The sequence below is a fragment of the Triticum dicoccoides genome, chromosome 3A (genome assembly GCF_002162155.2).
Source record: "Triticum dicoccoides isolate Atlit2015 ecotype Zavitan chromosome 3A, WEW_v2.0, whole genome shotgun sequence".
Taxonomy (NCBI): Eukaryota; Viridiplantae; Streptophyta; class Magnoliopsida; order Poales; family Poaceae; genus Triticum; species Triticum dicoccoides.
In genome coordinates, this window is record NC_041384.1 from 91,732,061 (window position 1) to 91,804,149 (window position 72,089).

General features: G+C 44.8%; 2 protein-coding genes across 6 annotated transcripts; both read right to left on the reverse strand.

Moving 5' to 3' along the window:
- Positions 1-22,085: 22,085 nt before the first annotated feature.
- On the reverse strand, positions 22,086-26,094 carry LOC119267320 (E3 ubiquitin-protein ligase At1g12760-like). Of its 3 annotated transcripts, none has more exons than XM_037548685.1 (5): positions 25,961-26,094; positions 23,604-24,395; positions 23,141-23,266; positions 22,779-23,058; positions 22,086-22,657 (listed from the first exon to the last, which is right to left on the reverse strand). In XM_037548685.1, the coding sequence occupies exons 2-5, from the start codon at positions 24,194-24,196 to the stop codon at positions 22,424-22,426; spliced, it is 1,233 nt and encodes a 410-aa protein (XP_037404582.1). In that variant the 5' UTR covers positions 24,197-24,395; positions 25,961-26,094; the 3' UTR covers positions 22,086-22,423. The 3 variants fall into 3 exon arrangements, with proteins under 3 accessions (XP_037404582.1, XP_037404583.1, XP_037404584.1); XM_037548686.1 differs by lacking the exon at positions 25,961-26,094 and adding an exon at positions 25,809-25,917; XM_037548687.1 differs by lacking the exon at positions 25,961-26,094 and adding an exon at positions 25,782-25,826.
- A 645-nt stretch (positions 26,095-26,739) lies between these two features.
- On the reverse strand, positions 26,740-35,687 carry LOC119267321 (valine--tRNA ligase, mitochondrial 1-like). Of its 3 annotated transcripts, none has more exons than XM_037548690.1 (22): positions 35,540-35,687; positions 35,417-35,458; positions 35,253-35,309; positions 34,969-35,028; positions 34,723-34,892; positions 34,558-34,630; positions 34,344-34,409; positions 34,157-34,240; positions 32,724-32,801; positions 32,405-32,488; positions 32,213-32,292; positions 32,037-32,094; positions 31,640-31,942; positions 31,391-31,561; positions 30,461-30,651; positions 29,961-30,363; positions 28,853-29,104; positions 28,268-28,768; positions 28,077-28,174; positions 27,841-27,940; positions 27,230-27,375; positions 26,740-27,110 (listed from the first exon to the last, which is right to left on the reverse strand). In XM_037548690.1, the coding sequence occupies exons 1-22, from the start codon at positions 35,546-35,548 to the stop codon at positions 26,960-26,962; spliced, it is 3,177 nt and encodes a 1,058-aa protein (XP_037404587.1). In that variant the 5' UTR covers positions 35,549-35,687; the 3' UTR covers positions 26,740-26,959. The 3 variants fall into 3 exon arrangements, with proteins under 3 accessions (XP_037404587.1, XP_037404586.1, XP_037404585.1); XM_037548689.1 differs by having other exon boundaries at positions 35,253-35,312; XM_037548688.1 differs by having other exon boundaries at positions 35,253-35,312; positions 35,417-35,668.
- Between the last annotated feature and the right edge of the window lie 36,402 nt (positions 35,688-72,089).

Here is a 72,089-nt window from a genome sequence, read left to right on the forward strand (position 1 = left end):
AGGCCTTTACGGTTCCTCGGTTAACCGTTGGAGTATCAAACGGACTCCAAATGGCACGAAACTTGATAGGCGGTCTACCGGTAGTGAACCAAGGCCGCTTGGCAAGTCTTAGTCCAATCCGAGAACGTTTAAAACCCGCACACGAAAAGAGGCAAAAGGGGACACCGGAGAACGTAGGAGTGCCGGAATGCAAAACGGACAACGGGGAAAATGCTCGGATGCATGAGACGAACACGTATGCAAATGCATGCACATGATGACATGATATGTGATGCATGACATGGACAAAATGCAAAACGAAGACAAAACCCAACCACGAGGGAATATCATAACTTAGTGCCGAAAATGGCAAGAGTTGAAATAAAAATATGGCAAGTTACATACGGGGCGTTACAAGCTACCTGAAGGAGCATGCATGCGAGAGAGATGGGCGTGAAAGGAGTGAACAAAAAAGGGATTTGAATATTTGAATTCGAGATGATGATACATGTAATCCATACTCGAACCAAAATTGATCTATCAAACATGCATACTCATATGAATTCACGCACATCTATGTTATTTAATATGTAGATATTACTGATCCATACATTTTAGTAGAACATAATTTGGTTAAAAAAATTCGAATTCAACCTTAAGATTTCGAGATCGTTGTATTTGTAAATCATATTATACATATAAAGGAGCAGAATTCTTTGTTGTGCTTTTGAAAGTATATATAAAAATGATGTATATAGAATGTAATTCCAATTGAAAATGGATCCCGCCCGAAAAAAATAGAATACAAACGGGGTTCGAATTGAGTTGGCACGGTAAACATGCACTCTGCAAAATTTGAACGAAGCAGGGAAAGTCGCAGTAACCGCCCGAAACCAAAATCTGCGAGATGGAAATCACTACTACCTATCCCTGCCGCGCAAAGCCTATCTGCTGGATTTCTATAGGTTTCGATAGGGGTAGGTTTGTAATTTCACCCAAATGTGACGTAACCGCCTCTCACCCGGATTCATACACGGTGGGCGCCAAAACACAGTGTGTCCTCGGCCGAAATCGACACCCTCCCCGATTCATATTCATACACGGTAGGTGCCAAAAACAAACTCTCGTCGGCAAATATTCGGTGTATGCGAGATTACCGTCCTATCCCCAACCAACTAATGTTGTTGCGATGTAGTAGAAATTTGAAACGGGGGCTAAGTTTGTAAATTTCCTCGCATTTGAGACAAGCGCGCCCTGAATACATGGTTGCCCCCTTCCTCTCTACCTTCCTTTTCCCCATTCGTACTCCGTGGGCGCCAAAACACCCTCTCCACCCCACCCTCCTCCGCCCACCGCCGTCCGCCGCCCCATCCACCATCGTCCTCCTCCACCATGCCGGAGCTGATACCCCGACGTCGTCGTCCATTACAAGAGATCGACCTCTCCCATCCACGGCTTCGGACCGGGATCCTTGCATCCCGTCCTCTCGCTTCATCCCCGCCATCGTCCACCTTATCGGCGCCGCTCCTACGACCGTCTCGTCCACCGCGCCCCGCCGCCACCGTCTACCCTCCTAGATCTGCTTCCACGCCGCCGACAGCCATCGCTACCACAGCACCATCAAATTCTCAGCAGATGCGTACACGGCGCCGCACCGGAGGCGGTACTCTTTTGTATCTGCTCAACTTATTTATCGCAGGAAGAAAATAGATCGTCACTGCTTTACTCTAATTTCTTGTCTTGGTTGCGAAGTTGCCTTTGTCTGGTTTGCACCTTCAGATCCGCCATGGCACGCTCAACACTATACTCCCAATGCTTATGGTTTTCCCCTTTTATATTCCACACTAGTTAAATTACAGTAGACTAAATTTCAAAATCGGGTCAGTCGATTTTTCAGAGCTTGCCGGAGTTCGCCGGTGCAATCGAAGGGGCTCGGGTGGTTGTGGGGCCTCGCCAAACAAAGAAAACTCGACGCGGGTGGGGGTTGGGGTGGGGTGGGGTGGCGGAGGAACACAGGCAGCGGGGGCCAGTGGTCCGGCCGGCGGCCCGTGCGGTGTTCTGTATGGGAAGAATCAGAGACGAGGAAGAAGAAGGGTTAGGAGATGTAGGATCTTCATCCAACCGCCTGAAATGGTCGAGAGACAGCTGGGAGTTGCATTCTTAATGCGCTCTGGTTCATCATGTGTGGGCACTGCGCAACCAACATTTTATTATCCAAAATCTGCTTGCTCTTCTTTACCATGTTCCTCTTCCGTTCTTCTTTAATATGTACTCTCTCCGTTCCTAAATACAAGTATTTGTATAGATTCCACCATGGACTACATATGGAGCAAAATGAGTGAATCTACACTCTAAAATGTATCTGGATACATCTGTATGTGATCCATAGTGGAAATCTCTACCAAGACTTATATTTTGGAACGTAGGGAGTATGATAGTAGCACAGTATGTTCCTTGTACTGAAGATGAGCAGGACATTTGCAGTGTAGAGATCTATACGGTTGGTTGTGATGGACACTTTGAGCCTCTTTGATTCGTAGGATCTTGTAAATATAGGAATAGGATTTGTAGTGGCCTCCCCACTTGAATCCTATAAGAATAGCAAGGAAATGCGGGACGCTGTGTCGCCTTTGAGAGTTACACTGATATTAACAGTACCGCACCTTCACTTGAAGAGAGCTGGTATTTGAAGCCTTTCTAGCCGTACCGGCAATACTAGCAAATATATTCCAGCAAGTTCAACTTTGCTGATTTTACTCTGATGCTTAAGGTTTTCCCGTTATATCTACACTATGATCTGTGTAGCTGCTTTGTGTCGCACTAGCAGCAGTCCACTCTTGAAGCTAAACACTGCAATGACTTACAAAATTGGCACCAAGGCATTGAGTGCCATTCTGGATGCAATGAAACTCATACGCTCCCCACATGTTGATTCTTGTTCAGAATATGATCCTAATGACTATTCTAACCTCGAGGAGTCAAAGGCAGATGGCCTGTCCTATTCACCCATCAAGGTGCATGTTCTAATTTGGCAATGTTTTATTGATTGCGGGTATCTTGCATATGTTGTCTTGCATTTCTTTTACTTTTTTGCACCGCCATCTGCTTAGTTTACTCATCATATATGTCGAGATGCCATTCCCATCCATTATCAATACATATTCCATCTGTCATCATACCATGTTTTTCCACTCAAATGTTGTTCCTGTGCATCAGACATCAAAAAGGAAGAGGGTGATTGCCGAACCTGAAGGAGCACCAGCAAAGTCCTTGAAAAACGTGGTGGTGCCGGAGAAATCAGACAGCACCCCACTTATATTGGATGTACAACCAGTGACACAAAACGTAGGACCGACTCCAGCAGACTGTACCCATACTTCACTGGCCACACCACTAGCCCCACCACACAGGACCTGCACTCCAGCAAAAGGTATACCGATTTCATTTGCCATAGCACCAGCTGTACCACAGAAAAATCCCACTCCAGCAAAAAGTACAACAAGTCCACCGGCCGAAGACCTATCCCAACTTCAAAGATGGCCAATTCCTGCAGATTGGAACCCCATTCCATTTATTCCCAGTTTAAAAGACAATGCTTTCAATGTTGTTAGGGACTACATGCATATATTCCCATCATGGGAAGATTATTGTGAAGACAAACACCATTTTCACATCTTCCTGTCCAACTTACGTGTAAGTGCTATTATTCATGGTTATTATTTTCCTGTTTTCTGTTGATTGAACACATCAATGATTTACATTACATTGTTGTAACTAGGCGAGTGTCAATCTAGATAGTCATAACGAGCAAAGCTTGCTTGTGCTTTTCAAGGAAGCATTGCAGCAGTATCGGTGTTACCTGAGGAAATCACACTTTGATGGCAAGTCTATAAACGAATTTCCGGTTAAGTCTCATGTGCTAAATTTAGAAGACATTGAATGGAAAAACTTTGTTATGCACTGGTCTTGTCCCCAGGATGAGGTACTTTCTATGAAATCACATGACAATTTGAACTTCTACTTTTCCGCATGTGCCTTACGGATCTTTTTGCAGGAAATCTGCTCGAAGAAGAATTCCGGATTGACAAGAACGATAGGATATCACAAATATGTTGCCCGCTGCTTTGCTCTTGTTAGTACCTGTTGTCCTGTATCACTGTATTTGCATACGTACCTGGTTCATTATGTGACAGTAGTATGCATGATAGCTTCCTTATCAATTGTTCGCTCCAAATTACCTGATCTGTATGAATGGTTACATTAGTGTAGAATATATCCAATGCCAATGTTTTTTTAGCTCTGCATTGTTCTTGTAAGTACATGTTGTCCTTTATCAGTGTACTTATAATGACAGGTAGTTGTTCATGTACCATCACTCTGCAGCTTATTTTCCTTTGCCCTCCATTTTCTACACATCAGATCTATATTTACTCTTACCATAAGGTTGGTACTGAAGAAGTTTAGCTGTGCATTGCTCTTGGTTGTACCGTTTGCCTGTATCGCTGCACTTACATTTATAGCTACTTGGTTATGTAGCATCACTCTTCATCTTATCTTAAATATTCTCCATTTTTTCATATATTATCACATCTATATTTACTCTTAACAAAATGTAGAATAAAGGCAATGCTTTTGAAGAAAATTCTGTGGTAAACTTCTTGAATTGCCCCCCCCCCCATCAGCATGGACAAGGCCTTTATAGAGCCTGTCTTCACCAATAATGTAAGTTTGCCCATCTCAAGCCTTCAAACTTTGTTGTATATATTTGGTTAGGCATGACTGCAACAGCTGTTTATTTTTGGTGTTTGCATCAAATTGCTTGTTTAAAGTTTATTATGTAGTTCATAAACAAAATTTTGTCCTTTCCCAATTTAAGTTTTCAGTTGTACAACCAAGTTCCTTCTTCATACCATGTAAATTAAACTATACAGAGCAAGTGATCTTCTTTTGCATTGCATGTATGCTTCTGTTCTTCATCTGTAATCCAGTGGTGTGGTGAACCTACCCACTACAGCACAATGTCATACTCTGCAATGTCTTAACTATGAACAATGTCATATCATTCTACTATTATTTAAACCATCTCTTTATTTGCCAATCTGAAATGGTATAAATTGACAGCACACTAACCATTGATACTTATGAGTTCTTGATCTGTAATCCAGTGGTGTCATGAAGCTGCCAACTCCTTCACGATGTCATTTCCTGCCATGTCTTGACCAGAATAATACCATATTGTGTTAATGCAATTTTAAACTGTGTCACTTTATTCATCAGTACGAAATGTGATGAATTGTCAGCACTGATACTTTTATGTGCAAAACCTGTCATCTGTCTGCTTGTTTATCTTTCAGAGTGAGGAAGATATAAGTGTTGAACAAGCGCAGTCTCATCATCTTGCTCAGCTGCTTGCGCTGCAGCTCCCCAGCAGGGCTAACCTTTCTTGAACTCTATTGAAGTGTTGTCGGTTTTGTATATTATTTTGTCGGCGTGTTTATTTGCACTGGTGGCGATCTTTGATGCGCAGTGTATGTAATATGTTGTCTGCTTGTGCTTTATTATCATAGTGGCGAACTTTGATACCCAGTGGATGTAATATGTCGTAATTTCTTTACTGTATAGTCTAGGTTTTTTCTTATTCACGATGCTGCAGTTATTTTACTGTATATATATCATGTCTTCGCAGTAAACCGGCCAAACCGTAAAATTACGGTACATAATCGGGCCGTCATGCAATCATGATGTAGGTTGGGCCTGAAACGTGCCGAACAGCTCACGGGCCGGCAACAGCCCGAAATGAACCCCGGCCCATGATTGTGCGAATCAAATCACGGGCTTTTAACAGGCCAAAATTGTCTCGGTCCTTGTTTGGCCCAATCAGATATCGGCTGCGAGCAGGCCGGATGCAAACCGGGCCGTAGTTAGGCCCAACTATATGATGGGCTTTTAACAGGCCCAAATTAATATAGGGCTGAAATGTTAAACGGGCCCTTAACAGGCCAAAACTAATATCAGGCCGAATTACTAAGTGGGCCTTTAGCAAGTGGGCCCAAAAGCATAGTGTCCAGTTGACGGGCCGAATCTGATATGGGCCATAATTGAGCCCAAAGCCTCTTAAAGGGCTGGACCTGATCTGGGCCGTAATTTGGCCCAGAACGTGGTAGGCTTTTAACGGGCTGGATCTCATATGGGCCACTATTAGGCCCGGAGCGTGGCAGGCCATTAATGTACCAGATCAAATATGGGCCGGCATTTGGCCCAAAATATGGCAGCTAGTTAATGGGCCGGCCTACTAGGGTCCTCAAAATCTTGTGGGCCTACAGCTAGGCCGGCCCATTAATGTAGGCGAAATCTCGTGGGCCTTTAGCTAGGCCGGCCCATTATGATCCGCAAGAATCTTGTGGGCCTTTACCTGGGCCGGCCCATTATGGCACACAAAAATCTTGTGGGCCTTTACCTGGGCTGACCCATTATGTCCCGCAAAATCTTGTGGGCCTTTAGCTGGGCCAGCCCATTATGGTCCGCAAAATCTCATGGGCCTTTAGCTGGGCTGGTCCATTATGGTCCGCAAAATCTTGTGGGCCTTCAGCTGGGCCGACCCATTTAAACTTGATGGGTCGGTCCACGTGTCAACATATCATAGGCGCGTCTCACCCATTGGATGAGTGACACCTGTGCCAACGCAGACCTGACACGTGTCTCCTCCGGCCAATGATGATTTTAGACATGGAAAATCCCCATTGGTCGGGGCTGTTAACGGGTTATCGGATCCAAAACCTGACCCGATAGCTTAACGGCATTCCGTTACGGTGGATGCCATGTGTCGGTCATCCTTGATGAAAGCACTTCTGTGACGCGCGATTTATCGTCATGGAAGTGGACACTTCCGTGATGATAATTTTGGTAATGTCATGGAACACTTCTACGACAGCACAGGTATGACTATCTTGATTCTGTCATAAAATCATCATGGATGTACATGCATGACAAAAAACGTGACCTACTGTGACAAACACGTATCATCACGGAAGTGTATTTTTTTGTAGTGAAACCTGGCTCTGATACCACTATTGGGGAACGCAGTAATTTCAAAAAAAATCCTACGCACACGCAAGATCATGGTGATGCATAGCAACAAGAGAGGAGAGTATCATCCACGTACCCTCATAGACCGTAAGCGGAAGCGTTATGAGAACGCGGTTGATGTATGAAGGAAATATGCCCTAGAGGCAATAATAAAGTTATTATTTATTTCCTTATAATCATGATAAATGTTTATTATTCATGCTAGAATTGTATTAACCGGAAACATAATACATGTGTGAATACATAGACAAACAAAGTGTCACTAGTATGCCTCTACTTGACTAGCTTGTTAATCAAAGATGGTTATGTTTCCTAACCATGAACAATGAGTTGTTATTTGATTAACGGGATCACATCATTAAGAGAATGATCTGATTGACATGACCCATTCCATTAGCTTAGCACCCGATCATTTAGTATGTTGCTATTGCTTTCTTCATGACTTATACATGTTCCTATAACTATGAGATTATGCAACTCCCGTTTACCGGAGGAACACTTTGCGTACTACCAAACATCACAATGTAACTGGCTGATTATAAAGGAGTACTACAGGTGTCTCCAAAGGTACATGTTGGGTTGGCGTATTTCGAGATTAGGTTTTGTCACTCCGATTATCGGAGAGGTATCTCTGGGCCCTCTCGGTAATGCACATCACTTAAGCCTTGCAAGCATTGCAACTAAATGAGTTAGTTGCGGGATGATGTATTACAAAACGAGTAAAGAGACTTGCCGGCAACGAGATTGAACTAGGTATTGGAATACCGACGATCGAATCTTGGGCAAGTAACATACCGATGACAAAGGGAACGACGTATGTTGTTATGCGGTCTAACCGATAAAGATCTTTGTAGAATATGTAGGAGCCAATATGGGCATCCAGGTCTCGCTATTGGTTATTGACCGGAGACGTATCTCGGTCATGTCTACATTGTTCTCGAACCCGTAGGGTCCGCACGCTTAAGGTTACGATGACAGTTATATTATGAGTTTATGCATTTTGATGTATCGAAGTTTGTTCGGAGTCCCGGATGTGATCACGGACATGACGAGGAGTCTCGAAATGGTCGAGACATAAAGATTGATATATTGGAAGCCTATGTTTGGATATCGGAAGTGTTCCGGGTGAAATCGGGATTTTACCGGAGTACCGGGAGGTTACCGGAACCCCTCTATGGGCCATAATGGGCCTCAGTGGAAAAGAGAAGAGGCAGCCCCTCATGGGCCGCGCGCCCCTCCCCTCCCTTGGTCCGAATAGGACAAGGAGAGGGGGCCGGCCCCTCTCTCTCTTTTCCCCCCTCCGTGAATCCTATTCCAACTAGGATTGGGGGGGGGAATCCTACTCCCAAAGGGAGTAGGACTCTCCTGGCGCGCCCTCCTTGGCCGGCCAGCCTCCCCCCCTTTAGTCCTTTATATACGGAGGCAGGGGCACCCCAGAGACACACAAGTTGATCCACGTGATCTTTTCCTTAGCCGTGTGCGGCGCCCCCAGCCACCATAGTCCTCGATAATATTGTAGCGGAGTTTAGGCAAAGCCCTGCTGCTGTAGTACATCAAGATCGTCACCACGCCGTCGTGCTGACGGAACTCTTCCCCGACACTTTGCTGGATAGGAGTCCGGGGATCGTCATCGAGCTGAACGTGTGCTAGAACTCGGAGGTGCCGTAGTTTCGGTGCTTGATCGGTCGGATTGTGAAGACGTACGACTACATCAACCAAACGCTTCCGTTGTCGATCTACTAGGTATGTAGATCACACTTCCCCCTCTCGTTGCTATGCATCACATGATCTTGCGTGTGCGTAGGAAAATTTTTGAAATTACTACGTTCCCCAACAGTGGCATCCGAGCCTAGGTTTTATATGTTGATGTTATATGCACGAGTAGAACACAAGTGAGTTGTGGGCGATATAAGTCATACTGCTTACCAGCATGTCATACTTTGGTTCGGCGGTATTGTTGGATGAAGCGGCCCAGACCGACATTATGCGTACGCTTACGCGAGACCGGTTCTCCCAACATGCTTTGCACAGAGGTGGCTTGTGGGTGACAGTTTCTCCAACTTTAGTTGAACTGAGTGTGGCTACGCCCGGTCCTTGCGAAGGTTAAAACAGCACCAACTTGACAAACTATCGTTGTGGTTTTGATGCGTAGGTAAGATTGGTTCTTGCTTAAGCCCGTAGCAGCCACGTAAAACTTGCAACAACAAAGTAGAGGACGTCTAACTTGTTTTTGCAGGGCATGTTGTGATATGATATGGTCAAGACATGATGCTGATTTTTATTGTATGAGATGATCATGTTTTGTAACCGAGTTATCGGCAACTGGCAGGAGCCATATAGTTCTCGCTTTATTGTATGCAATGCAATCGCGATGTAATGCTTTACTTTATCACTAAACGGTAGCGATAGTCGTGGAAGCACAAGCTTGGCGAGACGACAACGATGCTACGATGGAGATCAAGGTGTCACGCCGGTGACGATGGTGATCACGATGGTGCTTCGGAGATGGAGATCACAAGCACAAGATGATGATGGCCATATCATATCACTTATATTGATTGCATGTGATGTTTATCTTTTATGCATCTTATCTTGCTTTGATTGACGGTAGCATTATAAGATGATCTCTCACTAATTATCAAGAAGTGTTCTCCCTGAGTATGCACCGTTGCGAAAGTTCTTCGTGCTGAGACACCACGTGATGATCGGGTGTGATAGGTTCTACGTTCAAATACAACGGGTGCAAAACAGCTGCACACGCGGAATATTCAGGTTATACTTGACGAGCCAAGCATATATAGATATGGCCTCGGAACACGGAGACCGAAAGGTCGAGCGTGAATCATATAGTAGATATGATCAACATAATGATGTTCACCAATGAAACTACTCCATCTCACGTGATGATCGGACATGGTTTAGTTGATTTGGATCACGTAATCACTTAGAGGATTAGAGGGATGTCTATCTAAGTGGGAGTTCTTTAAGTAAATTAACTGAACTTAAATTTATCATGAAACTTAGTACCTGATAGTATCTTGCTTGTTTATGTTTGGTTGTAGATAGATGGCCCGTGTTGTTGTTCCGTTGAATTTTAATGCGTTCCTTGAGAAAGCAAAGTTGAAAGATGATGGTAGCAATTACACGGACTGGGTCCGTAACTTGCGGATTATCCTCATTGTTGCACAGAAGAATTACGTCCTGGAAGCACCGCTGGGTGCCAGGACTGCTGCTGGAGCAACACCGGATGTTATGAACGTCTGGCAGAGCAAAGCTGATGACTACTCGATAGTTCACTGTGCCATGCTTTACGGCTTAGAATCGGGGCTTCAACGACATTTTGAACGTCATGGAGCATATGAGATGTTCCAGGAGTTGAAGTTAATATTTCAAGCAAATGCCCGAATTGAGAGATATGAAGTCTCCAATAAGTTCTATAGCTGCAAGATGGAGGAGAACAGTTATGTTAGTGAGCATATACTCAAAATGTCTGGGTATAATAATCACTTGATTCAATTAGGAGTTAATCTTCCAGATGATTGCTTCATTGACAGAATTCTCCAATCACTGCCACCAAGCTACAAGAGCTTCGTGATGAACTATAATATGCAAGGGATGAATAAGACTATTCCCGAGCTCTTCGCGATGCTGAAAGCTGCGGAGGTAGAAATCAAGAAGGAGCATCAAGTGTTGATGGTCAACAAGACCACTAGTTTCAAGAAAAAGGGCAAAGGAAAGAAGAAGGGGAACTTCAAAAAGAACGGCAAGCAAGTTGCTACTCAAGAGAAGAAACCCAAACCTGGACCTAAGCCTGAAACTGAGTGCTTCTATTGCAAGCAGACTGGTCACTGGAAGCCGAACTGCCCCAAGTATTTGGCGGATAAGAAGGATGGCAAGGTGAACAAAGGTATATGTGATATACATGTTATTGATGTGTACCTTACTAATGCTCGCAATAGCACTTGGGTATTTGATACTGGTTCTGTTGCTAATATTTGCAACTCGAAACAGGGACTACGGATCAAGCGAAGATTGGTTAAGGACGAGCTGACGATGCGCGTGGGAAACGGTTCCAAAGTCGATGTGATCGCAGTCGGCACGCTACCTCTACATCTACCTTCGGGATTAATATTAGACCTAAATAATTGTTATTTGGTGCCAGCGTTAAGCATGAACATTATTTCTGGATCTTGTTTGATGCGAGACGGTTATTCATTTAAATCAGAGAATAATGGTTGTTCTATTTATATGAGTAATATCTTTTATGGTCATGCACCCTTGAAGAGTGGTCTATTCTTGTTGAATCTCGATAGTAGTAACACACATATTCATAATGTTGAAGCCAAAAGATACAGAGTTGATAATGATAGTGCAACTTATTTGTGGCACTGCCGTTTAGGTCATATCGGTGTAAAGCGCATGAAGAAACTCCATACTGATGGACTTTTGGAACCACTTGATTATGAATCACTTGGTACTTGCGAACCGTGCCTCATGGGAAAGATGACCAAAACGCCGTTCTCCGGTACTATGGAGAGAGCAACAGATTTGTTGGAAATCATACATACAGATGTATGTGGTCCGATGAATATTGAGGCTCGTGGCGGATATCGTTATTTTCTCACCTTCACAGATGATTTGAGCAGATATGGGTATATCTACTTAATGAAACATAAGTCTGAAACATTTGAAAAGTTCAGAGAATTTCAGAGTGAAGTTGAAAATCATCGTAACAAGAAAATAAAGTTTCTATGATCTGATCGTGGAGGAGAATATTTGAGTTACGAGTTTGGTGTACATTTGAAAAATTGTGGAATAGTTTCGCAACTCACGCCACCCGGAACACCACAGCGTAATGGTGTGTCCGAACGTCGTAATCATACTTTACTAGATATGGTGCGATCTATGATGTCTCTTACTGATTTACCGCTATCGTTTTGGGGGTACACTCTAGAGACGGCCGCATTCACGTTAAATAGGGCACCATCAAAATCCGTTGAGACGACGCCTTATGAACTGTGGTTTGGCAAGAAACCAAAGTTGTCATTTCTAAAAGTTTGGGGCTGCGATGCTTATGTGAAAAAGCTTCAACCTGATAAGCTCGAACCCAATCAGAGAAATGTGTCTTCATAGGATATCCAAAGGAAACTATTGGATACACCTTCTATCACAGATCCGAAGGCAAGACTTTTGTTGCTAAATTCAGAAACTTTCTGGAGAAGGAGTTTCTCTCAAAAGAAGTGAGTGGGAGGAAAGTAGAACTTGACGAGGTAACTGTACCTGCTCCCTTATTGGAAAGTAGTGCATCACAGAAAACTGTTTATGTGACACCTACACCAGTTAGTGAGAAAGCTAATGATAATGATCATGAAACTTTAGAACAAGATACTACTGAACCTCGTAGATCAACCAGAGTAAGATCCACGCCAGAGTGGTACGGTAATCCTGTTCTGGAAGTCATGCTACTAGATCATGATGAACCTACGAACTATGAAGAAGCGATGGTGAGCCCAGATTCCGCAAAGTGGCTTTAAGCCATGAAATCTGAGATGGGATCCATGTATGAGAACAAAGTATGGACTTTGGTTGACTTGCCCGATGATCGGGAAGCAATTGAGAATAAATGAATCTTCAAGAAGAAGACTGACGCTGACGATAATATTACTGTCTACAAAGCTCGACTTGTCGCAAAAGGTTTTCGGCAAGTTCAAGGGATTGACTACGATGAGACCTTCTCACCCGTAGCGATGCTTAAGTCTGTCCGAATCATGTTAGCAATTGCCGCATTTTATGATTATGAAATTTGGCAGATGGATGTCAAAACTGCATTCCTGAATGGATTTCTAGAAGAAGAGTTGTATATGATGCAACCAGAAGGTTTTGTCGATCCAAAGGGAGCTAACAAAGTGTGCAAGCTCCAGTGATCCATTTATGGACTGGTGCAAGCCTCTCGGAGTTGGAATAAACGTTTTGATAGTGTGATCAAAGCATTTGATTTTATACAGACTATTGGAGAAGCCTGTATTTACAAGAAAGTGAGTGGGAGCTCTGTAGAATTTCTGGATAGCATAAAGGATACTTGAATAAAAGTTTTTCAATGAAAGACCTCGGTGAAGCTGCTTACATATTAGGCATTAAGATCTATAGAGATAGATCAAGACGCTTAATTGGACTTTCACAAACCACATACCTTGACAAAGTTTTGAAAAAGTTCAAAATGGATCAAGCAAAGAAAGGGTTCTTGCCTGTGTTACAAGGTGTGAAGTTGAGTAAGACTCAATGCCCGACCACTGCAGAAGATAGAGAGAATATGAAAGATGTTCCCTATGCATCAGCCATAGGATCTATCATGTATGCAATGTTGTGTACCAGACCTGATGTGTGCCTTGCTATAAGTCTAGCATGGAGGTACCAAAGTAATCCAGGAGTGGATCACTGGACAACGGTCAAGAACATCCTGAAATACCTGAAAAGGACTAAGGATATGCTTCTCGTATATGGAGGTGACAAAGAGCTCATCGTAAAAGGTTATGTTGATGCAAGCTTTGACACTGATCCGGACGATTCTAAATCGTAAACCGGATACGTGTTTACATTAAACGGTGGGGCTGTAAGTTGGTGCAGTTCTAAACAAAGCGTTGTAGCAGGATCTACATGTGAAGCGGAGTACATAGCTGCTTCGGAAGCAGCAAATGAAGGAGTCTGGATGAAGGAGTTCATATCCGATCTAGGTGTCATACCTAGTGCATCAGGTCCAATGAAAATCTTTTGTGACAATACTGGTGCAATTTCCTTGGCAAAGGAATCTAGATTTCACAAGAGAACCAAGCACATCAAGAGACGCTTCAATTCCATCCGGGATCTAGTCCATGTGGGAGACATAGAGATTTGCAAGATACATACGGATCTGAATATTACAGACCCGTTGACTAAGCCTCTTCCACGAGCAAAACATGATCAGCACCAAGGCTCCATGGGTGTTAGAATCATTACTGTGTAATCTGGATTATTGACTCTAGTGCAAGTGGGAGACTGAAGGAAATATGCCCTAGAGGCAATAATAAAGTTATTATTTATTTCCTTATAATCATGATAAATGTTTATTATTCATGCTAGAATTGTATTAACCGGAAACATAATACATGTGTGAATACATAGACAAACAAAGTGTCACTAGTATGCCTCTACTTGACTAGCTCGTTAATCAAAGATGGTTATGTTTCCTAACCATGAACAATGAGTTGTTATTTAGTTAACGGGATCACATCATTAAGAGAATGATCTGATTGACATGACCCATTCCATTAGCTTAGCACCCGATCGTTTAGTATGTTGCTATTGCTTTCTTCATGACTTATACATGTTCCTATAACTATGAGATTATGCAACTCCCGTTTACCGGAGGAACACTTTGCGTACTACCAAACGTCACAACGTAACTGGGTGATTATAAAGGAGTACTACAGGTGTCTCCAAAGGTACATGTTGGGTTGGCGTATTTCGAGATTAGGTTTTGTCACTCCGATTATCGGAGAGGTATCTCTGGGCCCTCTCAGTAATGCACATCACTTAAGCCTTGCAAGCATTGCAACTAAATGAGTTAGTTGCGGGATGATGTATTATAAAACGAGTAAAGAGACTTGCCGGCAACGAGATTGAACTAGGTACTGGAATACCGACGATCGAATCTTGGGCAAGTAACATACCGATGACAAAGGGAACGACGTATGTTGTTATGCGGTCTGACCGATAAAGATCTTCGTAGAATATGTAGGAGCCAATATGGGCATCCAGGTCCCGCTATTGGTTATTGACCAGAGACGTATCTCGGTCATGTCTACATTGTTCTCGAACCCGTAGGGACCGCACGCTTAAGGTTACGATGACAGTTATATTATGAGTTTATGCATTTTGATGTACCGAAGGTTGTTCGGAGTCCCGGATGTGATCACGAACATGACGAGGAGTCTCGAAATGGTCGAGACATAAAGATTGATATATTGGAAGCCTATGTTTGGATATCGGAAGTGTTCCGGGTGAAATCGGGATTTTACCGGAGTACCGGGAGGTTACCGGAACCCCCCGGGAGCTATATGGGCCATAATGGGCCTTAGTGGAAAAGAGAAGAGGCAGCCCCTCATGGGTCGCGCGCCCCTCCCCTCCCTTGGTCCGAATAGGACAAGGAGAGGGGGCCGGCCCCTCTCTCTCTTTCCCCCCCTCCGCGAATCCTATTCCAACTAGGATTGGGGGGGGGATCCTACTCCCAGAGGGAGTAGGACTCTCCTGGCGTGCCCTCCTTGGCCGGCCAGCCTCCCCCCTTTAGTCCTTTATATACGGAGGCAGGGGCACCCCAGAGACACACAAGTTGATCCACGTGATCTTTTCCTTAGCCGTGTGCGGCGCCCCCAGCCACCATAGTCCTCGATAATATTGTAGCGGAGTTTAGGCGAAGCCCTACTGTTGTAGTACATCAAGATCGTCACCACACCGTCGTGCTTATGGAACTCTTCCCCGACACTTTGCTGGATCGGAGTCCGGGGATCGTCATCGAGCTGAACGTGTGCTAGAACTCGGAGGTGCCGTAGTTTCGGTGCTTGATCGGTCGGATCGTGAAGACGTACGACTACATCAACCAAACGCTTCCGTTGTCGATCTACTAGGTATGTAGATCACACTCCCCCCTCTCGCTGCTATGCATCACATGATCTTGCATGTGCGTAGGAAAATTTTTGAAATTACTACGTTCCCCAACAATGTAGTCATACGTCTTCACGATCCGACCGATCCAAGTACCGAACGTACGGCACCTCCGAGTTCAGCACACGTTCAGCTCGATGACGTCCCACGAACTCCGATCCAGCAGAGCTTCACAGGAGAGTTCCGTCAGCACGACGGCGTGATGACGGTGATGACGTTGCTACCGACGCAGGGCTACGCCTAAGCACCGCTACGATATGATCGAGGTGGATTATGGTGGAGGGGGGCACCGCACACGGCTTGGAACAATCAACTTGTGTGTCCTAGGGTGCTCCCCTGCCCCCGTATATAAAGGAGCAAGGGGGAAGGCTGGTCGGCCCTTACAGGGCGCGCCAGGAGGAGGAGTCCTCCTCCTAGTAGGAGTAGGACTCCCCTTTCCTACTCCTACTAGGAGGGGAAAAGGAAGGAGGAGAGGGAGAAGGAAAGGGGGGCGTCCCCCCCCCCTTCCCTAGTCCAATTCGGACCAGAGGGGGAGGGGGCGCGTGGTCGGCCCTCTCTCTCTCCACTAAAGCCCATGTGGCCCATTACTTCTCCCGGGGGGTCCGGTAACCCTCCGGCACTCCGGTTTTCTCCGAAATCACCCGGAACACTTCCGGTATCCAAATATAGTCGTCCAATATATTAATCTTTATGTCTCGGCCATTTCGAGACTCCTCGTCATGTCCGTGATCACATCCGGGACTCCGAACTACCTTCGGTACATCAAATCACATAAACTCATAATGCTGATCGTCACCAAACGTTAAGCGCGCGGACCCTACGGGTTCGAGAACTATGTAGACATGACCGAGACACATCTCCGGTCAATAACCAATAACGGAACCTGGATGCTCATATTGGCTCCTACATATTCTACTAAGATCTTTATCGGTCAAACCGCATAACAACATACGTTATTCCCTTTGTCATCGGTATGTTACTTGCCCGAGATTCGATCGTCGGTATCTCAATACCTAGCTCAATCGCATTACCGGCAAGTCTCTTTACTCATTCCGTAATGCATCATCCCGCAACTAACTCATTAGTTTCATTGCTTGCAAGGCTTATACTGATGTGCATTACCAAGAGGGCCCAGAGATACCTCTCCGACAATCGGAGTGACAAATCCTAATCTCGATCTATGCCAACTCAACAAGTACCATTGGAGACACCTGTAGAGCACCTTTATAATCACCCAGTTACGTTGTGATGTTTGTTAGCACACAAAGTGTTCCTCCAGTAATCAGGAGTTGCATAATCTCATAGTCATAGGAACATGTATAAATCATGAAGAAAGCAATAGTAGTAAACTAAAACGATCAAGTGCTAAGCTAATGGAATGGGTCAAGTCAATCACATCATTCTCCTAATGATGTGATCCCATTTATCAAATGACAACTCGTGTCTATGGTTAGGAAACATAACCATCTTTGACCAACGAGCTAGTCAAGTAGAGGCATACTTGTGACACTCTGTTTGTCTATGTATTCACACATGTATTATGTTTCCGGTTAATACAATTATAGCATGAATAATAAACAATTATCATGAAATAAGGAAATAAGTAATAACTTTATTATTGCCTCTAGGGCATATTTCCTCCATTCTACTCGTGCATATAACATCTACGCATAGACTTGGCTCTGATGCCACTGTTGGGGAACACAGTATTTCAAAATTTTCCTATGATCACGCAAGATCTATCTAGGAGACGCATAGCAACGAGAGGGGAGAGTGTGTCCACGTACCCTCATAGACCGAAAGTGGAAGCATTTAGTAACGCGGTTGATGTAGTCGAACGTCTTCGCGATCTAACCGATCCAAGCACCGAACGTACGACACCTCCGCATTCAGCACACGTTCAGCTCGATGACGTCCCTCGAGCTCTTGATCCAGTTGAGGCTGAGGGAGAGTTCCGTCAGCACGACGGCGTGATGACGGTGATGATGAAGTTACCGGCGCAGGGCTTCGCCTAAGCACTACGACGATATGACCGAGGTGTGTAACTGTGGGGGGTGGCACCGCACACGGCTAAGAGAAGACTTGTTGTGCCTTTGGGGTGCCCCCTACCACGTATATAAAGGGGGAGGAGAGGTGGCCGGACCTAGGGGGCGCGCCATGGGGGAGTCCTACTTGGACTCCCGGTCCAAGTAGGATTCGGTCCCCCCCTTCCTAGTCCAAGTAGGAGAAGAAGGGAAGGAGGAAGAGAAGAGAAGGGAGGAGGGGGGCGCCGCCCCCTCCCCTTGTCCAATTTGGACTAGGCAAGGGGGGCGCGCCACCTCTGGCCGGCCCTCTCTCTTCTCCACTAAGGCCCATGGTGGCCCATGAACCTCCTAGGGGGGGTCCGGTAACCCCGGTACTCCGAAACTTATCCAAAACGACCCGAACCATTCCGGCGTACGAATGTAGCCTTCCAATATATGAATATTTATGTCTCGACCATTTAGAGACTCCTCGTCATGTCCGTGATCTCATCCAGTACTCCAAACAAACTTTGGTTCATCAAAACACGAAACTCATAATACAAATCGTCATCGAACGTTAAGCATGCGGACCCTACGGGTTTGAGAACTATGTAGACATGACCGAGACATATCCTCGGTCAATAACCAATAGCGGAACCTAGATGCTCACATTGTCTCCTACATATTCTACAAAGATCTTTATCGGCCAAACCACATAACAACATACATTGTTCCCTTTGTCATCGGTATGTTACTTGCCCGAGATTCGATCATCGGTATCATCATACCTAGTTCAATCTCGTCACCAGCAAGTCTCTTTACTCGTTCCATAATGCATCATCCCGTGACTAACTCATTAGTCACATTTCTTGCAAGGCTCATAGTGATGTGCATTACCGAGAGGGCCCAGAGATACCTCTCCGATACACGGAGTGACAAATCCTAATCTCGATCTATGCCAACTCAACAAACACCATAGGAGACACCTATAGAGCATCTTTATAATCACCCAGTTACGTTGTGACGTTTGATAGCACACAAGGTGTTCCTCCGATATTCGGGAGTTGCATAATCTCATAGTCTGAGGAACATGTATAAGTCATGAAGAAAGCAATAGCAGAAAAACTAAACGATCATTATGCTAAGATAATGGATGGGTCTTGTCCATCACATCATTCCCTAATGATGTGATCCCGTTCATCAAATGACAACACATTTCCATGGTCAGGAAACTTAACCATCTTTGATTAACGAGATAGTCAAGTAGAGGCATACTAGGGACACTCTGTTTGTCTATGTATCCACACATGTACTAAGTTTCCGGTTAATACAATTCTACGTGAATAATAAACATTTATCATGATATAAGGAAATATAAATAATAACTTTATTATTGCCTCTAGGGCATATTTCCTTCAGTTTGGACGTTGCCACTGGCCCAGGCACGTGGCCCAGGCGGTGCCGCGCACTCCAGTGCGCCTCTGGCCTCCCATCTGGACGGAAAAGTGGCAACGTGGGGGAGGAGGCTGGTTGCGCCATCAGATCTCAACAGGAGTTAAACTCCAGTGGATCCTCTGCGGCTGCTGGACCCGACGTATCCTCCTCCTACAATCTTCTTCAACGGCAAGTTTCCTGTCTAGTTTTGCCTCCTCCTGAACACTCTCACACCAGGTCACAGTGTGGTATTGTTCAACCTAAACTATACAAAGATGGTTGTGTATGTTGGGGTTCGTTTTGTGCCACAGGTGAATCGCAAAGTGTGAGCGAAGCACTTGGTGAACCACGATGGAAGGAGGCCATGGATGAGGAATATGCTGCTCTCATGATGAACAAAACCTGGCATCTAGTTCCACCAGCCAAGGGGAGGAACATTATTGACTGTAAATGGGTTTACAAAGTAAAAAGGAAATATGATGGCACTATTGACAGGTACAAGGCACGTCTAGTAGCCAAAGGTTTCAAGCAAAGATATGGGATTGACTACGAGGACACGTTTAGTCCTGTAGTAAAGGCTGCTACTATTCGAGTAATTCTTTCAGTTGCAGTGTCTAGAAATTGGTGCATTCGACAGCTAGATGTAAAGAACGCGTTCTTGCATGGTGTTCTAGAAGAGGAAGTGTTCGTGAGGCAACCTCCTGGGCATGAAAATTTAAAATTTCCATGTCATGTTTGTAAGCTTGATAAGGCATTGTATGGGCTGAAACAAGCACCTAGGGCTTGGTACTCCCGCCTATCATTGAAGTTACAGTCTCTAGGATTCTCTCCCTCTAAGGGGGACACATCATTGTTCTTTTACCATCATCATGGGAACACTATTTGTATGCTCATTTATGTTGATGATATTGTTGTTACAAGCTCATCATCTAAAGCAGTTGAGGCTCTTCTCAAGGATTTGAGCAAGGAGTTATCCCTTAAGGACTTGGGTAATCTCCATTTTTTCCTCGGGGTTGAGGTAAAGAACGTGCCAAATGGTATTGTGCTATCACAAGGAAAGTATGTGCAAGAAATGCTTCAGAGGATGGTCATGAAAGGCTGCAAACCGTCGTCTACACCCTTATCCACCTTTGAAAAATTGTCTCTTCATGATGGGGAGGTACTTGGAGCAGAGGACGCCGCCAGGTATAGGAGCATTGTAGGAGCTTTACAATATTTGACACTAACTCGGCCAGATATTTCATATTCAGTCAATAAAGTTTGTCAGTTCTTACATGCTCCTACTACTGTACATTGGACTACAGTAAAGAGGATCCTCAGGTATCTGCAAGGAACTAAGGATCATGGACTCAGACTTGGAAAGTAAGATTCGATGCTAGTAAGTGCTTTTTCATATGCAAATTGGACAGGTTGTCCTGATGACAGGAGGTCAATAGGAGGTTTTGCAGTGTTTCTTAGCAGTAACTTGATCTCATGGAGTGCTCGTAAACAACCCACTGTCTCTCGATCAAGTACAAAGGCGGAGTATAAGGCTTTAGCAAACGCAACTTCTTAAGTTATTTGGGTTCAGAACTTGTTGACGGAATTGGGTGTTCATCATCCAAAGGCAGCCTTGCTTTGGTGCAATAATCTTGGTGCTACATATGTGTCTGCTAATCCTATTTTTCATGCCAGGACAAAGCATATCGAGATTGACTATATTTTGTCCGTGAACGGGTGGCCAACAAATTGTTGAATATCAGGTTTATCCCTACTGGTGATCAGGTGGCAGATGGTTTTACTAAGCCACTCACTCTGCGGCAGTTAGAAGCTTTCAGGCACAATCTCAACTTAGACAGTTGTGATTGAGGAGGAGTGTTAAACAATGTATTCTATGGTATTGTATAAACCGTATAGTTAGCCGTATAGGAGTGGTGGCTTGAGTTGTTAGGTTGTTGTGATTGCTTCCTTGGAGATCAATCCAAACCTAGCGGCATGTATATCTCCTGTAACCAAGCGGACTTGTGCCCTATATTAACACGCAGCGCGTCCCTGCTCAATGCATACGCTTAACCTAGTTTTCACATTGCCAACCCCGGATGGTCACTTGGTGAAAGGAAAATTATTTGTAGGTCAAGCTCACCAAAAGAATGTTGTTATGGGGATGTCTTCACAAGGAGGGAAAAAAAGATCTAACCAAATCTATTGCAAAGTCGGTCCCTACCTATCTAATGAGCGTGTTTAAACTCCTCTTGGGGTTCTGTGATGACCTTAATCAAATGATCGGCAATTATTGGTGAGCTTCTGAGAAAGGGGAGAGGAAAGCACAGTGGAAGGCGTGGGATGCACTACAAGCTCAGTTAGCTACGTTGCCCTAGCCCTTCAGTGGAGTAATTTCCCATTTCTGATGGAGACAGATTGTTTGGAGGCATTTAATCTTCTAAAGGCTAGCTACACTGATAGATCAAGATACACTTTCATGGTGGATGAAATAAAAGTGGAACTAAATACTCGTGCCACTCATGTAAGCCATTTGTTAACGAACTTCGCTACTACCTCTGCCCGGGTTTATTAGACCCCTCTTATTTTGGGCTAAAGTTTGATGATAAAATTAACTAATAAAATGTAAGTTATATGTCACAAAATTTATCCTATGGGAAAGCTCTTTCAAATACGAACTCAACAATATACTTTTTGTATCATATAATTTATAATTTGTTAGTTTTATAGATGGTCAAAAATTTACCCAAAATACAAGGGGGTCCAATAAACCCGGACAGAGATAGATGTCAGAAACACGCTATGGTTTGGACCAGATGTGGTCGTAAATCGCTGTAACGAGGAATGCAACCCTGATATTTGAGTAATACAAAGTATTTTCCCGCAAAAGAATAAGACTCTCGGATGGACTCGAAGTGCGGCATTAATTAGTTACAAGGTCATGAGCTCTCTGCTTTGGAATTTCACATGAAACAGTTCAATTTCTGCATGATTTGGAGACAATTCCAGTGCTCCAACCACTGTTTCCGGTGAATGCCACATTCGATAAATACTGAGTATGATCACTAGCTAAGCAGGTGTGAGTATTTACAATATATACGAGACAATTCCGCCAGAATGGGAGAAATGGACTTGCGTCCTACTTATAGCTTGTCACGTAAAATCAGGAGTTGGTCAGTGTGCACCACGCGAAAGGGCGTGTTCCATCCTCATGCCCATGCTCATGGGACGAAGCAGAAGAACAGCTACCGCTGTGACTCGACGTCGCCTCCTTCCCTGTTCTCATTCTGTTGGTGTTGGCCCTCGGGGCCAGCCTCAGGAGATGCCGCCGTTGAGCCGCCCAGCTCGGACTTGCAGAGAGGGCACAGCGCGTTGATCTTGAGCCACTTGTCGATGCATTCCATGTGAAAGACGTGCCCGCAGGGAAGCTCTCGCAGATCTTCGTTGTTCGAGAACCTTGACAAACAGATGCAGCAAACCTGAAAGAGCCCAGAGGTTCCCAGATGTCAGCTAATCGCGCAACGCGGCACAAATGTGTATGCATGAGCACAAGTTTCCACACTTGATAAGTGTAAAATGGAAAACGGGTGGGAAACTCACGGCGTCTTCCGCGGAGATAGTCCGCTCCTTGTCAGTTCCAGATGCCAGAACGCCACCATTGTCTTCCCCCACATCTCCTCCGTCGCGGATCCTCATCGACTTGTACTTGTACGCCACCAGCGTGTTGATTACTTCTGCGGTAGCGCCTTTGTTCATATCCAGATCCTCGTGGAAGCCTACCATGGAGATTATGCAGGGCAGGCAGCAGCATATCATCGTGCACAGGATGAAAGGCAGTGCATAGCCGATGAAGCCGAATGCAAGGAACACTATACACAGCCTGGAAAATGGTTACAAACAAATAAGCAAGGTACATCCGAGGTGAAAGGAACGTGTCATGCAGAGCACCTAGCAACACACACCTGTACAAGTTAGGAGCGTCATGGACGGAAGAGCGGCCACCGAATATCCACACATTCCCCACAACAAACCACACGGCAAAGAAACAATCCAAGGCCAACTTCAAGCACGCAACCAATGCGTAGACCCTACAAGTAAAAAAATAAATCTTGTTACTTCGTAACTTTAAACATCAGGAAGAATTCAAAACGTTGCATCTCATCCAGGGGGCAGAGTAAAATGATCTAATGTACTCCCTCCGTCCCAAATAAGTGTCTCAACGTTGTACTAACTCTAGTACAAAGTTGTATTAAGCTTGAGACACTTATTTTGGAATGGAGGGAGTATTGAGCAATCCTGAAAGACCTAATGTTTACTCTCATTATTAGTTATGCAGAAGCAGCCAAATCGTGATAGCTAAACTGCTTCTGCAGGTGGTTCAGTCGAAGAGAATGTTCTTTTTTTCACAGGGGAAGAAAATGTTACCTTGGACTTGCAATCGGGAAATTGTTTCTTGGGACTCCAGTGTTGTTATCTTCATTTACAGCTTCTGATGCATGAGCAGATGAAATTGCTGCAAAAGAATCAGACTCGGATATGTTCCTTTGAGATGAACCCTGGGCTGATGGTTCTTGCTCGATGTTCTGGCAATTGCGATGGAGATAGCGCCAATAAAGATGTGGAATAGTAGCAACACAACCTATTATATAGCCAACAACCCACTCAAATAGTGGAGCGCGTGGATGCTCATTCCTTGATACCGACAGGACAGTAGCAGCTGCTATAATCTGACTAACATTTACAATAAGCTCGATTGAGATCCATAAGCCAGAATTCAAAGGATTCTGCTGACGATTGACTTGATCCCTTCTCACGAAAGATGCGCTTCGAAAGTCAGGCATACCGGCTGTGCCAGAACTTTCTGGGACAGGAGGAACTTCATTTGAAGGACCTCTGTTGTGGTTCAACTCATCCAAGTGATTATGATTGTCCGGACGGGATGTTGACGGCGACATCAGATCATTCCTTGGTATGTCGATTGTGTGATCATGACGAGTGACATTTCCAGGGTGATCCATCAGTAAAGGATGCTAATCTGCTGCACGTTCACACTGCGATTCAACAGGAGCGGCTGTAGACTGGAAACCAACCCAGCACCTTAGCTTGACATTTTCCTTGGTATGCAGCAGTTTCCGACAGAATGCTCTATATCTTTCTCACACACTTTGAACCGATGTGTTTCCCCCCTACACCACCTTCAGGTGACTTTTAGTGTACCTGAAGGAAAGGAAAGTTAATTGGAAACTTCAGTTCACTGCAAATCTCTGTCACAAAATTATGAAAGCCTTTGTATAAGGTAAGACATCATATATCAATAGACACGATTGCACTTGAAGGAAAGACCATAGCCTGACTTTATGAAAGATTACAATGATCATATTTAGTGTGTAAGGTAAGCCTCATTTACCATCCCCAATTCCAATGTAATGTTGCAAATTTTGGCATTATAGAATCAACCTTTTCATCAACAGTTTTCCGCAATCCTACAGCTTGACCACAAACCAATTATGCAAGGAAGAGAAAAGGATCAATCTACATTCCGAAGGCACGCCAGAAGTCGATGTTTTTTCCCAGTGGCATGCAACGAGTAGGAACTTAGGAACGATAGGATTAGTGGATCCAATGTAACATCTACCAACCCTAGAAACAAAGATCAATTGTGGCAGACCAAGATACTAGTTCAAACGCCACGTCGACACATTTAGCTCAAATTACAATGAAAACGGAGGAAACAAAAAAGAATGCTGCAATAATGCCCCTCCTAATCATCAATGCTCACCATTCCCCCAAATCACCTGGCCGTCTGATACGCATGGAGAGCAGCAGAAACAGGGAAACCAAATCCAACGGGCATTACTCATAAAAGCAGCATCCATCTCAACCCAACAATGTGGCTATGCGAATTCAATATTCCACATAAACACAACCACAAGATCAAATCCAGTGGCTCACAACAATTCAATCAGACCAGCAAACCCTGAACGCGAATCAGCAAACCCAGAGGCAAACAGAACCACACCCAATTCCGACAATCGGGGCAATGCGGTCTTTGTATGAGGCAAGACGTCTTTTTTTTTCGAAAAGAGGTAAGGCATCATATATCGTTCCACAGGACTACACCTGACTTTATAAAACATCGCGAAGAATGAGGGCATTTGTGCAAGGTAAGCATCGGTCACCATCCAAAGTTCCAATTCTTTTTGTCTAAAAATTTGGCATCACAGAATGTTTCATCAAATGAAAAAAAAAAACATACAATCCTAGAACTTGACCACAGACCAATCATGGAAAACAGGCTAATCAGAATTCCAAAGGTAAACTGCAAGTTAACACACAATCTTTTTTTCCAAGTGGTGTGCATTGGATTAGCGGACCCAATGTGGAAAATACACCTACCAGCACCAGAAACAAAGACCAATTCCGGCAGGCCCCAAACACTAGTTCAAACGGCGCCACAAAATACTAGCTCAACGGAAGGAAACAAGAGCAACGCTCCTCCTAATCGTCAACACCATCAAATCACCGGGACTGGTTCAAAAAAAAAAAATGCATGTGGAGAACGGCAGCTACAGGGAAACCAAATCCAACGGGCATGTTACTCACGCCGTCTCAACCCAGCTACGTACGTACGTGGCTACGAGAATCCGATACCCAGCACGAACACGCCGACAGGAGTAGCCCGGCAGCTCGCAGCCGATTTCAATCGAGCCGGCGAACCTTGCGGCGACCGGCGCCTCCCCCCGACCCGATCCCGGAGCAAGGAAGGGAAGGGACGCACGTACCGGGCAGGGCGGGGGAAGGGGCGGGGCGTGGGCCGAAGCTTGGAGCTATAGGCCTCGTCCTCCTCTGGTCGTCGTCGTCGTCGCGGCGCTCCTGGCGGAAAATTCTATTCTCTCTCCTCCATTTTTGTCTGCTCCGTCGGTGCTTTGCCTTATGTAGGTCAGCGGTCAGGGACGAACAGGTCAAGCGGGGTCAAGCGGGGGCAGCTCGGTAATTATAGATGGAACGCATCGCGGCCGTTCGTGTGGCCAGCGGGGCGGGATCGGACGGCCGGGGGGAGGTGGGCGGGTAGGCCGTTGGCGCGTGCAGGATTAGAAACTTCTTTGTTTGAAAACGGAGTCGTTTTCCTCGTAGAAACCGTGTGGGATTAGGTAGAGTAACAGTAGGGGCAAAGGATTATTAAGCCTTTATTTATTTCTTTTTCTTTTTGGCTTCGACTAATGTTAGGTAAAACAGACAAATGGCCAGTGCATAACACATTTTCCCTCTCGCAAATATAGCAAGCGCACATTTCAGGTGTGCGATTGTCCTATTTTTAGCAGAGTGACTAGTTAATAATAAATCTTTAAAATTGCTTATCTTTTCTAAGAAGCACCATTTGTTATGTCAGTGAATCATGATGATTTAAGTACTATATAGATTCCTTTTTTTCACAAAATGTGGTTTTGCGTTTCTGTTGAATATTGTTGCCCTTTCTACACTTTACACCCATGGATAGAACAGACAAGTTCAAATTAAATGCAGAACTTTGCAAAAAAAAAAAACTCAACGGCTTGGCCACTGAAAAAAATAGTCAATTGACACTGACACTCGCAGGTAAACATCATTTATAAAAGTAAGGCATATGTGGGAAATTGGAGTTTCATTGCTCCATTTGAATTTTCTGTAAATGTGATCACAGCATCAGCATCCGCAAAAAACTGTGCAGTACATCAGCTTCGAAACAAAAATGCCATTCGTTTCCAATCAATAAACAGAGAGCCGACTCAAGCATTGCCAATTTACGCATCTAGTTTCTTCTCAGCTTCACCAATCACCCGCAGTTGCTCGAAAAAGGCAGTGAGTTTCCTCATGTCCTCCTCTTGGACGCTGGGCGGGGCCTTCTCTCTGTAACCGGACGCTTCCATCTTCTGAGAAAGGGCATGCTGTAGCCTGCGCGCATGGATAACAAGAAACCATGTTACAGGTGATACAGTGGAATTAACAACAACGACAACCATACATGCGGATCTTTAGCGGGAGAGAACAATTAGATGGCAAATCAGGCTTACTTTTGGATTTCATCCCTCTTTTTCCTTAGCTTTTCGAGCTCCACTTCCGCGTTTAGAGCTCCTTGAAGCTGAAGGTATACGGACAGATCTTTGTTGACAACAGCAGTCGAACAGTCAGGTGGAGTTTCGTCACTCTCTGCCAGGATCTGGAAATTGTCCAACATCAAATCAGTGTTTTTCATCAAACAGATGAAAAAGGATAAAAACAACTACTCCCTCCGTTCCTTGATATAAGGTGTATAGATTTTTGAGAAAAAATCCGAAATATAAGGTGTATTGCATTGCACCACTTGGCTGGATAATGTTTTTAGTGAATTTATTATATTTCCATATATTAGGCTAGCTCCTCTATTTTCTCATGTTAATTAGTTAGGTGTAATCTCACCCATAACTTGTGAAATTTTTTCTCCACATGCATTCTTTAATTTCCGTACCAAAAACTATACACCCTATATTAAGAAACGGAGGGAGTATGAAAATTGATTATTCTGCGATAGACAGTCACTTGAGATGATATGCTCCACTCCAGGCTTTACCAAAACATTAGATCCGTAAAGGAAGTTTTCAGATAATAAAACACATAATACAGCTAAGGAAATGCAAGGCAAAACCTTAAGTGACGATACAGAAGAAAGAGACACCACTAGAGATTGATAGCACTGAACAGTGGCAGCAATATCTTCGCCTCGACAAAGTGCAAAAGCAGGTCGCCTGTTCATGAAAAAGATAAGAAATAAGATGTCGATTTGGCAAGCCAACTGTAGAACAAGAAGAATCAAGCAACCATATATATCATGCACAGTACATTGTGAACACAAAGCCCAGGTACATGACCACATATACACACCTCTCATTTGTATCTGTTGGTGGCTTCAGAGATCTTAGTTTGTTCACAGTATCCAAGATAATACTAAATTCACTTTCAAGTTTATCATCTGCCCATTCCTGTGATAAAGAACAATTGTTTTCCACTAAGAAAAGGATATTGCAACATGAAATTCGATGTATTTAAAGTCTTCTGTTAGACATGAGTATTACCTGAACAACAGATGGATATTCTGATATCATGATGGAATTTTTTCTGCAAGAATCTTTGGGCTGAGGAAGACGCTGCCAGAGTTCTTCTGTTACATAAGGCATGAATGGGTGGAGCAGACGCAAACCATTGTCGAGGCAAACCCATAGGGCATCTCTACAAGCAGCTCTTGCTGAATCGAACTCTTGAGAGTCATTGAAGAAGTAAGGTTTTACAGCTTCTATAAATACATCACATAGCTGGTATTGCCACCATGAGTAAATAGCAGATGTTGCATCGGCGAACTTGTATGCTTCTAATGAGGTCACAGTCTTGCCAATAGCCTTGTTAAGTACCGAGAGTATCCATTTGCAGACCGGGGGCATTGAAGACGCAACAATGGTTGCTGGTGGAGTATAATGATCACCAAGTTTGCCCATTGCAAAACGAATGGCATTCCACAATTTATTGCACCATTGGCGATATCCAACAACCCTCTTGATATCAAGATTTATCTTGTCAGACTGCAAAACAAGAGAGATTCTATAAAAAGATGAATTGGGAGCTTATAATACTACAACAGAAACTCAAATGGGTGTGACTATAACCTGAGAAGTGTAAGAAATCAGTGCGAAACGGAGTGCATCAGTGCCACATTCAGCAATGCCATCAGGAAAATCTTTCTTCTTCCCTTCTCTTGCAACACTTAACTCATTTTGATCCAGGTTGCCTTCTTCCAAACGTTTGAGGAGATCTTCCAGTGTCGTACCGTTTATCACCTCGAGGGGATCAACAACATTACCAAGTGACTTGGACATTTTGCGGCCATGTGCATCACGGATCATAGGATGCAAATACACCTGCAAAAGAGGGTGCAATCATGATTCAGTATGCAAGACAATTAAAGCATATCTTCAACTAGAAAAGAGTTGAAGCTCAATATGGTTGGTTAAATAAATAGTTTCGGAATTTAAAGAGAAGCACCTTCCATCCAGAAAAGAAAAGGAAAGTTAATGAGTTTAAGCATTTAACACTACATGATAGTCTCAATCAAGCACACAGTACAATATGACAAAGGACGATGATGACAGAAATGTAACTTGTGTTCAAAATTAACTAAGAACAGAGTTCATGCAGGAAGCTGACCCGTTGACACAAATGACAGATCGCGGAATGATAATTGAAAAAGGGTGGAAGTTTCTCCAACGAGTATCTGGAAAACTTATAGTGCACTATATTGTCAAACAATTACGCTCTCATTTTTTTAACTGAACCTTGTCTGTAACATCCACATACTCCAACTACCAAGGTTTAAGGTAGATTGCCGTGAGTAACATATCTTCAGAGTTCAATCAGGACAACACTGGAATGGCATGTAGAGGAAAATGGCAGAGCAGCAAATAGTGCAAAATGGACAACCTCATTAATCCATTCAGCAAATGTCAGTAGAATTCATAATGCATGATTTTGTGAAACAATGGTGGTTATGCACTGCCACTATTAAATGTAGATTGCTTCAGTTTTTGGACATTTGGGCATAGCTACTGTTACACTAAAGCAAAGTTTCACTATGTCCAGGCCTATGGAGACAGAAGGAAGAGGTAGCTATAAGCTAAAGAGTGCGCACAAGGAATTAGATTATTTATGTATAATGGATTATTAAAACTGTAGATAGAATACAGTTTAATTGTCAGAGAAAAACATTTCTGTCGTTACCTTCTGAAATGGCACATCACCACCAAGTTGCATACCCATCATCACCATACGTGCCACCCAGAAGAAGAGAATATCAAGTCCAGTTTCAAGTACTGAAGTAGGGTAGAAAGCACGAAGATCAGCAGTATCATCTGGCCAACCAAGCACTGTCAATGGGAAGAGACCAGATGAAAACCAAGTATCCAAAACGTCAGGGTCTTGATTTAACTGGAATTTCTTCCCCGGATACTTTTTCTGTGCCTCAAGCATTGCATCACATTCATTCCTTGCGACTATCCAACGGTCATTGTTTGATCCCAGATCATTCAATTGCTCATCTTCTAGTGTCACATACCACGCAGGTACACGATGTCCCCACCAGAGTTGCCTTGAAACACACCAATCGCGTATATTTTCAAGCCATCTGCAAGAATGGTGGATGGATCATGTTTCTTGATATTTCATTACTTTCAGCTGAAGTCTGCAAGAGGTGGCACTTATAACTAGGCAAAAGGAGATACCTGTACCAGTCTTGTTCATATTGTTGCGGAATAATCTCAATTTTTTTGGATCTTACAGCATCAAGACCTGCCTTTGCCATCGTATGGCAATTAACAAACCATTGAGGCTTTATCATAGGTTCCACTACATCATTACTTCTTGAACAAATGCCCAAATTCATTTCATTCTTTTTTGTGTCCTTGTACAACCCCTTAATTGGCAGAATAAAACATTGTTAGTCCAAAACTCAGAACTACTTCCTCTGTTCCTAAATATATGCCTTTCTAGAGATTTCAATATGGACTACATACGGATGTATATAGACATAGTTTAGAGTGTAGATTCACTCATTTTGCTACGTATGTAGTCCATATTGAAATCTCTAAAAAGACTTATATTTAGGAACGGATGGAGTACTTAATTAATCCAAATGAAATAAATTGGAAAAGGTAAAAAAATCAGTCTAAAGTGATTAGTAAAGGTAAATAGTTGGTCACTGGATTCCACAGGCATGCAAATTTCTAATAAGAGATGAGAATCCGTTACAATGGATACCCAACCAAAATGGGATAACATGAAGAAGCCTTGAAGCAACATATACACAAACTACCAAAACACATATTTCTCATAAAAAGAACGCTGTACTGAGAGACTCATTAACTAGATTAATCAGAAAGGGTGAAGGACAACCATGTAAGAGGTAGAAATGTTTATACAAGAAACAATATTGCTTAAGGCTAGCAAGTTCCAATTTGTTTTTTGTAGTAAGTGTTAGCAAAATAGAAATGTGAATATTACATTACATAAGTTCATGATATTTCACTGTATAGTCTCTCTTTGTATGCCATCACCTAAAATTTATACTAATCCAGCGCAATAACCTAACAACCATTCTTCAAATACTACATCATAAACGTTATGCACCAATAGCTAAATGAAACCAGTAATACCTTTTCCTTCAGTGCATCAATAACTGCAACCCGAGCAGCAAATCTTGGCATTCCTTCAAATTGTGCACCTCCATTGCTGTTTATCTTCCCATCATCTGTGAAGATATTGATGAACTCTAGGTTGTGTCGTTTTCCAACCTCAAAGTCATTTGGGTCATGGGCAGGTGTAATCTGCAAAACGAGCACGCAAATAAATTAGGTAAACTGAAATAAAAATAAATTAGGTCAGTCCTAGGCATTATAACATACCTTGACAGCCCCAGTACCGAAAGTGGGATCCACTAACACCGCATCGCAGATTATTTTGAGTTTTCGGCCATTGAACGGGTGAATGGCATGCTTTCCATGCAGATGCTTATACCTTTTATCCTCAGGATGAACAGCTATTGCCGTATCACCGAGCATTGTTTCAATTCTTGTTGTTGCGACAATAATTTCACCTAGTCCTTCTTCAAGAGGATAGGCAAAGGATATCAACACACCAAACTGTACAGGACTACTATAACCAGGGACCTTCAGCATAGTTTCCTCTTTAAGCTCTAGATGATCCACCTGAGAAAACAGCATTTTTAATGAAGAAGTTGATCTTAGTCATGGGTGTGGAATCAAACTGTACAGTGTAGACAATACAATAAGCTTTGTTAACCTCTATGTCAGATATTGCTGTTAAAAGTGTGCAGTCCCAATTCACAAGGCGGTAGTCCCTGTAAAGGACCAAATCATACATAAGAGGTAAGAAAACTAGGTCGGTCATTGAATGACATAGAGATGATAGTTAAAAATATGTTAACACTTACAGCAACAGAAGGAGAGGAAACTAACCTATAAATTAGGCCATCTTTGTGCAACCTAACAAATGCTTCGGTTACAGCTTTCGATCGTTGTTCATCCATTGTGAAACACTGATACACGAGTTAAGATCATCAAGTTGGTAATTTCAGAGTAAGAAATATAAGAGTAAAAAAAACAAGTGCATGTGCTTTTTTTCTCAACTAAAGAAAACAGGAATTTTACCTCACGGGACCAATCAAGCGAAGCCCCAAGCCTACGTAATTGACCCAGTATGGTACCACCGTACTGATCTTTCCATTTCAGAACCTGACCGAAAGATGATGACAAAAAATAGAATAAGCAAGAAAATGATTACCACAATGGAATCAAATTAAGCCCAGTGTGAAGCTATGCTCACTGCGATTTTATGACTACATCGGATGTTGAGCCCGATTATTAATATTCCATAGTATAAAGGTAATGATTAAATGAATTATGATCTGATACAGGAGAAGATGAACAACAAACATAACCATGTATTAAGGGGAATATAGGTGCTTACTTCAGATATAAATTTGTCACGGCCTATGTCATGCCTTGTCAGCTTCCTTTCACGCATTAGCTTCTTTTCCACTACAACCTGGCTTAGGAGAACATATTATTAAATCAAACAGAGGGTGTAGGATATAATGCAGGTTGAAGACAATACAAAATAACTACATTTGGCAACACCATACAAGATGAGAGAATTCCTTATTTAACACTGTCTAAATTTTATGCCCTATTTGACATCGACAAATAATTTCTTCCCTATCTAGCAAGGAGTCTAAATTTTATGCCTTTTATAACACTTCAGTCCATTTTTAGCCTAAATGACACTTGAAAAGACTCTTTTACCCCTCATGTGGTATGTTTGTGCACGTGTGCTGTTTGATGATTTTTTTTATCATCTTTATGAATAATTATTATACTATTATTTGTTGGATTTTCTTATGGAGCCCACATAATCTATTTTGAATATCTAAGTTTTCTTTTAGGGGGGGCAAGGCCCTTGCCAGCACCCTATGCCTCCACCACTGTGTGTGTTGTTGTGTGTGTGCTAAATAAGGAAACGAAATTTTTTTTGAATTTTTTTTGAGTGTTAAATAAGGAAACGAAATTTAAGATAGTGTTAAATAAGGAATTGTTTCATACAAGATTTAGTTTCATTTGCTAAAAGGGAAAAAGAAAGTCTGATAAAGAGAAAGTACATCATTCTGCCAAAACTAAAATATCCATGTGGCCATTGCTTCTAGTTAGGTGCATGATGATATACGAGATAGAGTTGGGGTAGCACCAATTGAGGAGAAGCTTGTCCAACATCGTTTGAGATGGTTTGGGCATATTCAGCGCAGGCCTCCAGAAGCTCCAGTGCATAGCGGACGGCTAAAGCGTGCGGAGAATGTCAAGAGAGGGCGGGGTCGACCGATTTTGACATGGGAGGAGTCCGTTAAGAGAGACCTGAAGGATTGGAGTATCGACAAAGAGCTAGCTATGGACAGGGGTGCGTGGAAGCTTGCTATCCATGTGCCAGAGCCATGAGTTGGTTGCGAGATCTTATGGGTTTCACCTCTAGCCTACCCCAACTTGTTTGGGACTAAAGGCTTTGTTGTTGTTGTTGTTGTTGTTGTTGTTGTTGTTGTTGCCATTGCTTCTAGTTAGGTGCATGCGAAATTGGCAAGCCTACCGGTAAGGCAGTAACACGGTAAGAAACATCTGGGCTTTGGAAATAGTGTTCCAAATACTTTTGTCAATATTACAAACATTACATATACTAACAGGGCCTAGAACCCCTGTTGGCAGCTTTGTTTTAGTGGTGGCACACAAACAACAAACACGGTATTTTTTCATAAGTTGAGTGACAGCAAGTGCCACCAAAGAAGATATGAGTAACTCAACTGTACTATATGTGTATGTCATTCACAAGATGAACTTAATCAAGTCCAAGATACAGACCTGTGTAGCAATTCCAGCATGGTCCACTCCTGGGACCCACAGAGCATTATATCCCGACATTCTCCTCCACCTTATCATAGCGTCCTGCATTGTTGAAACAAAATAAAAGCAAAGAGCTTAAAATGTCTCGTGAGTGACCAGGGAATGGCAAATAGGTCTCACATCTCTACAAGCATAAAATTTACACCTCTATAGCCACTGTAAGTGCATGACCAATATGAAGCGCTCCAGTCACATTCGGAGGTGGTAGAACCTGAAATGAAATAACTTAGCACTTTTGCTGGAAGGAAATCCAAATCCACATTTGTACAAAAACACTAGTGATCCCATAAGATGACATCATGCTAACCCAGCTCCCAGTGCACATCTTGCATGAAGCTAATAAGAAGTGGGTCACTTACTATAACAAAAGGTGGTTTTGTGCTTGCAGGGTCTGCCCCAAAATATCCTGCTGACTCCCACCAGGAGTACCACCTACATTGTGGGGAGAAAAGGTATTCAGTTCAGGTAGGCGTCTCAGATGCTATGAATTACAAATACGAGAAAAGCAGACTAGTGCATCTTACGATTTTTCAACTGCACTTGGGCTATACTGCTTAGCCATTTGAGGTGCAAGCGATTTCTTCTCCCCACTAGGGGTCTCAGGGTCAATGAAATCCTCGGGGTTTTCATCCCCCGCAGCCTTCTTCTTTTGCTTCTTCTCACTTTTCTTAGGTCCATCCGATGTTGCTTGAGCCTGCAGACGACGAAATCAGCACAAACCCATCTCCACCAAGCGTTCCAGCACCAAACTCATTTAAGGATGTTGCAACCTGGAGCCTAGCAGTCTCCTTTTGCTTTGCCTTGAGCTTTTTCTCCTCTTTCTCTCTAGCCTGCAAGTAGAACACTGAACCCATAAGGGATCTTTTCCCATAAACATAACTAATAATTCATCTTGGCACTGGACCTGTAGTTTCTAACATCAGCACAATTCACAGATGACCACACAACCAATTCGGGAGAACTGGTTGTCAATTACAAATGCACGTCAAGACGAACAACAGCACAGGGACAAAATTCGCGAAAGCAATTTCACACGGATGTCGGCCAAGCATACCTTCTGCTCTTTCTTCAGTTTCCGCTCCCGCTCTAGCTCCAGCTCCTTGTCGTCAAGCTGCTGCTCGCATCACCACCAAAAAAGAGAGGAGAGAAATCGGGTGAGCCGCTGATAATAAACAGAGCGCAAAATTGGACTGCCGGCGCGGCAACTTCCGCACAGACCTTCTCCTCTGAAGCCGCCTTCCCCGGTGCCCGCGCCGCGGGCTGCACGAGGCCAGCAAAACTCGAATCAGAGGCGCGCGAGCGAAGAGATCCATCGATGGGAGCGGATGAGCGCGGGATTACCTTCTCCATGGTGAGAGATCGGGTGGTACGGCTGGTCGCGCCGCCGGCGCTTGCTTGGACGTTGCGGAGCACGGCGAGAGCAGAGGGTCGCTGAGAGGTTAGGGTTTTGCGGGATTTCTTTTGGTTTTCGAGGATGGTGAAAGGGATTAGCGGATACCGTGCCCGAGTGTGACACTGACATGTGGGTTTATCAGATGGGCCGGGATGCCATCGCTTTGTAGCCCGTGTTCTCTCCCTGAATGGGGCGGCCCAGGAAAAACCATATGTCTGGCCCAGCAGCGCAGCACTTGTTCCTAAGCCCGATAAACCCTTCCTCCTTGAGTTTTTTTATAAAAAAAAATAGCGCCCTCCTTGAGCCCTTAATTTTGGCAAATCCTATTTGGCGCTGCAGGCGCCCGTTAATGTGTATTCTGCAAACGGCGCCTGCAGCGCCCCGCACTGGGCCGGCCCATCTCACCCTGGTTCCTTTCTGTTTTGTAGAGGCAAAAAAGGTAGCGCTCCCGACAGGTATCGAGCCCCAACCAAACTTGGCCAAACGGGTTGGCACGGCCTGGCCGGCCTGAGTTAAACGGGCCAGGCACGGCACGGCCCGACCAGGCACGCTTAGTACGTGGGCCGGGCCGGGCCGGCACGCATGCTGACCTTCGCGGCCCAAGCACGGCCCCTCAGTAAACGTGTCGGCACGCTGGCCCGGTAAGCACGCCAGCACGAGAGATCGAGGCACGCTACGTACGTGATCTCTTGCCTAGTGCCTAGGACAAAAATCTCACACGTCGTGCGCTCGCGCAGGAGGCACATCGAAGCACGTCTCTCTCATTCGCGCGTGCCTCAGCTCTCGTGTGCATGTCGCTTTCATGGGCCACACCTCCGGGTCCCTCACGCAACGTTTCTTTTGACTGAGACGCTTCTGCCCAGCTAGTCGCCACACGCCAGACGGTTAAGCGTGCCGTACCGAGCCGGCACGCGTGCCTGCCTAGCCAGCCCAGGCACGGCCCAGGCATGCGGGCTATCGTGCCGGCACGCCTAGGCCGGCCCATTTGGCCAGGTATGGCCCCAACCTTCCCTTCGAATTAACAGGCAGCTACCACCGCGCCACCCAGCTAGATTCGATCAATAAAATCCTTTTGCTTCCTTTCTTATTTCATCTGTCCTTTCACCTTTTTCCTTTATCGTTTTCGTTTTTTCTTTTTATTCTTCCTGCCTCGATGTTTTTTATAATTCTTGAACTTTTTCTTCAAATCGATGAACTATTTTTTAAATTCATTGAACTTTTTTTCAAATTCGATGAACTTTTTTTCAAATTCACTGAACGTTTTTCCATTTCAATGAACTTTTTTCAATTTTTAATGAACTTTTTTTCAATTTCGATGAACTTTTTTCTAATTTTTAAAACTTATCTTAAAATTTGATTAACCTTTTTCAAATTCAGTGAACTTTTTTCAAATTCGATGAACCTTTTTCAAAATTGATGAATTTTTTTCTAAATTTGATGAACTATTCTTCAAAATTGCTGAACATTTTTTCAAAAGAGATGAACTTTTTCGAATTTGGTGATTTTTGGGGAGAGGGGGTTTTCTGAAAAAAGAATTTGTAAAATAGTCAACTGGCCCGGTCAACCATTGACCACGAGATGAGAAACGACCAACTGCCTTGAACTAGCGATCCTGCGAGATGGGAAACGAGCGACTCCCGAACCAGCGATCGCCTCCTTTCCTGGACCGGCCCATGGAAGCTGGCGCACGATGCGCTGCGGGCGCTGGTTGAGGAAAGTGGCGCTTAGAGCGCCAACTAGGAGCTCCCCTTAATTTTACCATGCTCAACCATGTCACGGCCCCCTTTTGCAAAAACCCTAATACCTAAACTCCATTGCGGCCACGTCCTATACTCGGTTGAGATCACATCCGTAGCCTCTAATCTAACCAAATCAAAGAAAGAGGAGAAGCGCAAATCCAAGGATGCCTCCGGGTTTTTTTCCGAGAACCAATGATGCCTCCGTTGACCCTATCGACGTCGTCAATACCTCATCGCGGAGGAGGCCGGGGAAAAGATCGATGGCTACATGATCAAGGCCCAGTCCCTGGTCGCTCCCCTAGACACCTGCACTTGGTCACGCCTCATTAAGAACTATGATTGTCTCAACATCTACGTTGGTCGCTACACCTCCGCCAAGAGCCTTCCTCCCGGGCACCAAGTTGGCCATCCTACTCGTCGGTCGCCGTTCCCAAGCACCACTATGTGAAGGTCAACACCCTGACCACGGAGCACCATGGTGAGCTCTAACTTTTTATGTGCAATTTAATGTTCTAACACCGCCACCCCAGCTAGTCCTCTGCCTCAAACACTTCAGTAGCTGGTCTGTAGGTTCGTGTGGCCGAAGGACCGTGGACAGTGATGTGGTTGCTTGATGTCCATGTGGAGTGTGGCTTGGCATGAGGTGAGATTCATCTCTACTCCTAATGTGTGAGTTGGTTGAATTGTATCCACGGTTTATTTTCGTCCCGCCACTTTCAACCGTTTTATTTCACTGAGTTTTTTAGTCCCCTTCTCCACCCCACCGGTTTAGTTTTGCATCACCCTCTCACACAACGAAAAAAATCTGAACGGATCAGAACTTTCCATACTAATGCAAGTTATTTTGTAATATCTTTATGTGAAAGAATCAATCACGATCAATCTCTAAAGATCAAATCTAAATTAATTACCTTAAATCGCTCAATCACATTAATTAGGAAACAAATAACATGTTGGGTAACGTAGTAATTTCAAAAAAATTCCTACGCACACGCAAGATCATGGTGATGCATAGCAACGAGAGGGGAGAGTGTGATCTACGTACCCTTGTAGACCGACAGCGGAAGCGTTATGACAGCGCGGTTGATGTAGTCGTACGTCTTCACGGCCCGACCGATCAAGCACCGAAACTACGGCACCTCCGAGTTTTAGCACACGTTCAGCTCGATGACGATCCCCGGACTCCGATCCAGCAAAGTGTCGGGGAAGAGTTCCGTCAGCACGACGGCGTGGTGACGATCTTGATGTTCTACCGTCGCAGGGCTTCGCCTAAGCACCGCTACAATATTATCGAGGATTATGGTGGAAGGGGGCACCGCACACGGCTAAGAAAACGATCACCTGGATCAACTTGTGTGTCTAGGGGTGCCCCTGTTGGAAATATGCCCTAGAGGCAATAATAAAAGTATTATTATATTTCAATGTTCATGATAAATGTCTTTTGTTCATGCTATAACTGTATTATCCGGAAATCGTAATACACGTGTGAATACTTAGACCACAATATGTCCCTGGTGAGCCTCTAGTTGACTAGCTCGTTGTGATCAACAGATAGTCATGGTTTCCTGACTATGGACATTGGATGTCGTTGATAACGGGATCACATCATTAGGAGAATGATGTGATGGACAAGACCCAATCCTAAGCATAGCATAAAAGATCGTGTAGTTCGTTTTGCTGGAGCTTTGCCAATGTCAAGTATCTCTTCCTTCGACCATGAGATCGTGTAACTCCCGGATACCGTAAGAGTGCCTTGGGTGTATCAAACGTCACAACGTAACTGGGTGACTATAAAGGTGCATTACAGGTATCTCCGAAAGTATCTGTTGGGTTGACACGGATCGAGACTGGGATTTGTCACTCCGTATGACGGAGAGGTATCTCTGGGCCCACTCGGTAATGCATCATCATAATGAGCTCAATGTGACCAAGGTGTTGGACACAGGATCATGCATTATGGTACAAGTAAAGTGACTTGCCGGTAACGAGACTGAACAAGGTATTGGGATACCGACGATCGAGTCTCGGGCAAGTAACGTACCGATTGACAAAGGGAATTGCATACAGGGTTTGATCGAATCCTCGACATAGTGGTCCATCCGATGACAACATCGAGGAGCATGTGGGAGCCATCATGGGTATACAGATCCCGCTATTGCTTATTGATCTGAGAGCGTCTCGGTCATGTCTGCATGTCTCCCGAACCCGTAGGGTCTACACACTTAAGGTTCGGTGACGCTAGGGTTATTAGGAAGACTAGTATGTGACTACCGAATGTTGTTAGGAGTCCCGGATGGGATCCCGGACGTCACGAGGAGCTCCGGAAGGGTCCGGAGGTAAAGATTTATATATGGGAAGTTGTCAAACGGACACCGGGAAGTTTCGGGGTCATACCGGTATTGTACCGGGGCCACCGGAAGGGTTCCGGGGGTCCACCGGGAGGGGCCACCCCTCCCGGGGGGCCACATGGGCTCCGTGGGGCAGGGAGCCAGCCCCTGGTGGGCTGGGCGCACCCCCTCCCTTGGGCCCTTGCGCCTAGGGTTGAGGGGGGGAACCCTAGAGGGGGCGCCCCCTTGGCTTGGGGGGCAAGCCACCCTCTCCCCCTCTCCCCTTGGCCGCCGCCCCCCTCTAGATGGGTTCTAGAGGGGCCGGCCCCCTTCTCCCTTCCCCCTATAAATAAAGGGGTGAGGGGAGGGCAGCCGCACCACCCTCCAAGGCGCAGCCCTCCCCTCCCCAACACCTCTCCTCCTCCGTTGTGTGCTTGGCGAAGCCCTGTCGGAGTACTGCTTCTCCACCATCACCACGCCGTCGTGCTGCCGGTGGAGCTGTCTTCCTCAACCTCTCCTTCCCCCTTGCTGGATCAAGAAGGAGGAGACGTCGCCCGTCCCGTACGTGTGTTGAACGCGGAGGTGCTGTCCGTTCAGCACTTGGTCATCGGTGATTCGAATCACGTCGAGTACGACTCCATCATCACCTTGCAAGCTTCCGCACGCGATCTACAAGTGGTATGTAGATGCAAACTCACTCCCTCGACTTGTTGCTTAGATGAACTCATAGATGGATCTTGGTGAAACCGTAGGAAAAATTTTAATTTTCTGCAACGTTCCCCAACAGTGGTATCAGAGCTAGGTCTATGCGTAGTTCTCTTTGCACGAGTAGAACACAATTTTGTTGTGGGCGTGGATTTTTTCATCTTACTTGCCTCTACTAGTCTTTTCTTGCTTCGGCGGTATTGTGGGATGAAGCGGCCCGGACCAACCTTACACGTACGCTTATGTGAGACCGGTTCCACCGACTAACATGCACTAGTTGCATAAGGTGGCTGGCGGGTGTCTGTCTCTTCCACTTTAGTTGGAGCGGATTCGATGAAAAGGGCCCTTATGAAGGGTAAATAGAAGTTGACAAAATCACGTTGTGGTTATTCGTAGGTAAGAAAACGTTCTTGCTAGAACCCAATTGCAGCCACGTAAAAGATGCAACAACAATTAGAGGACGTCTAACTTGTTTTTGCAGCGATTGATCATGTGATGTGATATGGCCAGAAGTTGTGATGAATGATGAATTGTGATGTATGAGATCATGTTCTTTGTAATAGGATTCACGACTTGCATGTCGATGAGTATGACAACCGGCAGGAGCCATAGGAGTTGTCTTTATTTTTTGTATGACCTGCGTGTCATTGAAGAACGCCATGTAACTCACTTTACTTTATTGCTAAACGCGTTAGCCATAGAAGTAGAAGTAGTCGTTGGCGTGACAACTTCATGAAGACACGATGATGGAGATCATGATGATGGAGATCATGGTGTCAAGCCGGTGACAAGATGATCATGGAGCCCCGAAGATGAAGATCAATGGAGCTATATGATATTGGCCATATCATGTCACAATTATATAATTGCATGTGATGTTTATTATGTTTATGCATCTTGTTTACTTAGGACGACGGTAGTAAATAAGATGATCCCTTACAGAAATTTCAAGAAGTGTTCTCCCCTAACTGTGCACCATTGCTACAGTTCGTCGCTTCTAAGCACCACGTGATGATCGGGTGTGATGGATTCTTACGTTCACATACAACGGGTGTAAGACAGTTTTACACAGCGAAAACACTTAGGGTTAACTTGACGAGCCTAGCATGTGCAGACATGGCCTCGGAACACGGAGACCGAAAGGTCGAACACGAGTCGTATGGAAGATACGATCAACATGAGAATGTTCACCGACGATGACTAGTCCGTCTCACGTGATGATCGGACACGGCCTAGTCGACTCGGATCGTGTAACACTTAGATGACTAGAGGGATGTCTAATCTAAGTGGGAGTTCATAATTTGATTAGAACTTTATTATCATGAACTTAGTCTAAAACCTTTGCAAATATGTCTTGTAGATCAATGGCCAACGCTAATGTCAACATGAACTTCAACGCGTTCCTAGAGAAAACCAAGCTGAAAGATGATGGTAGCAACTATACGGACTGGGTCCGGAACCTGAGGATCATCCTCATAGCTGCCAGGAAACAATATGTCCTAGAAGGACCGCTAGGTGACGCTCCCGTCCCAGAGAACCAAGACATTATGAATGCTTGGCAGTCTCGTGCTGATGATTACTCCCTCGTTCAGTGCGGCATGCTTTACAGCTTAGAACCGGGGCTCCAAAAACATTTTGAGCATCACGGAGCATATGAGATGTTCGAAGAGCTGAAACTAGTTTTCCAAGCTCATGCCCGGGTCGAGAGATATGATGTCTCCGACAAGTTCTACAGTTGTAAGATGGAGGAAAACAGTTCTGTCAGTGAGCACATCCTGAAGATGTCTGGGTTGCACAACCGTATGACCCAGCTGAACATTAACCTCCCAGATGAGGCGGTCATTGACAGAATCCTCCAGTCGCTCCCACCAAGCTACAAGAGCTTTGTGATGAACTACAACATGCAGGGGATGGAAAAGACCATTCCTGAAGTGTTCTCGATGCTGAAGTCAGCAGAGGCTGAAATCAAGAAAGAACATCAAGTGTTGATGGTCAATAAGACCACTAAGTTCAAGAAGGGCAAGGGTAAGAAGAACTTCAAGAAGGACGGCAAGGAGGTTGCCGCGCCTGGTAAGCCAGTTACCGGGAAGAAGTCAAAGAATGGACCTAAGCCTGAGACTGAGTGCTTTTATTGCAAGGGGAAGGGTCACTGGAAGCAGAACTGCCCCAAATACTTAGCAGATAAGAAGGCCGGCAAAACCAAAGGTATATTTGATATACAATGTAATTGATGTGTACCTTACCAGTACTCGTAGTAACTCCTGGGTATTTGATATCGGTGCCGTTGCTCATATATGTAACTCACAGCAGGAGCTGCGGAATAAACGGAGACTGGCGAAGGACGAGGTGACGATGCGCGTCGGGAATGGTTCCAGAGTCGATGTGATCGCCGTCGGCACGCTGCCTCTACATTTACCTACGGGATTAGTTTTGAACCTTAATAATTGTTATTTAGTGCCAAGTTTGAGCATGAACATTGTATCTGGATCTCGTTTAATACGAGATGGCTACTCATTTAAGTCTGAGAATAATGGTTGTTCGATTTATATGAGAGATATGTTTTATGGTCATGCTCCGATGGTCAATGGTTTATTCTTAATGAATCTCGAGCGTAATATTACACATGTTCATAGTGTAGATGCCAAAAGATGTAAAGTTGATAACGATAGTCCCACATACTTGTGGCACTGCCGCCTTGGTCACATTGGTGTCAAGCGCATGAAGAAGCTCCATGCTGATGGACTTTTGGAGTCTCTTGATTATGAATCATTTGACACATGCAAACCATGCCTCTTGGGCAAAATGACCAAGACTCCATTCTCCGGAACAATGGAGCGAGCAACCAACTTGTTGGAAATCATACATACCGATGTGTGCGGTCCAATGAGCGTTGAGGCTCGCGGAGGATATCGTTATGTTCTCACTCTCACTGATGACTTGAGTAGATATGGGTATGTCTACTTAATGAAACACAAGTCTGAGACCTTTGAAAAGTTCAAGGAATTTCAGAATGAGGTAGAGAATCAACGTGACCGAAAGATAAAATTCTTACGATCAGATCGTGGAGGAGAATACTTAAGTCACGAATTTGGTACACACTTAAGGAAATGTGGAATCGTTTCACAACTCACGCCGCCTGGAACACCTCAGCGAAACGGTGTGTCCGAACGTCGTAATCGCACTCTATTGGATATGGTGCGGTCTATGATGTCTCTTACCGATTTACCGCTATCATTTTGGGGATACGCTCTAGAGACAACTACATTCACTTTAAATAGGGCACCGTCTAAATCCATTGAGACGACACCGTATGAATTATGGTTTGGAAAGAAACCTAAGCTGTCATTTCTAAAAGTTTGGGGATGCGATGCTTATGTCAAGAAACTTCAACCTGAAAAGCTCGAACCCAAGTCGGAAAAATGCCTATTCATAGGATACCCTAAGGAAACTGTCGGGTATACTTTCTACTTAAGATCCGAAGGCAAGATCTTTGTTGCCAAGAACGGATGCTTTCTGGAAAAAGAGTTTCTCTCGAAAGAAGTAAGTGGGAGGAAAGTAGAACTCGATGAAGTACTACCTCTCGAACGGGAAAGTGGTGCAGCTCAGGAAAATGTTCCTGTGATGCCCACACCAACTGAAGAGGAAAACAATGATGATGATCAAGGTACTTCGGATCAAGTTACTACTGAACTTCGTACGTCCACAAGGACACGTTCCGCACCAGAGTGGTACGGCAACCCTGTCCTGGAAATCATGTTGTTAGACAACAATGAACCTTCGAACTATGAAGAAGCAATGGCGGGCCCGGATTCCAACAAATGGCTTGAAGCCATGAAATCCGAGATAGAATCCATGTATGAAAACAAAGTATGGACTTTGACAGACTTGCCCGATGATCGGCGAGCGATAGAAAACAAATGGATTTTTAAGAAGAAGACGGACGCGGATGGTAATGTTACCATCTATAAGGCTCGACTTGTCGCTAAGGGTTATCGACAAGTTCAAGGGATTGACTACGACGAGACTTTCTCTCCCATAGCGAAGCTGAAGTCTGTCCGAATCATGTTAGCAATTGCCGCATACTATGATTATGAGATATGGCAGATGGACGTCAAAACGGCATTCCTTAACGGACATCTTAAGGAAGAGCTGTATATGATGCAGCCGGAAGATTTTGTCGATCCTCGGAACGCTAACAAAGTATGCAAGCTCCAGCGATCCATTTATGGACTGGTGCAAGCATCTCGGAGTTGGAACATTCGCTTTGATGAGATGATCAAAGCGTTTGGGTTTATGCAGACTTATGGAGAAGCCCGCGTTTACAAGAAAGTGAGTGGGAGCTCTCTAGCATTTCTCATATTATATGTAGATGACATACTCTTGATGGGAAATAATATAGAATTTCTGGACAGCATTAAGGCCTACTTGAATAAGTGTTTTTCAATGAAGGACCTTGGAGAAGCTGCTTACATATTAGGCATCAAGATCTATAGAGATAGATCGAGACGCCTCATAGGTCTTTCACAAAGCACATACCTTGATAAGATTTTGAAGAGGTTCAAAATGGATCAGTCCAAGAAGGGGTTCTTGCCTATGTTACAAGGTGTGAGACTGAGCTCGGCTCAGTCACCGACCACGGCAAAAGATAAAGAAGAGATGAGTGTCATCCCCTATGCTTCAGCCATAGGATCTATTATGTATGCCATGCTGTGTACCAGACCCGATGTAAACCTTGCCGTAAGTTTGGTAGCAAGATACCAAAGTAATCCCGGCAAGGAACACTGGACAGCGGTCAAGAATATCCTGAAGTACCTGAAAAGGACGAAGGACATGTTTCTCGTTTATGGAGGAGACGAAGAGCTCGTCGTAAAGGGTTACATCGACGCTAGCTTCGACTCAGACCTGGATGACTCTAAGTCACAAACCGGATACGTGTATATGTTGAATGGTGGAGCAGTAAGCTGGTGCAGCTGCAAGCAGAGCGTCGTGGCGGGATCTACGTGTGAAGCGGAGTACATGGCAGCCTCGGAGGCAGCGCATGAAGCGATTTGGCTGAAGGAGTTCATCACCGACCTAGGAGTCATACCCAATGCGTCGGGGCCGATCAAACTCTTCTGTGACAACACTGGAGCTATTGCCCTCGCCAAGGAGCCCAGGTTTCACAAGAAGACCAGGCACATCAAGCGTCGTTTTAACTCCATCTGTGAAAATGTTCAAGATGGAGACATAGAGATTTGCAAAGTGCACACGGATCTGAATGTCGCAGATCCGCTGACTAAACCTCTCTCGCATGCAAAACATGATCAACACAAGAACTCTATGGGTGTTCGATTCATCACAATGTAACTAGATTGGTGACTCTAGTGCAAGTGGGAGACTGTTGGAAATATGCCCTAGAGGCAATAATAAAAGTATTATTATATTTCAATGTTCATGATAAATGTCTTTTGTTCATGCTATAACTGTATTATCCGGAAATCATAATACACGTGTGAATACTTAGACCACAATATGTCCCTGGTGAGCCTCTAGTTGACTAGCTCGTTGTGATCAACAGATAGTCATGGTTTCCTGACTATGGACATTGGATGTCGTTGATAACGGGATCACATCATTAGGAGAATGATGTGATGGACAAGACCCAATCCTAAGCATAGCATAAAAGATCGTGTAGTTCGTTTTGCTGGAGCTTTGCCAATGTCAAGTATCTCTTCCTTCGACCATGAGATCGTGTAACTCCCGGGTACCGTAAGAGTGCCTTGGGTGTATCAAACGTCACAACGTAAGTGGGTGACTATAAAGGTGCATTACAGGTATCTCCGAAAGTATCTGTTGGGTTGACACGGATCGAGACTGGGATTTGTCACTCCGTATGACGGAGAGGTATCTCTGGGCCCACTCGGTAATGCATCATCATAATGAGCTCAATGTGACCAAGGTGTTGGACACGGGATCATGCATTACGGTACGAGTAAAGTGACTTGCCGGTAACGAGACTGAACAAGGTATTGGGATACCGACGATCGAGTCTCGGGCAAGTAACGTACCGATTGACAAAGGGAATTGCATACAGGGTTTGATCGAATCCTCGACATAGTGGTTCATCCGATGACAACATCGAGGAGCATGTGGGAGCCATCATGGGTATCCAGATCCCGCTGTTGGTTATTGATCTGAGAGCGTCTCGGTCATGTCTGCATGTCTCCCGAACCCGTAGGGTCTACACACTTAAGGTTCGGTGACGCTAGGGTTATTAGGAAGACTAGTATGTGACTACCGAATGTTGTTCGGAGTCCTGGATGGGATCCCGAACGTCACGAGGAGCTCCGGAAGGGTCCGGAGGTAAAGATTTATATATGGGAAGTTGTCAAACGGACACCGGGAAGTTTCGGGGTCATACCGGTATTGTACCGGGGCCACCGGAAGGGTTCCGGGGGTCCACCGGGAGGGGCCACCCCTCCCGGGGGGCCACATGGGCTGCGTGGGGCAGGGAGCCAGCCCCTGGTGGGCTGGGCGCACCCCCTCCCTTGGGCCCTTGCGCCTAGGGTTGAGGGGGGGAACCCTAGAGGGGGCGCCCCCTTGGCTTGGGGGGCAAGCCACCCTCTCCCCCTCTCCCCTTGGCCGCTACCCCCCTCTAGATGGGTTCTAGAGGGGCCGGCCCCCTTCTCCCTTCCCCCTATAAATAGAGGGGTGAGGGGAGGGCAGCCGCACTACCCTCCAAGGCGCAGCCCTCCCCTCCCCAACACCTCTCCTCCTCCGTTGTGTGCTTGGCGAAGCCCTGTCGGAGTACTGCTTCTCCACCATCACCACGCCGTCGTGCTGCCGGTGGAGCTGTCTTCCTCAACCTCTCCTTCCCCCTTGCTGGATCAAGAAGGAGGAGACGTCGCCCGTCCCGTACGTGTGTTGAATGCGGAGGTGCTGTCCGTTCAGCACTTGGTCATCGGTGATTCGAATCACGTCGAGTACGACTCCATCATCACCTTGCAAGCTTCCGCACGCGATCTACAAGTGGTATGTAGATGCAAACTCACTCCCTCGACTCGTTGCTTAGATGAACTCATAGATGGATCTTGGTGAAACCATAGGGAAAATTTTAATTTTCTGCAACGTTCCCCAACAGCCCCCTGCCCCCGTATATAAAGGAGCAAGGGGAGGAGGCCGGCCGGCCCCTATGGCGCGCCAAGGAGGAGGAGTCCTCCTCCTTGTAGGAGTAGGACTCCCCTCTTTCCTACTCCTACTAGGAGGGGGAAAGGAAGGGGGGAGGGAGAAGGAAAGAGGGGCACCGCCCCTCCCCTCTCCTAGTCCAATTCGGACCAGGGGGAGAAGGCACGCGGCCCACCCTGGCTGCTCCTCTCTCTCTCCACTAAGGGCCATAAGGCCCATTACTTCTCCCGGGGGGGTTCCGGTAACCCTCCGGCACTCCGGTTTTCTCCGAAATCACCCGGAACATTTCCGGTGTCCGAATATAGCCGTCCAATATATCAATCTTTATGTCTCGACCATTTCGAGACTCCTCGTCATGTCCGTGATCACATCCGGGACTCCGAACTAACTTCGGTACATCAAAACTCATAAACTCATAATATAACTGTCATCGAAACCTTAAGCGTGCGGACCCTACGGGTTCGAGAACAATGTAGACATGACCGAGACATGTCTCCGGTCAATAACCAATAGCGGAACCTGGATGCTCGTATTGGCTCCCACATATTCTACGAAGATCTTTATCGGTCAGACCGCATAACAACATACGTTGTTCCCTTTGTCATCGATATGTTACTTGCCTGAGAATCGATCGTCGGTATCTCAATACCTAGTTCAATCTCGTTACCGGCAAGTCTCTTTACTCGTTTCGTAATACATCATCTCGCAACTAACTCATTAGTTGCAATGCTTGCAAGGCTTATGCGATGTGCATTACCGAGAGGGCCCAGAGATACCTCTCTGACAATCGGAGTGACAAATCCTAATCTCGAAATACGCCAACCCAACATTTACCTTTGGAGACACCTATAGAGCTCCTTTATAATCACCCAGTTACGTTGTGATGTTTGGTAGCACACAAAGTGTTCCTCCGGCAAACGGGAGTTGCATAATCTCATAGTCATAGGAACATGTATAAGTCATGAAGAAAGCAATAGCAACATACTAAACGATCGGGTGCTAAGCTAATGGAATGGGTCATGTCAATCACATCATTCTCCTAATAATGTGATACCGTTAATCAAATGACAACACATGTCTATGGTTAGGAAACATAACCATCTTTGATTAACAAGCTAGTCAAGTAGAGGCATACTAGTGACGTTTAGTTTGTCTATGTATTCACACAAGTATTATGTTTCCGGATAATACAATTCTAGCATGAATAATAAACATTTATCATGATATAAGGAAATAAAATAATAACATTATTATTGCCTCTAGGGCATATTTCCTTCAGTCTCCCACTTACACTAGAGTCAATAATCTAGATTACACAGTAATGATTCTAACACCCATGGAGCTTTGGTGTTGATCATGTTTTGCTCGTCAACGGGTCTGCAACATTCAGATCCGTATGTATCTTGCAAATCTCTATGTCTCCCACCTGGACTAGATCCCGGATGGAATTGAAGTGTCTCTTGATGTGCTTGGTTATCTTGTGAAATCTGGATTCCTTTGCCAAGGCAATTGCACCAGTATTGTCACAAAAGATTTTCATTGGACCCGATGCACTAGGTATGACACCTAGATCGGATATGAACTCCTTCATCCAGACTCATTCGTTTGCTGCTTCCAAAGCAGCTATGTACTCCGCTTCACATGTAGATCCCGCCACAACGCTTTGTTTAGAACTGCACCAACTGACAGCTCCACCGTTTAATGTAAACACATATCTGGTTTGCGATTTAGAATCGTCCGGATCAGTGTCAAAGCTTGCATCAACGTAACCATTTACGATGAGCTCTTTGTCACCTCCATATATGAGAAACATATCCTTAGTCCTTTTCAGGTATTTCAGGATGTTCTTGACCGCTGTCCAGTGATCCACTCTTGGATTACTTTGGTACCTCCCTGCTAGACTTATAGCAAGACACACATTAGGTCCGGTACACAACATTGCATACATGATAGAGCCTATGGCTGAAGCATAGGGAACATCTTTCATCTTCTCTCTATCTTCTGCATTGGTCGGGCATTGAGTCTTACTCAATTTCACACCTTGTAACACAGGCAAGAATCCTTTCTTTGCTTGATCCATTTTGAACTTCTTCAAAATTTTGTCAAGGTATGTGCTTTGTGAAAGTCCAATTAAGCGTCTTGATCTATCTCTATAGATCTTAATGCCCAATATGTAAGCAGCTTCACCGAGGTCTTTCATTGAAAAACTCTTATTCAAGTATCCCTTTATGCTATCCAGAAATTCTATATCATTTCTGATTAGTAATATGTCATCTACATATAATATCAGAAATGCTACAGAGCTCCCACTCACTTTCTTGTAAATACAGGCTTCTCCAAAAGTCTGTACAAAACCAAATGCTTTGATCACACTATCAAAGCATTTATTCCAACTCCGAGAAGCTTGCACCAGTCCATAAATGGATCGCTGGAGCTTGCACACTTTGTTAGCTCCCTTTGGATCGACAAAACCTTCCGGTTGCATCATATACAACTCTTCTTCCAGAAATCCATTCAGGAATGCAGTTTTGACATCCATCTACCAAATTTCATAATTATAAAATGCGGCAATTGCTAACATGATTCGGACAGACTTAAGCATCGCTACGAGTGAGAAGGTCTCATCGTAGTCAATCCCTTGAACTTGTCAAAAACCTTTTGCAACAAGTCGAGCTTTGTAGACAGTAACATTACCGTCAGCGTCAGTCTTCTTCTTGAAGATCCATTTATTCTCAATTGCTTGCCGATCTTTGGGCAAGTCAACCAAAGTCCATACTTTGTTCTCATACATGTATCCCATCTCAGATTTCATGGCTTCAAGCCATTTTGCGGAATTTGGGCTCACCATCGCTTCTCCATAGTTCGTAGGTTCATCATGATCTAGTAGCATGACTTCCAGAACAGGATTACCGTACCACTTTGGTGCGGATCTTACTCTGGTTGATCTACGAGGTTTAGTAGTATCTTGTTTTGAAGTTTCATGATCATCATCATTAGCTTCCTCACTAATTGGTGTAGGTGTCACAGAAACTGGTTTCTGTGATGTGCTACTTTCCAATAAGGGAGCAGGTACAGTTACCTCGTCAAGTTCTACTTTCCTCCCACTCACTTCTTTCGAGAGAAACTCCTTCTCTAGAAAATTTCCGAATTTAGCAACAAAAGTCTTGCCTTCGGATCTGTGATAGAAGGTGTATCCAATAGTTTCCTTTGGATATCCTATGAAGACACATTTCTCCGATTTGGGTTCGAGCTTATCAGGTTGAAGCTTTTTCACATAAGCATCGCAGCCCCAAACTTTCAGAAACGACAACTTTGGTTTCTTGCCAAACCACAGTTCATAAGGCGTTGTCTCAACGAATTTTGATGGTGCCCTATTTAACATGAATGCAGCCGTCTCTAGAGCATAACCCCAAAACGATAGCGGTAAATCAGTAAGAGACATCATAGATCGCACCATATCAAGTAAAGTACGATTACGACGTTCGGACACACCATTACGCTGTGGTGTTTCGGGTGGCGTGAGTTGCGAAACTATTCCGCATTGTTTCAAATGTACACCAAACTCGTAACTCAAATATTCTCCTCCACGATCAGATCGTAGGAATTTTATTTTCTTATTACAATGATTTTCAACTTCACTCCGAAATTCTTTGAACTTTTCAAATGTTTCAGACTTATGTTTCATTAAGTAGATATACCCATATTGTTGGGTTTCGTAGCAATTTCAAAAAATTTCCTACGCACACGCAAGATCATGGTGATGCATAGCAACGAGAGGGGAGAGTGTTGTCCACGTACCCACGCAGACCGACTGCGGAAGCGTTGACACAACGTAGAGGAAGTAGTCGTACGTCTTCGCGATCCAACCGATCAAGCACCGAAACTATGGTACCTCCGAGTTCGAGCACACGTTCAGCTCGATGACGATCCCCGGACTCCGATCCAGCAAAGTGTCGGAGAAGAGTTCCGTCAGCACGACGGCGTGGTGACGATCTTGATGTACTACAGCAGCAGGGCTCCGCCTAAACTCCGCTACAGTATTATCGAGGACTATGGTGGCTGGGGGCACCGCACACGGCTAAGGAATAGATCACGTGGATCAACTTGTGTCTTTCTAGGGTTCCTCTGCCTCACTATATAAAGGACTAGAGGGGGAGGCTGGCCGGGCAAGGTGTGGCGCGCCAGGAGAGTCCTACTCCCTCTGGGAGTAGGATTCCCCCCCCCCAATCCTAGTTGAAATAGGATTCGCGGAGGGGGAAAAGAGAGAGAGAGGGGGCCGGCCACCCCTCCTAGTCCTAATAGGACTAGGGGAAGGGGGAGGCGCGCAGCCCATGTATGGCTGCCTCTTCTCTTTTCCACTAAGGCCCATCATGGCCCATTTAGCTCCCGGGGGGTTCCGGTAACCTTCCCGGTACTCCGGTAAAATCCCGATTTCACCCGGAACACTTCCGATATCTAAACATAGGCTTCCAATATATCAATCTTTACGTCTCGACCATTTCGAGACTCCTCGTCATGTCCGTGATCACATCCGGGACTCCGAACAACCTTCGGTATATCAAAATGCATAAACTCATAATATAACTGTCATCGTAACCTTAAGCGTGCGGACCCTACGGGTTCGAGAACAATGTAGACATGACCGAGACACGTCTTCGGTCAATAACCAATAGCGGGACCTGGATGCCCATATTGGCTCCTACATATTCTACGAAGATCTTTATCGGTCAGACCGCATAACAACATACGTTGTTCCCTTTGTCATCGGTATGTTACTTGCCCGAGATTCGATCGTCGGTATCCAATACCTAGTTCAATCTTGTTACCGGGAAGTCTCTTTACTCGTTCTGTAATACATCATCTTGCAACTAACTCATTAGTTGCAATGCTTGCAAGGCTTATGTGATGTGCATTACCGAGAGGGCCCAGAGATACCTCTCCGACAATCGGAGTGACAAAACCTAATCTCGAAATACGCCAACCCAACATGTACCTTTGGAGACACCTGTAGTACTCCTTTATAATCACCCAGTTACGTTGTGACGTTTGGTAGTACCCAAAGTGTTCCTCCGATAAACGGGAGTTGCATAATCTCATAGTTATAGGAACATGTATAAGTCATGAAGAAAGCAATAGCAACATACTAAACGATCGGGTGCTAAGCTAATGGAATGGGTCATGTCAATCAGATCATTCTCTTAATGATGTGATCCCGTTAATCAAATAACAACTCATTGTTCATGGTTAGGAAACATAACCATCTTTGATTAACGAGCTAGTCAAGTAGAGGCATACTAGTGACACTTTGTTTGTCTATGTATTCACACACATGTATTATGTTTCCGGTTAATACAATTCTAGCATGAATAATAAACATTTATCATGATTATAAGGAAATAAATAATAACTTTATTATTGCCTCTAGGGCATATTTCCTTCAGTCTCCCACTTGCACTAGAGTCAATAAATCTAGATTACACCGTAATGATTCTAACACCCATGGAGCCTTGGTGCTGATCATGTTTTGCTCATGGAAGAGGCTTAGTCAAAGGGTCTGCAACATTTAGATCCGTATGTATCTTGCAAATCTCTATGTCTCCCACCTGGACTAGATCCCGGATGGAATTGAAGCGTCTCTTGATGTGCTTGGTTCTCTTGTGAAATCTGGATTCCTTTGCCAAGGCAATTGCACCAGTATTGTCACAAAAGATTTTCATTGGTCCCGATGCACTAGGTATGACACCTAGATCGGATATGAACTCCTTCATCCAGACTCCTTCGTTCGCTGCTTCCGAAGCAGCTATGTACTCCGCTTCACATGTAGATCCCACTACGATGCTTTGTTTAGAACTTCACCAACTGACAGCTCCACCGTTTAATGTAAACACATATCCGGTTTGCGATTTAGAATCGTCCGGATCAGTGTCAAAGCTTGCATCAACGTAACCTTTTACGATGAGCTCTTTGTCACCTCCATATATGAGAAACATATCCTTAGTCCTTTTCAGGTATTTCAGGATGTTCTTGACCGCTGTCCAGTGATCCTCTCCTGGATTACTTTGGTACCTCCCTGCTAGACTTATAGCAAGGCACACATCGGGTCTGGTACACAGCATTGCATACATGATAGATCCTATGGCTGATGCATAGGGAACATCTTTCATATTCTCTCTATCTTCTGCAGTGGTCGGGCATTGAGTCTTACTCAATTTCACACCTTGTAACACAGGCAAGAATCCTTTCTTTGCTTGATCCATTTTGAACTTCTTCAAAATTTTGTCAAGGTATGTTGTTTGTGAAAGTCCAATTAAGCGTTTTGGTCTATCTCTATAGATCTTTATGCCTAATATGTAAGCAGCTTCACCGAGGTCTTTCATTGAAAAACTCTTATTCAAGTATCCCTTTATGCTATCTAGAAATTCTATATCATTTCCAATTAGTAATATGTCATCCACATATAATATTAGAAATGCTATAGAGCTCCCACTCACTTTCTTGTAAATACAGGCTTCTCCGAAAGTCTGTATAAAACCAAATGCTTTGATCACACTATCAAAGCATTTATTCCAACTCCGAGAGGCTTGCACCAGTCCATAAATGGATCGCTGGAGCTTGCACACTTTGTTAGCTCCTTTTGGATCGACAAAACCTTCTGGTTGCATCATATACAACTCTTCTTCCAGAAATCCATTCAGGAATGCAGTTCTGACATCCATTTGCCAAATTTCATAATCATAAAATGCGGCAATTTCTAACATGATTCGGATGTACTTAAGCATCGCTACGGGTGAGAAGGTCTCATCGTAGTCAATCCCTTGAACTTGCCGAAAACCTTTCGCGACAAGTCGAGCTTTGTAGACAGTAACATTACCATCAGCGTCAGTCTTCTTCTTAAAGATCCATTTATTCTCAATTGCTTGCCGATCATCGGGCAAGTCAACCAAAGTCCATACTTTGTTCTCATACATGGATCCCATCTCAGATTTCATGGCTTCAAGCCACTTTGCGGAATCTGGGCTCACCATCGCTTCTTCATAGTTTGTAGGTTCATCATGATCTAGTAGCATGATTTCCAGAACAGAATTACCATACCACTCTGGCGCGGATCTTACTCTGGTTGATCTACGAGGTTCAGTAGTATCTTGATCTGAAGTTTCATGACTATCATCATTAGCTTCCTCACTTATTGGTGTAGGTGTCGCAGAAACAATTTTCTGTGATGTACTACTTTCCAATAAAGGAGCAGGTACAGTTACCTCGTCAAGTTCTACTTTCCTCCCACTCACTTCTTTCGAGAGAAACTCCTTCTCTAGAAAGGATCCATTCTTAGCAACGAATGTCTTGCCTTCGGATCTGTGATAAAAGGTGTACCCAACAGTCTCCTTTGGGTATCCTATGAAGACACATTTCTCCGATTTGGGTTCGAGCTTATCAGGTTGAAGCTTTTTCACATAAGAATCGCAGCCCCAAACTTTAAGAAACGACAACTTCGGTTTCTTGCCAAACCACAGTTCATAAGGCATCGTCTCAACGGATTTTGATGGTGCCCTATTTAACGTGAATGTGGCTGTCTCTAGAGCGTATCCCAAAACGATAGCGGTAAATCAGTAAGAGACATCATAGATCGCACCATGTCTAGTAAAGTACGATTACGACGTTCGGACACACCATTACGCTGTGGTGTTCCGGGTGGCGTGAGTTGCGAAACTATTCCACAATTTTTCAAATGTGCACCAAACTCGTAACTCAAATATTCTCCTCCACGATCAGATTGTAGAAACTTTATTTTCTTGTTATGATGATTTTCAACTTCACTCTGAAATTCTTTGAACCTTTCGAATGTTTCAGACTTGTGTTTCATTAAGTAGATATACCCATATCTGCTTAAGTCATCTGTGAAGGTGAGAAAATAACGATATCCGCCACGAGCCTCAATATTCATCGGACCACATACATCTGTATGTATGATCTCCAACAAATCTGCTGCTCTCTCCATAGTTCCGGAGAACGGTGTTTTTGTCATCTTGCCCATGAGGCACGGTTCGCAAGTACCAAGTGATTCATAATCAAGTGGTTCCAAAAGTCCATCAGTATGAAGTTTCTTCATGCGCTTTACACCGATATGACCTAAACGACAGTGCCACAAATAAGTTGCACTTTCATTATTAACTCTGCATCTTTTGGCTTCAACATTATGAATATGTGTATCACTACTATCGAGATTCATCAAAAATAGACCACTTTTCAAAGGTGCATGACCATAAAAGATATTACTCATATAAATAGAACAACCATTATTCTCTGATTTAAATGAATAACCGTCTCGCATCAAACAAGATCCAGATATAATGTTCATGCTCAACGCTGGCACCAAATAACAATTATTTAGGTCTAATATTAATCCCGAAGGTAGATGTAGAGGTAGCGTGCCGACCGCGATAACATCAACTTTGGAACCGTTTCCCACGCGCATCGTTACCTCGTCCTTTGCTAGTGCCCGCTTATTCCGTAGTCCCTGTTTCGAGTTGCAAATATTAGCAACAGAACCAGTATCAAATACCCAGGTGCTACTGCGAGCTCTAGTAAGGTACACATCAATAACATGTATATCACATATACCTTTGTTCACCTTGCCATCCTTCTTATCCGCCAAATACTTGGGGCAGTTCCGCTTCCAGTGACCAGTCTGCTTGCAGTAGAAGCACTCAGTTTCAGGCTTAGGTCCAGACTTGGGTTTCTTCTCCTGAGCAGCAACTTGTTTGCTGTTCTTCTTGAAGTTCCCCTTCTTCTTCCCTTTGTCCTTTTTCTTGAAACTAGTGGTCTTGTTGACCATCAACACTTGATGCTCCTTCTTGATTTCTACCTCCGCAGCTTTCAGCATTGCGAAGAGCTCGGGAATAGTCTTGTTCATCCCTTGCATATTATAGTTCATCACGAAGCTCTTGTAGCTTGGTGGCAGTGATTGGAGAATTCTGTCAATGACGCAATCATCTGGAAGATTAACTCCCAATTGAATCAAGTGATTATTATACCCAGACATTTTGAGTATATGCTCACTGACAGAACTGTTCTCCTCCATCTTGCAGCTATAGAACTTATTGGAGACTTCATATCTCTTAATCCGGGCATTTGCTTGAAATATTAACTTCAACTCCTGAAACATCTCATATGCTCCATGACGTTTAAAACGTCGTTAAGTCCCGATTCTAAGCCGTAAAGCATGGCACACTGAACTATCGAGTAGTCATCAGCTTTGCTCTGCCAGACGTTCATAGCATCTGGTGTTGCTCCAGCAGCAGGCCTGGCACCCAGCGGTGCTTCCAGGACGTAATTCTTCTGTGCAGCAATGAGGATAATCCTCAAGTTACGGACCCAGTCCGTGTAATTGCTACCATCATCTTTCAACTTTGCTTTCTCAAGGAACGCATTAAAATTCAACGGAACAACAACACGAGCCATCTATATACAATCAACATAAACAAGCAAGATACTATCAGGGACTAAGTTCATGATAAATTTAAGTTCAATTAATCATATTACTTAACAACTCCCACTTAGATAGACATCCCTCTAATCTTCTAAGTGATCACGTGATCCAAATCAACTAAACCATAACCGATCATCACGTGAGATGGAGTAGTTTTCAATGGTGAACATCGTTATGTTGATCATATCTACTATATGATTCACGCTCGACCTTTCGGTCTCCGTGTTCCGAGGCCATATCTGCATATGCTAGGCTCGTCAAGTTTAACCTGAGTATTCTGCGTGTGCAAAAACTGGCTTGCACCCGTTGTAGATGGACGTAGAGCTTATCACACCCGATCATCACGTGGTGTCTGGGCACGACGAACTTTGGCAACGGTGCATACTCAGGGAGAACACTTCTTGATAATTTAGTGAGAGATCATCTTATAATGCTACCGTCAATCAAAGCAAGATAAGATGCATAAAAGATAAACATCACATGCAATCAATATAAGTGATATGATATGTGTTGGAAATATGCCCTAGAGGCAATAATAAAAGCATTATTATTATATTTCCTCGTTCATGATAATTGTCTTTATTCATGCTATAATTGTGTTATCCGGAAATCGTAATACATGTGTGAATAACAGACACCAACATGTCCCTAGTGAGCCTCTAGTTGACTAGCTCGTTGATCAACAGATAGTCATGGTTTCCTGACTATGGACACTGGATGTCATTGATAACGAGATCACATCATTGGGAGAATGATGTGATGGACAAGACCCAATCCTAAACATAGCACAAGATCGTATAGTTCGTTTGCTAGAGTTTTCCAATGTCAAAGTATCTTTTCCTTAGACCATGAGATCGTGTAACTCCCGGATACCGTAGGAGTGCTTTGGGTATGCCAAACGTCACAACGTAACTGGGTGACTATAAAGGTAGACTACGGGTATCTCCGAAAGTGTCTGTTGAGTGACATGGATCAAGACTGGGATTTGTCACTCCGTATGACGGAGAGGTATCACTGGGCCCACTCGGTAATGCATCATCATAATGAGCTCAGAGTGACCAAGTGTCTGGTCACGGGATCATGCATTACGGTACGAGTAAAGTGACTTGCCGGTAACGAGATTGAACGAGGTATTGGGATACCGACGATCGAATCTCGGGCAAGTAACATATCGATAGACAAAGGGAATAGCGTACGGGGTTGATAGAATCCTCGACATCATGGTTCATCCGATGAGATCATCGTGGAGCATGTGGGAGCCAACATGGGTATCCAGATCCCGCTGTTGGTTATTGACCAGAGAGTCGTCTCGGTCATGTCTGCTTGTCTCCCGAACCCGTAGGGTCTACACACTTAAGGTTCGGTTACGCTAGGGTTGTAGGGATATGTATATGCAGTAACCCGAATGTTGTTCGGAGTCCCGTATGAGATCCCGGACGTCACGAGGAGTTCCGGAATGGTCCGGAGGTAAAGATTTATATATGGGAAGTCCTGTTTCGGGCATCGGGACAAGTTTCGGGGTTATCGGTATTGTACCGGGACCACCGGAGGGGTCCCGGGGGCCCACCGGGTGGGGCCACCCATCCCCGGGGGCCACATGGGCTGTAGGGGGTGCGCCTTGGCCTGCTTGGGCCAAGGGCACCAGCCCCACAAGGCCCATGCGCCTAGGGTTTCCAAGGGGGAGGAGTCCTACTAGTGGACACAAGGACACGTTCCGCACCAGAGTGGTACGGCAACCCTGTCTTGGAAATCATGTTGTTAGACAACGGTGAACCTTCGAACTATGAAGAAGCGATGGCGGGCCCGGATTCCGACAAATGGCTAGAAGCCATGAAATCCGAGATAGGATCCATGTATGAAAACGAAGTATGGACTTTGACTGACTTGCCCGTTGAACGGCGAGCCATAGAAAATAAATGGATCTTTAAGAAGAAGACAGACGCGGATGGTAATGTGACCATCTATAAAGCTCGGCTTGTCGCTAAGGGTTATCGACAAGTTCAAGGGGTTGACTACGATGAGACTTTCTCACCGGTAGCGAAGCTGAAGTCCGTCCGAATCATGTTAGCAATTGCCGCATTCTATGATTACGAAATATGGCAAATGGACGTCAAAACGGCATTCCTTAATGGTTTCCTTAAGGAAGAATTGTATATGATGCAGCCGGAAGGTTTTGTCGATCCTAAGAATGCTGAAAAAGTGTGCAAGCTCCAACGCTCGATTTATGGGCTGGTGCAAGCATCTCGGAGTTGGAACATTCGCTTTGATGAGATGATCAAAGCGTTTGGGTTTACACAGACTTATGGAGAAGCCTGCGTTTACAAGAAAGTGAGTGGGAGCTCTGTAGCATTTCTCATATTATATGTAGATGACATACTTCTGATGGGAAATGATATAGAACTCTTGGACAGCATCAAGGCCTACTTGAATAAAAGTTTTTCAATGAAGGACCTTGGAGAAGCTGCTTATATATTAGGCATCAAAATCTATAGAGATAGATCGAGACGCCTCATAGGTCTTTCACAAAGCACATACCTTGATAAGATATTGAAGAAGTTCAATATGGATCAATCCAAGAAGGGGTTCTTGCCTGTGTTACAAGGTATGAAATTGAGCTCAGCTCAATGTCCGACCATGGCAGAAGATATAGAAGAGATGAGCGTCATCCCCTATGCCTCAGCCATAGGTTCTATTATGTATGCCATGCTGTGTACCAGACCTGATGTTAACCTTGCCGTCAGTTTGGTAGGAAGGTACCAAAGTAATCCCGGCAAGGAACACTGGACAGCGGTCAAGAATATCCTGAAGTACCTGAAAAGGACTAAGAAAATGTTTCTCGTTTATGGAGGTGACGAAGAGCTCGTCGTAAAGGGTTACGTCGACGCTAGCTTCGACACAGATCTGGATGACTCTAAGTCACAAACCGAATACGTGTATATTTTGAATGGTGGGCAGTAAGCTGGTGCAGTTGCAAGCAAAGCGTCGTGGCGGGATCTACATGTGAAGCGGAGTACATGGCAGCCTCGGAGGCAGCACATGAAGCAATATGGGTGAAGGAGTTCATCACCGACCTAGGAGTCATACCCAATGCGTCGGGGCCGATCAAGCTCTTCTGTGACAACACTGGAGCTATTGCACTTGCCAAGGAGCCCAGGTTTCACAAGAAGACAAGGCACATCAAGCGTCGCTTCAACTCCATTCGTGAAAATGTTCAAGATGGAGACATAGAGATTTGTAAAGTACATACGGACCTGAATGTAGCAGATCCGTTGACTAAACCTCTCCCTAGAGCAAAACATGATCAACACCAGAATTCCATGGGTGTTCGATTCATCACAATGTAACTAGATTATTGACTCTAGTGCAAGTGGGAGACTGTTGGAAATATGCCCTAGAGGCAATAATAAAAGCATTATTATTATATTTCCTTGTTCATGATAATTGTATTTATTCATGCTATAATTGTGTTATCCGGAAATCGTAATACATGTGTGAATAACAGACACCAACATGTCCCTAGTGAGCCTCTAGTTGACTAGCTCGTTGATCAACAGATAGTCATGGTTTCCTGACTATGGACACTGGATGTCATTGATAACGAGATCACATCATTGGGAGAATGATGTGATGGACAAGACCCAATCCTAAACATAGCACAAGATCGTATAGTTTGTTTGCTAGAGTTTTCCAATGTCAAAGTATCTTTTCCTTAGACCATGAGATCGTGTAACTCCCGGATACCGTAGGAGTGCTTTGGGTATGCCAAACGTCACAACGTAACTGGGTGACTATAAAGGTAGACTACGGGTATCTCCGAAAGTGTCTGTTGGGTGACATGGATCAAGACTGGGATTTGTCACTCCGTATGACGGAGAGGTATCACTGGGCCCACTCGGTAATGCATCATCATAATGAGCTCAGAGTGACCAAGTGTCTGGTCACGGGATCATGCATTACGGTACGAGTGAAGTGACTTGCCGGTAACGAGATTGAACGAGGTATTGGGATACCGACGATCGAATCTCGGGCAAGTAACATATCGATAGACAAAGGGAATAGCGTACGGGATTGATTAAATCCTCGACATCGTGGTTCATCTGATGAGATCATCGTGGAGCATGTGGGAGCCAACATGGGTATCCAGATCCCGCTGTTGGTTATTGACCGGAGAGTCGTCTCGGTCATGTCTGCTTGTCTCCCGAACCCGTAGGGTCTACACACTTAAGGTTCGGTGACGCTAGGGTTATGAAGATATGTATATGCAGAAACCTGAATGTTGTTCGGAGTCCCGGATGAGATCCCGGACGTCACGAGGAGTTCCGGAATGGTCCGGAGGTAAAGAATTATATATAGGAAGTGCTATTTCGGGCATCGGGACAAGTTTCGGGGTTATCGGTATTGTACCGGGACCACCGAAAGGGTCCCGGGGGTCCACCGGGTGGGGCCACCTGTCCCGGGGGGCCACATGGGCTGTAGGGGGTGCGCCTTGGCCTAGATGGGCCAAGGGCACCAGCCCCTATAGGCCCATGCGCCTAGGGTTTCCACCATGGAAGAGTCCATGTGGTGGAAGGCACCCCTAGGTGCCTTGGGGGGGAGGGAAACCTCCCCTTGGCCGCCGCCCCCCTAGTAGATGCCATCTACTAGGGCCGGCGCCCCCCTGGCACCCCTATATATAGTGGGGGGAGAGGAGGGATTTCACACCAGCCCCTGGCGCCTCCATCTCCCCCCGTTACGTCTCTCCCTCGTAGTCTCGGCGAAGCCCTGCTGCTGTGACGCCCTGCATCCACCACCACGCCGTCGTGCTGCTGGATCTTCATCAACCTCTCCTTCCCCCTTGCTGGATCAAGAAGGAGGAGACGTCTCCCATCCCGTACGTGTGTTGAACGCGGAGGTGCCATCCGTTCGGCGCTGGTCATCGGTGATTTGGATCACGTCGAGTACGACTACATCATCACCGTTCTTTTGAACGCTTCCGTGCGCGATCTACAAAGGTATGTAGATGCATCTAATCACTCGTTGCTAGATGAACTCCTAGATGATCTTGGTGAAACGAGTAGGAAATTTTTTGTTTTCTGCAACGTTCACCAACAGTGGCATCATGAGCTAGGTCTATGCGTAGTTCTTCTTGCGCGAGTAGAACACAATTTGTTGTGGGCGTCGATTTGTCAACTTTCTTGCCGTTACTAGTCCTTTCTTGCTTCAGCGGTATTGTGGGATGAAGCGGCCCGGACCAACCTTACACGTACGCTTACGTGAGACCGGTTCCACCGACTAACATGCACTAGTTGCATAAGGTGGCTGGCGGGTGTCTGTCTCTCCTACTTTAGTTGGAGCGGAATCGATGAACAGGGTCCTTATGAAGGGTAAATAGAAGTTGACAAATCACGTTGTGGCTTTAACGTAGGTAAGAAAACGTTCTTGCTAGAACCCTAATTCAGCCACGTAAAACTTGCAACAACAATTAGAGGACGTCTAACTTGTTTTTGCAGCAAGTGGTTTGTGATATGATATGGCCAAAGTTGTGATGAATGATGAATGATCTATATTTGATGTATGAGATGTTCATGCTATTGTAATAGGATTCACGACTTGCATGTCGATGAGTATGACAACCGGCAGGAGCCATAGGAGTTGTCTTTATTCTTTTATATGACCTGCGTGTCATCAAGAAACGCCATGTAAATTACTTTACTTTATTGCTAAACGCGTTAGCCATAGTAGTAGAAGTAATAGTTGGCGAGCAACTTCATGGAGACACGATGATGGAGATCATGATGATGGAGATCATGGTGTCAAGCCGGTGACAAGATGATCATGGAGCCCCAAGATGGAGATCAAAGGAGCTATGTGATATTGGCCATATCATGTCACGTTTATTATTTGATTGCATGTGATGTTTATCATGTTTTGCATCTTGTTTACTTAGAACGACGGTAGTAAATAAGGTGATCCCTCATACTAATTTCAAGAAGTGTTCCCCCTAACTGTGCACCGTTGCGACAGTTCGCTGTTTCAAAACACCACATGATGATCGGGTGTTTTATTCAGACGTTCACATACAACGGGTGTAAGACAGATTTACACATGCAAACACTTAGGTTGACTTGACGAGCCTAGCATGTACAGACCTGGCCTTGGAACACAGAAGACCGAAAGGTCGAGCATGAGTCGTATAGAAGATACGATCAACATGAAGATGTTCACCGATGTTGACTAGTCCGTCTCACGTGATGATCGGACACGGTCTAGTTTAACTCGGATCATGTAATACTTAGATGACTAGAGGGATGTCTAATCTAAGTGGGAGTTCATTAATAATTTGATTAGTTGAACTTAATTATCATGAACTTAGTCTAAATATTTTACAATATGTCTTGTAGATTAAATGGCCAACGTAGTCCTCAACTTCAACGCGTTCCTAGAGAAAACCAAGCTGAAAGACGATGGCAGCAACTATACGGACTGGGTCCGGAACCTGAGGATCATCCTCATAGCTGCCAAGAAAGATTATGTCCTACAAGCACCGCTTGGTGACGCACCCGTTCTCCCTGCAGAACAAGATGTTATGAACGCTTGGCAGGCACGTTTTGATGACTACTCCCTCGTTCAGTGCGGCATGCTTTACAACCTAGAGCCGGGGCTCCAAAAGCGTTTTGAGAGACATGGAGCATATGAGATGTTCGAAGAGCTGAAAATGGTTTTCCAAGCTCATGCCCGGGTCGAGAGATATGAAGTCTCCGACAAATTCTTCAGCTGTAAGATGGAGGAAAACAGTTCTGTCAGTGAGCACATACTCACTATGTCTGGGTTGCATAACTGCTTGACTCAGCTGGGAGTTAATCTCCCGGATGATGCGGTCATTGACAGAATCCTCCAGTCGCTTCCACCAAGCTACAAGAGCTTTGTGATGAACTTCAATATGCAGGGGATGGAAAAGACCATTCCTGAAGTATTTGCTATGCTGAAATCAGCAGAGGTAGAAGTCAGGAAGGAACATCAAGTGTTGATGGTCAATAAAACCACTAAGTTCAAGAAAGGCAAGGGTAAAAAGAACTTCAAGAAGGATGGCAAGGAGGTTGCCGCGCCCGGCAAGCAAGCTGCCGGGAAGAAGCCAAAGAATGGACCCAAGCCCGAGACTGAGTGCTTTTATTGCAAGGGAAGCGGTCACTGGAAGCGGAACTGCCCTAAGTACTTAGCGGATAAGAAGGCCGGCAAAACAAAAGGTATATGTGATATACATGTAATTGATGTGTACCTTACTAGTGCCCGTAGTAGCTCCTGGGTATTTGATACCGGTGCAGTTGCTCACATTTGTAACTCAAAGCAGGGTCTGCGGAATAAGCGGAAACTGGCAAAGGACGAGGTGACGATGCGCGTCGGGAATGGTTCCAAGGTCAATGTGATCGCCGTCGGCACGCTACCTCTGCATCTCCCTTCGGGATTAGTTTTAAACCTTAATAATTGTTATTTAGTGCCAGCTTTGAGCATGAACATTGTATCGGGATCTCGTTTAATTCGAGATGGCTACTCTTTTAAATCTGAGAATAATGGTTGTTCCATTTTTATGAGAGATATGTTTTATGGTCATGCTCCTATGGTAAATGGTTTATTCTTTATGAATCTCGAACGTGATGCTACACATGTTCATAATGTGAGTACCAAAAGAAGTAAGGTTGATAATGATAGTCCCACATACTTGTGGCACTGCCGCCTTGGTCACATAGGTGTCAAACGCATGAAGAAGCTCCATGCTGATGGACTTTTAGAGTCTCTTGATTATGAATCATTTGACACGTGCGAACCATCCCTTATGGGTAAAATGACCAAGACTCCGTTCTCAGGAACAATGGAGCGAGCAACCGACTTATTGGAAATCATACATACTGATGTGTGCGGTCCGATGAGTGTTGAGGCTCGCGGTGGCTATCGTTATGTTCTCACCCTCACTGATGATTTAAGTAGGTATGGGTATATCTACTTAATGAAACACAAGTCTGAAACCTTTGAAAAGTTCAAGGAATTTCAGAGTGAGGTTGAAAATCAACGTGACAGGAAAATCAAGTTTCTACGATCAGATCGTGGAGGAGAATACTTGAGTCACGAGTTTGGGGCACACTTAAGAAAATGTGGAATAGTTTCACAACTCACGCCGCCTGGAACACCTCAGCGTAATGGTGTGTCCGAACGTCGTAATCGCACTCTGTTAGATATGGTGCGATCTATGATGTCTCTTACCGATTTACCGCTTTCTTTTTGGGGCTATGCTTTAGAGACTGCCGCATTCACTTTAAATAGGGCTCCGTCGAAATCCGTTGAGACGACACCGTATGAGTTATGGTTTGGGAAGAAACCTAAGCTGTCGTTTCTAAAAGTTTGGGGATGCGATGCTTATGTCAAGAAACTTCAACCTGAAAAGCTCGAACCCAAGTCGGAAAAATGCGTCTTCATAGGATACCCAAAAGAAACTATTAGGTACACCTTCTACCTCAGATCCGAAGGCAAGATCTTTGTTGCCAAGAATGGGTCCTTTCTGGAGAAAGAGTTTCTCTCGAAAGAAGTAAGTGGGAGGAAAGTAGAGCTTGATGAAGTATTACCTCTTGAACCGGAAAATGGCGCAACTCAAGAAAATGTTCCTGAGGTGCCAGCACCTACTAGAGAGGAAGTTAATGATAATGATCAAGATACTTCTGATCAAGCCCCTACTGAAATTCGAAGGTCCACAAGGACACGTTCCGCACCAGAGTGGTACGGCAACCCTGTCTTGGAAATCATGCTGTTAGACAACGGTGAACCTTCGAACTATGAAGAAGCGATGGCGGGCCCGGATTCTGACAAATGGCTAGAAGCCATGAAATCCGAGATAGGATCCATGTATGAAAACAAAGTATGGACTTTGACTGACTTGCCCGTTGAGCGGCGAGCCATAGAAAATAAATGGATCTTTAAGAGGAAGACAGACGCGGATGGTAATGTGACCATCTATAAAGCTCGGCTTGTCGCTAAGGGTTATCGACAAGTTCAAGGGGTTGACTACGATGAGACTTTCTCACCGGTAGCGAAGCTGAAGTCCGTCCGAATCATGTTAGCAATTGCCGCATTCTATGATTATGAAATATGGCAAATGGACGTCAAAACGGCATTCCTTAATGGTTTCCTTAAGGAAGAATTGTATATGATACAGCCGGAAGGTTTTGTCGATCCTAAGAATGCTGACAAAGTGTGCAAGCTCCAACGCTCGATTTATGGGCTGGTGCAAGCATCTCGGAGTTGGAACATTCGCTTTGATGAGATGATCAAAGCGTTTGGGTTTACACAGACTTATGGAGAAGCCTGTGTTTACAAGAAAGTGAGTGGGAGCTCTGTAGCATTTCTCATATTATATGTAGATGACATACTGTTGATGGGAAATGATATAGAACTCTTGGACAGCATCAAGGCCTACTTGAATAAAAGTTTTTCAATGAAGGACCTTGGAGAAGCTGCTTATATATTAGGCATCAAAATCTATAGAGATAGATCGAGACGCCTCATAGGTCTTTCACAAAGCACATACCTTGATAAGATATTGAAGAAGTTCAATATGGATCAATCCAAGAAGGGGTTCTTGCCTGTTTTGCAAGGTATGAAATTGAGCTCAGCTCAATGTCCGACCACGGCAGAAGATATAGAAGAGATGAGCGTCATCCCCTATGCCTCAGCCATAGGTTCTATTATGTATGCCATGCTGTGTACCAGACCTGATGTTAACCTTGCCGTCAGTTTGGTAGGAAGGTACCAAAGTAATCCCGGCAAGGAACACTGGACAGCGGTCAAGAATATCCTGAAGTACCTGAAAAGGAGTAAGGAAATGTTTCTCGTTTATGGAGGTGACGAAGAGCTCGTCGTAAAGGGTTACGTCGACGCTAGCTTCGACACAGATCTGGATGACTCTAAGTCACAAACCGGATACGTGTATATTTTGAATGGTGGGGCAGTAAGCTGGTGCAGTTGCAAGCAAAGCGTCGTGGCGGGATCTACATGTGAAGCGGAGTACATGGCAGCCTCGGAGGCAGCACATGAAGCAATATGGGTGAAGGAGTTCATCACCGACCTAGGAGTCATACCCAATGCGTCGGGGCCGATCAAGCTCTTCTGTGACAACACTGGAGCTATTGCACTTGCCAAGGAGCCCAGGTTTCACAAGAAGACAAGGCACATCAAGCGTCGCTTCAACTCCATTCGTGAAATGTTCAAGATGGAGACATAGAGATTTGTAAAGTACATACGGACCTGAATGTAGCAGATCCGTTGACTAAACCTCTCCCTAGAGCAAAACATGATCAACACCAGAATTCCATGGGTGTTCGATTCATCACAATGTAACTAGATTATTGACTCTAGTGCAAGTGGGAGACTGTTGGAAATATGCCCTAGAGGCAATAATAAAAGCATTATTATTATATTTCCTTGTTCATGATAATTGTCTTTATTCATGCTATAATTGTGTTATCCGGGAATCGTAATACATGTGTGAATAACAGACATCAACATGTCCCTAGTGAGCCTCTAGTTGACTAGCTCGTTGATCAACAGATAGTCATGGTTTCCTGACTATGGACACTGGATGTCATTGATAACGAGATCACATCATTAGGAGAATGATGTGATGGACAAGACCCAATCCTAAACATAGCACAAGATCGTATAGTTCATTTGCTAGTGTTTTCCAATGTCAAGTATCTTTTCCTTAGACCATGAGATCGTGTAACTCCCGGATACCGTAGGAGTGCTTTGGGTATGCCAAACGTCACAACGTAACTGGGTGACTATAAAGGTAGACTACGGGCATCTCCGAAAGTGTCTGTTGGGTGACATGGATCAAGACTGGGATTTGTCACTCCGTATGACGGAGAGGTATCACTGGGCCCACTCGGTAATGCATCATCATAATGAGCTCAGAGTGACCAAGTGTCTGGTCACGGGATCATGCATTGCGGTACGAGTAAAGTGACTTGCCGGTAACGAGATTGAACGAGGTATTGGGATACCGACGATCGAATCTCGGGCAAGTAACATATCGATAGACAAAGGGAATAGCGTACGGGATTGATTAAATCCTCGACATCGTGGTTCATCCGATGAGATCATCGTGGAGCATGTGGGAGCCAACATGGGTATCCAGATCCCGTTGTTGGTTATTGACCGGAGAGTCGTCTCGGTCATGTCTGCTTGTCTCCCGAACCCGTAGGGTCTACACACTTAAGGTTCGGTGACGCTAGGGTTATGAAGATATGTATATGCAGAAACCCGAATGTTGTTCGGAGTCCCTGATGAGATCCCGGACGTCACGAGGAGTTCCGGAATGGTCCGGAGGTAAAGAATTATATATAGGAAGTGCTATTTCGGGCATCGGGACAAGTTTCGGGGTTATCGGTATTGTACCGGGACCACCGGAAGGGTCCCGGGGGTCCACCGGGTGGGGCCACCTGTCCCGGGGGGCCACATGGGCTGTAGGGGGTGCGCCTTGGCCTAGATGGGCCAAGGGCACCAGCCCCTATAGGCCCATGCGCCTAGGGTTTCCACCATGGAAGAGTCCATGTGGTGGAAGGCACCCCTAGGTGCCTTGGGGGGGAGGGAAACCTCCCCTTGGCCGCCGCCCCCCCTAGTAGATGCCATCTACTAGGGCCGGCGCCCCCCCTGGCACCCCTATATATAGTGGGGGGAGAGGAGGGATTTCACACCAGCCCCTGGCGCCTCCATCTCCCCCCGTTATGTCTCTCCCTCGTAGTCTCGGCGAAGCCCTGCTGCTGTGACGCCCTGCATCCACCACCACGCCGTCGTGCTGCTGGATCTTCATCAACCTCTCCTTCCCCCTTGCTGGATCAAGAAGGAGGAGACGTCTCCCGTCCCGTACGTGTGTTGAACGCGGAGGTGCCGTCCGTTCGGCGCTGGTCATCGGTGATTTGGATCACGTCGAGTACGACTACATCATCACTGTTCTTTTGAACGCTTCCGTGCGCGATCTACAAAGGTATGTAGATGCATCTAATCACTCGTTGCTAGATGAACTCCTAGACGATCTTGGTGAAACGAGTAGGAAAATTTTTGTTTTCTGCAACGTTCCCAACAGTATGGCCATCATCATCTTGTGCTTGTGATCTCCATCTTCGAAGCACCGTCGTGATCACCATCGTCACCGGCGCGACACCTTGATCTCCATCATAGCATCGTTGTCGTCTCGCCAATCTTATGCTTCCACGACTATCACTACCGCTTAGAAATAAAGTAAAGCATTACATCGCGATTGCATTGCATACAATAAAACGACAACCATAAGGCTCCTGCCAGTTGCCGATAACTCGGTTACAAAACATGATCATCTCATACAATAAAATTCAGCATCATGTCTTGACCATATCACATCACAACATGCCCTGCAAAAACAAGTTAGACGTCCTCTACTTTGTTGTTGCAAGTTTTACGTGGCTGCTACGGGCTTAAGCAAGAACCAATCTCACCTACGCATCAAAACCACAACGATAGTTTGTCAAATAGACTCTGTTTTAACCTTCGCAAGGACCGGGCGTAGCCATACTTGGTTCAACTAAAGTTGGAGAGACAGTCGCCCGCAAGCCACCTATGTGCAAAGCACGTCGGGGGAACCGGTCTCGCGTAAGCGTACGCGTAATGTTGGTCCGGGTCGTCTCGTCCAACAATACCGCCGAACCAAAGTATGACATGCTGGTAGGCAGTATGACTTATATCATCCACAACTCACTTGTGTTCTACTCGTGCAAATAACATCAACATAAATAACCTAGGCTCGGATGCCACTGTTGGGTTTCGTAGCAATTTCAAAAAAATTCCTACGCACACGCAAGATCATGGTGATGCATAACAACGAGAGGGGAGAGTTCTATCTACGTACCCACGCAGACCGACTGCGGAAGCGTTGACACAACGTAGAGGAAGTAGTCGTACGTCTTCGCGATCCAACCGATCAAGCACCGAAACTACGGTACCTCCGAGTTCGAGCACACGTTCAGCTCGATGACGATCCCCGGACTCCGATCCAGCAAAGTGTCGGGGAAGAGTTCCGTCAGCACGACGGCATGGTGACGATCTTGATGTACTACAGCAGCAGGGCTTCGCCTAAACTCCGCTACGGTATTATCGAGGACTATGGTGGCTGGGGGCACCGAACACGGCTAAGGAATAGATCACGTGGATCAACTTGTGTGTTTCTAGGGTGCCTCTGCCTCACTATATAAAGGACTAGAGGGGGGAGGCTGGCCGGCCAAGGTGTGGCGCGCCAGGAGAGTCCTACTCCCTCTGGGAGTAGGATTCCCCCCCCCCCCAATCCTAGTTGAAATAGGATTCGCGGAGGGGGAAAAGAGAGAGAGAGGGGGCCGGCCACCTCTCCTAGTCCTAATAGGACTAGGGGAAGGGGGAGGCGCGCAGCCCATGTATGGCTGCCTCTTCTCTTTTCCACTAAGGCCCATCATGGCCCATTTAGCTCCCGGGGGGTTCCGGTAACCTTCCCGGTACTCCGGTAAAATCCCGATTTCACCCGGAGCACTTCCGATATCCAAACATAGGCTTCCAATATATCAATCTTTACATCTCGACCATTTCGAGACTCCTCGTCATGTCCGTGATCACATCCGGGACTCCGAACAACCTTCGGTACATCAAAATGCATAAACTCATAATATAACTGTCATCGTAACCTTAAGCGTGCGGACCCTACGGGTTCGAGAACAATGTAGACATGACCGAGACACGTCTCCGGTCAATAACCAATAGCGGGACCTGGATGCCCATATTGGCTCCTACATATTCTACGAAGATCTTTATCGGCCAGACCGCATAACAACATACGTTGTTCCCTTTGTCATCGGTATGTTACTTGCCCGAGATTCGATCGTCGGTATCCAATACCTAGTTCAATCTCGTTACCGGCAAGTCTCTTTACTCGTTCTGTAATACATCATCTTGCAACTAACTCATTAGTTGCAATGCTTGCAAGGCTTATGTGATGTGCATTACCGAGAGGGCCCAGAGATACCTCTCCGACAATCGGAGTGACAAAACCTAATCTCGAAATACGCCAACCCAACATGTACCTTTGGAGACACCTGTAGTACTCCTTTATAATCACCCAGTTACGTTGTGACGTTTGGTAGTACCCAAAGTGTTCCTCCGGTAAACGGGAGTTGCATAATCTCATAGTTATAGGAACATGTATAAGTCATGAAGAAAGCAATAGCAACATACTAAACGATCGGGTGCTAAGCTAATGGAATGGGTCATGTCAATCAGATCATTCTCTTAATGATGTGATCCCGTTAATCAAATAACAACTCATTGTTCATGGTTAGGAAACATAACCATCTTTGATTAACGAGCTAGTCAAGTAGAGGCATACTAGTGACACTTTGTTTGTCTATGTATTCACACACATGTATTATGTTTCCGGTTAATACAATTCTAGCATGAATAATAAACATTTATCATGATTATAAGGAAATAAATAATAACTTTATTATTGCCTCTAGGGCATATTTCCTTCACATATCTGCTTAAGTCATCTGTGAAGGTGAGAAAATAACGATATCCGTCACGAGCCTCAACATTCATCGGACCACATACATCTGTATGTATGATTTCCAACAAATCTGTTGCTCTCTCCATAGTACCGGAGAATGGTGTTTTTGTCATCTTACCCATAAGGCACGGTTCGCAAGTACCAAGCGATTCATAATCAAGTGGTTCCAAAAGTCCATCAATATGGAGTTTCTTCATGCGCTTTATACCGATATGACCTAAACGGCAGTGCCACAAATAAGTTGCACTATCATTATCAACTCTGCATCTTTCGGTTTCAACATTATGAATATGTGTGTCACTACTATCGAGATTTAATAAGAATAGACCATTCTTCATGGGTGCATGACCATAAAAAAATTTATTCATAAAAATAGAACAACCATTATTCTCTGATTTAAATGAATAACCGTCTCGCATCAAACAAGATCCAGATATAATGTTCATGCTTAACGCTGGCACCAAATAACAATTATTTAGGTCTAATATT

Bases quoted from the DNA above. Each gene is read 5' to 3' on its own strand.
- LOC119267320 (XM_037548685.1), bottom strand. From the start codon at position 24,196: ATGGATCACCCTGGAAATGTCACTCGTCATGATCACACAATCGACATA. The intron at 23,267-23,603 runs GTAACATTTTCT...TTTTACTTGTAG, and splicing joins TTCCCGATTGCAAGTCCAAG to GGTCTACGCATTGGTTGCGT. The intron at 22,658-22,778 runs GTGAGTTTCCCA...GGGCTCTTTCAG, and splicing joins CTATCTCCGCGGAAGACGCC to GTTTGCTGCATCTGTTTGTC.
- LOC119267321 (XM_037548688.1), bottom strand. From the start codon at position 35,548: ATGGAGAAGGTAATCCCGCGCTCATCCGCTCCCATCGATGGATCTCTT. The intron at 34,893-34,968 runs GTTGCAACATCC...CGTCGTCTGCAG, and splicing joins AGGAGACTGCTAGGCTCCAG to GCTCAAGCAACATCGGATGG. The intron at 34,241-34,343 runs GTGTAAATTTTA...TCAACAATGCAG, and splicing joins CACTTACAGTGGCTATAGAG to GACGCTATGATAAGGTGGAG.